Source organism: Oxyura jamaicensis, chromosome 4 (genome assembly GCF_011077185.1).
Source record: "Oxyura jamaicensis isolate SHBP4307 breed ruddy duck chromosome 4, BPBGC_Ojam_1.0, whole genome shotgun sequence".
NCBI lineage: Eukaryota > Metazoa > Chordata > Aves > Anseriformes > Anatidae > Oxyura > Oxyura jamaicensis.
Genome location: NC_048896.1, coordinates 18,493,908 through 18,565,996, shown reverse-complemented (window position 1 = coordinate 18,565,996; position 72,089 = coordinate 18,493,908). Strand labels below are relative to the sequence as shown.

Sequence of the window (72,089 nt, the reverse complement as noted above, 5' to 3'; positions counted from 1 at the left end):
AAAGGAGCCAAAAAATGCTCCTCTAACCAGGCTAAAATAACAGGGCTCTTGTATGGAACTAGGCATAAATGGATACCAGACAAATCACTGCAATAAATAATAGGAGAAGAAAAGAGGGATTCAAGTCAAGGTGAACTGTGGAGGTAGGAGACCCAGCAGCTGTGAAGCAACAAGCAGGTACGACAGGCTGCTCTGTTCCATTTGCAGATAAACTTAAGATGAGTGTGAGCACGAAGGGAAGAACAACACCAAAACTACGGCTCAAACTGGGAGGCAGAAGTTGATGCAGGAGGGCTTTACCTCCTCCTTCCTCTGGCAGTGCTGTTGAAGAAACTAAACCACCAGTGTGGCCATCTCCAAAGTCTCGCATGATGCCTCTTTTTTGGATCACTGTGACTGCTGTTGAGCTTGAGTTACAACGCTCAGGTTCCTGTGGCCCCAGCCAGCAGCTGCCCACCCTGCTGCTAGTAAGTCCATGTGGATAACAAGTGGGCAGCACCCAGGCTGAGCATCACCCCCGCCGCGGCAGCAGCGGCCGGCCTGCCAAAGCTCATTAAGGAAAAGTAAGCAAGGAGTGCCTGGAAAGGATCTGCGGATCTTGTCATCATTAATGATGTCGGGCCCGTTTCTGCCTTGTCTTTTCATGTTAAAGTTTTCAGAAGAACACGGGAGAGTTGCGCTTGACAGGCCCTAGAGTACCTTTGATATTCTGATCAAGTCTAGCACCTACTTCTTGCTCTCTGGAGTAAATGATCTTTGCCGCTCACATGTACCTCACATATTAGCATATGTAGCTTTTTGATATCTACTTGATATGCATTATTCTGTGTAGTTGTATACAGATACACACCTACTGATTCCTCAGCCTTTCTGGTAAAGGGTTTGTGGGCAAATGGCCCAGGTCTGCTCAAGGACAAGCTGGGGCCTCCTGCCAGAGCACCAGGCCCCACACACGGGCTGGCCACCTCACCTCCACCACTCTGCAACCACCAGAAACCCTCTTTTCTGATGTTAGCTGTCCTGACACCTCGAATATAGCAAGATCATCTCCTCATCGAGCTTATATTACAAAACAAATTAGAGATATTGAAATGAAGTGTGTTAATCCTGTAATTACCGTAGTAATAATGAGGCAGTTTAATGATCTCACTAATTCTGTTCAGCGAGACTGGATTTAGAAAACACTCCTTACCCCATCCACCCTTTTAATTCTGCTGTAATCAGATATTCCCTGTAACTGAGTTGTGACTATGTTTTTCACCATCCCATCACCGAATTAATGTTTAAAAATTGTTCTAGGTCTACCCAGAGGTCAAGCATTATATCTTAACGAACGCCTGTGTGGCTCCAGACAGCAGCTATTCAGCTATATATTAATTCAGACAAGATTGCCAGAGGAAGTGAAAAGAGACATAAAACATCTACACAAGGACTAAAATTCTCTGTATTGATTGCCTGTTAAGGGTCCTAAGATTATCAGCTGCCCGAAAGCTGTGGCTGCATCACCAGCTGCCTCCTCTGCTGGCCCTGCAGGGCTCCGTCCTGGGAAGCCCACATAGGGCCATCAGAGGCCATTAAAAATGGACTTTAAAAATCATCAGGAATAAGCAAAGAAGGAAGTTGATGCTGCGAAATGTGTGCCCCCAGCGCATCAGCTGCTCTGCCAGAGCTGTCACACATGTGCTGGCTCTGCAGCAAAGGAGAAGTAAAGCAGCGAAGAGCAAGGTGGCCGATAGGCACTGAGGTGCAGCCACGCTTCCCCTGCCATCACCCGGTCCAGAACCTGCACCTCACCTTCCCAGCACTTCAATATAAGCAAGGTGAACCCAGTGCAGCTGTAACAGGCAATGTTTACCAGGCATCCCAACGGGGAACTCCCATTTGGAGGCTGATCCCTATGTCCCTCAAAAGAATGATGGCACAAGAAGTAGACAAGAGCGGATCTAACAAGACCTCTAGTAGGAAGGTCCTCCTGCCACCAGCACCGCTCCTGGGAGGGGAAACCTGATCCCCAGGCCTGCAGCTCCAAAGCAAAGTGGACTTGCCACTAGTCACGGTAGCAGCAGCGCTGTGAGGAATCACCCAACACCAGGGGCTGGGTTCAACCTGGGAGTAAAACAGTGAAGCTCCACCAGCCACAAAATAAAGCAATTTACCTTGAGGACCAACCCCAAAATCCAGCAGCCTTTGCATCACGTCACACAGGCAAACATCCCCACATACATATGTTACAATACCCACTGCTTCACAGAAGAGGCAAAAACAAGCAGTTATCTCTCACTGTAACCATATCTTAATCCTCAGTACCTACCAGATATTGTTTCTAGCACGTTTGACACGCTACAGAAATAATGAACAGTAATTAGAATTAATCGTTGCGAGTTCCAGTGCAATTAACAGCAACAGTGTTTAGCATGCCGATTATTTACAAACACAGCAGTGACACACTGAATCAGCCTAAAGATTTAGCTAACCCACCACCCCGCTTTCAACAATTTCACATCCAGAGAAGGGCTACAAGGCTGGTGAGGGGCCTGGGACACAAGTTCTGTGAGGAGCGGCTGAGGGGAAGCTACCTGAAAGGAAGGTGTGGGGATCTGGGGGTCTGCCTCTTCTTACAGGTAACTAGTGATAGGACTAGAGTGAATGGCCTCAAGTTGTGCCAGGGGAGATTCAGGTTGGAAATGAGGAAACATTTCTTCTCAGAAAGAGCAGCTGGGCATTGTGACGGGCTGCCCAGAGAGGTGGTGGAGTCACCGACCCTGGGGGTGTTCGAGGAAAGGTTGGGCCTGGTGCTTAGGGACATGGAGATTTCCCCAGGCACTCCTCCAGCACACAGCCCCTTGCAGCTCAGGGATCCAGACCTGGAGGTGCTCAAGGCCAGGCTGGATGAGGCCCTGGGAAACCTGATCTAGTGGGTGTTGTCCCTGCCCATGGCAGGGGTGGAACCAGAGGAGCTTTAAGGTCCCTTCCAACCTGAGCATGGCTGCCTGAGCTGGAAGCAGGTTCCAGGCACACTCAGGTAGCCCAGGGGCATTTCTCTGACCAGAGCTCACCTCTGAAGCCCACGGGAAGGGGGCACAAGGCTGGGCTCAGCAATAAGTGGGTCAGACAGGCACTGGATTTTATTAAACTAACCACTATAGGTTAAAAGAAAGGAAAAGCACAGCCCTGCCAGTTCTGGCCCCCAGCAACGGGCAAAACACAGTGCAGGTGGGCCAAAGGAAACGCATTTCGAAATTTCAGGCAGGTTTGGGCTTAAGCTCCAACAGCCCTCCCTGGGTGGCCGCACAGCTGCCCTGGTGCCCTGCAAACAGCAGCGCCTGCAAAGCAGCTGCTGCACCTGCAGGAGGTGCCCCGGTGTGAAATTCAGCATGGAATACATCGATTTACAGACATATTTCACAGCAAGGAAGCCATCGGAGATGGAAAGCTTTTTTTTTTTTTTTTTTTTTTTTTTTTTTTTTGTTTTTTGAATGATTATGACAAGAACCACTACAGAACAAGCTGCCACACGTTAAGTGGCAGACTCAGTATTACATTTTAAATAAAATAATTATTTCTCATTGTGCCTTTGAAGCCACAAGCTTCTTGATTACAGGATAGGAGCCCTCAGCTTGAGAAAGCCTCATGTTATGAGGTGCTCTGCTGCCAAGGAGAGCAGCAGCAGCTGGGTTGTTACCGTCCTCAACATATTGCAGCACCACAACAGGATTTATTCACATATCACTGATATTTGGGGCCCAATACAGCAGAAAGTACTAGTTCTGCCTGAGCTGCACCCAACACTCATTCATACACCATCAGTAGCACGTAGTAGAGGTGAGCTTGGGGTGAAAACCTGACAAAGAGGGATTTAAATGAGAGCCAATATTTAAAATCTGAAAACGCACTGCAGCCCCCCTGCTCTACCCACTGCCTCGCCACAGCAAATCACTTGGGCTCCCCACATGCCGCACCGTGTCAGCTCTCACCAGTGCTGATCAGAATACCACAGCTGTGTTTATGTGAAAGAGAAACTAATAAATGAAAAATTATGAGTGGAAATTGAATCTGCTAGACGAATGCTCAGCAATAGATTAACATATGCTGCATTTGGAAAAAAAAAAAAAAAAAAAAAAAAAAAAAAAAAAACCTTCAGCTTATATTAAATATTGAAATTGCTGAGTTTTCCTCAGCATTCTGCATGTCTTGATATATTGTAAGTGAGAGTATTTCATTAGCTGCATATATCCATATCTCTCTAATAACTTCCAAACTCCTGGACTCCTGTCATTTGGACTTATATTTGAAAAGGCACTTGAGACCTATAAAAGAAAAAATAAAAAAAAAAATGACAAAAGCCAATACTAAAAGCTATGTGCTTTCACTGCTTTTGTCAGTGGAAACTTTCCTTTGTGCTGTATAATTGAAAAGCAATGCAGTTGCACAAAATATTACATGACGTGAGGAACATTTCAGTGACAGACTTACAGCCCACAAACCAAAACATAAAGCATTGTTTATCATAGATAATTGCAGGCTTTCCATCCCATTTTAATCCTTTTGTTACCTTTTAAACAAACTCCCTGCCCCAATTTTCGAGACAGGAAATAAGAAAAAACATTTGCATCTTTTCTGAAGCATATTCATTATTCAGGGTAACAGAGAATAAACTGGGTCTTCTGCAGAATTCATGATAGCTACCCCTTTTTTCAAGATAAGATACAAGCCAACGAATCGTCACAATGCATTTTCTTTATTTAATTTTCAGAAAACTGTAATTAAGCTGTAAGCTCCTCTGTTTATATCCCTTTGCTTTGTATTTGTTTTCCTTCTTATTTTAATACTTTCCAAATCCAAAAAAAAAAAAAAAAAAAGAGGCAGACCTTTTTGATACAGATCAGGATGCTAAGAGGTATCTCAGTAGCAAATTTATTCATTAGAACAGTTTTGTTTTCTTTTTTAAAAGCATATCTCCACTTTGAATCTTTTACAGAATAAAAGGGAGGATTTGGGGAGTGGGGGTGGTTAAAATACTTTTCCTCCTGCCTGGACTGCTCTGAAGAGCAGTCATAGTCTGTTTAATTAAACTCTTAACAGCTGAAAAATCCACAATTAATTCATAGAAGTAATTCAGACAGCAATCTTAAAGCCTGATTCAGTCACCAATGGGAGAAAAGGGAGAAGAAAACTCAGGGTTCAACAGCCAGAGAGCGCCTCAGGCAAATCCTTGCATTGGGGTTACTCATTTCATAGACATCAACATTGATGACTACTCTTATTTTCATCTGTACCATAGCAACAGGTATCCATAAAAATTACAAAAGGGTGCAAAATTGGCATCTAAGTGGAAAATAAAAAATAAAAAATATTTAAAAAAAAAAAAAAAAAAAAGAAGAAGAGCAGGAAGGATGTCTATCAATAAGCATCCCCTGCTATGAGCGTTTGCTTTCTGCTTGCTGTAGTTTTCAGTTGGGATAAAAGCCCAAGGGCCTGGGTCCCTTGTGGCAGAATTCATCAGAAAACAAGATTATTTCTATCTTAGCCTGCACAAGTGCATGGTCTGGTATCAGTCTGGGGATTATGTTTGCTTTACAGCCATACATAAGCTTTGTCTCCTGTGATATCTTTCCTACAGATGTCAAAGTTAATCCACAGAAATGCGATTTCTCTTAAAAATTAAAATTAATGCCTGAGACCTTTGTACTTACACCTTTACCCATACCTCAAGGATTTGCTTGTTGACTGATGCAGCACAGCCTATGGAAGTCAGTGCGACTCCTCTCCCACTTGCTGTTGCTGAATCCTGGCTGACTTTACCATCTGATATCAGCTTCTTTCACAGGGTGACCCAGCTCAAACCTTACACACATATTTAACAAGAACTCATTTTCTTTCCAATGCATGACCACTGTGCTAGTTTAGTTATTTTCTGCAAACACGGGAGCTAGATAACACAGAAAAACTTGAACAAAAATCAGCTCAGTTTGCTGACACTGCTTGTGGATTTTTTTCTTGCAATGTACCTGCTACAGCAAGATTTGCAATAGATTTTTTAGAAGAACACTTGGTTAAATTAATATCGGTTAGCTACCATGCAATACATGCATAATACAGTGTAGCAGCTCTGAAGATTTAGTAAGGCCATACAGAGGATCATCCACAGCACTAAATGAAAAGTACAGGTTTCAAACAAACCTCATGCCTCCAGACACCTGATATTTACTCTGAATTAATGGCAAACTATCAGAAATAAGTGCAGCCATCATCACCAGACTGTTGGTAAGTTTGTGCTCTGCCTTGCACGGTACGGGGTCTGCACCCCTGGCTGTGGCAGCATTGCAGCTGTCCTCAGGACACGTGGAGAGGAAGCCCTGGAGAAATCCCGACCCAGCTTCAGTGCAGGGATGCTTGAAGGACAGCTGAGAAAAGGAACGTAAGGCTTGGGCATTGATGAAACATGACGGAGGACAGCAAGAGGTCTAAAGCAGTAAATGTTAATTGTGTCTTGGTCTCCAAAGGAACTGCAGAGATGCGAAGATGAAACTCAAACCCTTGTGCTTCAAAGGCACAAAGCTCCTGCCACTGAAATGAGGAAGGGATGGCCCCAGGCTTACCTTAGTGATACCTGATCTAGCACTTCTTTTTTTCTCCAAAATAAAATAAAAATAAAAATAAAAAATAAAAAGACACAGAAAAGAGCAACACACAAACACAATAGGGTTTGAAGTCACGACTTTATTGAATTCGATATTAACCAGGTTATGGCAGAGCTTGCTATTAGGCACTATTGCTTTCAGTTGCTTCTTTTGGCGTATTTATTAATTCTGGGCTTCTTAAACATTTCTGTACAAAACAAGGGATGGATCTTAGACTTTTGGGCTATGTTCTGCCCTAGTTCACTCTTTTCCCACTGCACTTCCCTTTGGATAACGTCACGAATGCTCCAGACTGAAGCTGCCTGCTCAAAATGCCAAGCGTGCTTTGGACTGTGAGCCGCAGCAATAAAGAGCAGGGGACTCCACGTACTGCTGACCGCATCCCGCTGCCCCAGGGACAGACAAGCATCATCCCTCTGCACCATTCCCCAAACATGGAGCCTTTGCGTTCTCAGCCAGGCATTGGTACGGCTGAAATAACACCAAGAAGCCAAGAGCAGGGTCACAAACTGATCATTCCAGCTTCTTCCTCTTTAAATCAGTCCCGAACACTTCTACCTGCTCCAGCAGCTGGAAATTGGAAGTCAAGAGTGATCAGAGCAGTTCCCACTGCAGCTGGATAAACCTTCCTTTCCCAATCTGCTACAGCTGTAACAAGATAGATGTGGAAAAATAATGTTGATCAAGGTGGAATAATATTTAGAGCAGAATGTCAGGTTCAGCCACAACTAGATTTGCTTGTGGAAGCAGCTGCTCCATCCATTAGAATTTCCTAATAAACTGTTATGAAGATTGACACCTTGGAAGTAATTAAGTATTAGGTATTTTTAGGTAATTACTGCAGCAATAACATAAGACGTGCTCATTTTCAGAATGAGGAATTATCTGTAGCTCCCGTTGCTGTGCCTCTTTTAATAATTCATAATAGTTTTGACACCAATGATTATTTTTGATTACACCAGCTTTTCAACTTTCCAAACAAACTAATAGGAGTAAAAGAAACAGTTTACAAGCTAGGAAAATCCCATCGGTTCATCCTTACTAGGCTATAGGGGATGTCTTGGGCCAAGGAGCATGCAGAAGATTGGGCAAGCATGCAATGATGAAGAGCAAGAGAGCAAAGCCATCCAGGGCACCCACTTGCTGCAAGGCACTTGCAGGGGGCTGTGGGCAGAGCAGCCCCAAGCCCCCTCCTTCACACAGACAGAAATCATCAGCAACCTTGCTCGGAGCCACACGATTACAATTGCACACAGAGCCAGGCTTGTGTGGCTTCCAAACAGTGTTTTATCTGGGAATCACCAAAAAAACTACAATCCAAAGTTGTACCCAAATACACTTGTTACTTTTGCTATAAATTGGCCAGTGAACAGCAACAGGCACTCTGTCAGGTAGCTGCAAGCGGATCTCAGCAGATGGATGTCTTTCACATTTGGAGAAGTTTACCTGCAGCCACCCCACAGAGGAATGGGCACACTTACCCCAAACCCATGCTGAAGAGCAGGGCGAAGGGACACAGCCCAGCACAGCAGAAGACAGGAGGGAGATACCATGCCCTGGCACCATTCTGCTGGTCTGCAAGGCTTTGAGCTCAAAAATAAAGAAAATTCTCTACTTGTCTATTTGACAAGCCCAAAGTCTGAAAAATATTACTGAGCGAAAGAAATACAAGAAGGGAAAGCATCTTATTGGGAAAAAAATGGCTTCAATGGCTTTAGAACTAACTTGTAGTAAGGCTTTGGCCTTTTTATTTTTAGGTAAACCTAGAGGTTTGATTTAATTTATAATGAAGTAACTTAAATGTCAAGATAAAATGCACTCTACTTAAAATACTTTTCAAAATAACTTCTTTAAAAAATGGAAAATTCACTGAAACTAACCTTTTCCCATAAACAGGCTTGGTTTTGGCAGAAAAATACCAGCATAAAACATTCTCTATTTGCTCTGTGCTGAACAGTGGGTCCCTAATGGAAGGATATTCCTAATCTGGTCTTCAAAAAGCGTATCTGCAGTGCCCACCTACCCGGGGACTGCTGGCCATCCTTCATCAGCAGTTTGACGATGCTCAGAGTCAGGATTTATGGCACCTGCCCCACTCTGCCCTTCTGGGGCATTATGGAGAAAGCCCAGATGGGTGTATTTGTGTTTGGGAAGGGCAGATGTACTGCAATTAATTCCCACTTTGTCTTCATTCAGTGCCATCACACCAAAGACAGGAACATCTAGCCCTGCACATCCTCTGCCCAAACCCATTAACACTCGGTTACAATAGGCACCAAAGGAGAGAATAACTGTTCCTCATTTATTTTAAAGTGTTTCCTGGTTTGTTTTTTAAATACACCATCTGTGCTTCCGCCATGATGCTCAGGCTGGTGTTAATGAAACGCGGCTCTTGGTTTTTGAAGTGATTTTAGTGCACCCGTAGCTCAGAGGCTGAAGGCAGCCCCATCTTCACAGCTGCTGGAGGCTTCCTGGGCTCAGCTCTGCAAAACCTACCCACAACACCCAGCCTCGTCCACAATTAAGACATAACGAGGCCAAGGAGATGCTGGTATCCATAGATCTGAAGCAATGGTTGGATTCAAACAGCTGGAATTGAGACACTCTTACAGATGGTTCTTATGTTTGTTTTAACTGGCAGACTTGGGGATGAACATCTCTTCAAGATCCCAAGGCTCTAATAAAGTTGCATTTCTCCTCAGCTCTATTTTATTTGCATTGCTACATGAGATACCTTGGCATCTGCAAGACAAAGGCTCACAGAGCGGATGGAAGCAGAGGATTAGGGCAGTAGCTGACTCTTTATATAAATACACACAAACTGCAACTAAACTGTGCTTTGGAGAAGAATTTGAAGTTTTATTAAATGTCTGCTTGGTGCTCTCTGCCAGTGTGTACTCAAGACAGAAACACAAGATGTTTATCCTGCTTAAGCAAGCTGCAGAGGTAGTCGAATTGCAGACCAACGCACCAAAGTCTTACAAATGCTTCTCCACGGGAGATAACCCAGATCACACTAACAAGGCAGGGGATTAACTTCTCTTCCTCAAATGGTAATGTCATTAAGAACAACATCATTTTAAAAATACAAGCAAAGCCAACAACACTGTCTTAGCTAGCAAAAGACCATCAGTGTTCCACAAAAATTACTCTTATTAAATAGTAATAACTTCGTCTGCTCAGAAATTACTTCTTCTGGGGGAGCCAGGGAAGGAAGGAACGGAGGCAGCAGAGGGAGGAGGGCAGAGGTTTTCGCATCTGCCTTTAAATATATTGTTCTGTTTGGCTTAAATGACATTGTTATGTATGTAAACAGATCAAAATCTGTGCCTAATGCTTTAAGCATACTTTTTTTTTTCTTTATGAACAGTGCCATGAATTCCATCATTTTTTTCTACCCATAAGGTGAAGTGGTGCCAGTTATCATGGGAGAAAGATTAATAATAATGCTTCATGCCCAGATGAAAAATTAAATAAGTTCTGAAAAGCCAAATGTGGGATTATTATGGATGCCACATGCAAAGTTTTATTCCACATTAAACATAACACACAAACCCACCATAAAGCTGGGGGGAGCTTGAATTATGCCTGAAGAGGCTTTGGCCATATGTGGTGCAGTACTCAGAAATTTCTTATTAGGCTGCTATGGCACTGTTCCATTTGTTAAATTATTTTATGTTAGTGAGAATGATTAGGTTTCTTGTGCAGTTATTGGGACCCGAAAGGCACCTTTATTTACCTCATTTATCACGTACAGCAGCATTCGGCTGAAGCATAGAGGTAAACAATTTTAAATAGCAATACTCTTACTGCAGCACAGTCATCTTGACCACAGGAGCTTTGGAAAAATGCAGATTTAAACTGTTCACATTACTGTTTTATCTGCATTTCAGTCTGAATTACTAACTTATCACCAAGCTCAGCAATAAAGAAGCATGTAGAGGAAGGTATTAAATATTTATGCCTACAGTACCTTACAAGGTTTCAGCAAAATATTAATTGTAAAACAAAAGCACAACTGCTCTAGCCACCAGGAATGGGAAAAGCAATACTTAAAGCCAACTTGACAGTGCCACAACCAATTTAGTTTGCAGTGCTTAAAGAATTTTTTTGCTCAAATTAAATTTGGGGAAGAAAATACTTTGAAGATATATATTGAAAATAATCAGCAGCAGCTCTGAAATCAGAACCTGCTAGAACTTATAAGTTTTCTGCATGTCACGGTTTAAAATTGAGCTAGGGTTGCATCTCCCTACCTTGCCTCCCTGCTGATATGCTGAATTATTGTCATGGGTTGTGCCAACATTCAACTCCAGGGATACCTGCTTGGTGCAGACTTTCCCTACAGCTGAGGCACTAGTGTAGCTCCTGAGCTGTGCATGGCCTACAGGAAATGTGCTTCCCTGTGTACACACCGACAGCCTTGCACTGCTCTGGGGAAAGGCTGAGGGGGGAGAGGGTCACCATCACCATGCCAAGGCGACCTGTTAGACTCACCACGGCCTCTTGTCCAAGCAGAGGTGTCCTGTAGTCCTTACCCTCAGTACAGGCATCTGGATCCACAGAGCAGCCCCAGGGAACAGCAGCCCTTCCTGCAGACCTCTGCAGCATGCTCAGCACACGACGAGCCATCAGCAAAGCGTCGCGCAGGCCCTCTGAAATGTCAGCAGGGCTTCAGACTGAAAATAGATTTCTGGATTACTAAAGAGTAAGCATTACAGGAAATGATAAAATAAATAAATAATAATAATAATAAGTTAAATAACCTTTAGCATTATGTTAGGTTGGAAATAAATATAATAAAACATGTATTGGATATATAACAGTTTATTCAGAGACAAGAAATGCTTATTCACTCTGGGCAGCAGGGTCATTCTTTGCGTATGGATTTAGGCATCTGAAACAATGGTGACACTCCAGAGAAGCCAAAAGAAGTCACACAAAGCCAGTGTAGTTGGGGAGATTTTTTTGTTAACTGCTCTTTACTTGTGTGCCCAAGAAATATGCAGCAGAGACCAGGGTAATGGGGAGAAAGCACAAGAAAACCTGAACACGTCCTGGATGAACACCAACAGCTACTTAGAGGCTTTTTTGTATTGCCTAAGAAGGACTTAAAAAATGCAAAGGCAAGGGAGAAAAAGTCTGTCTCCTACTGTTCAGCTCCTGCCATGCTTAATAAAATGGAACCTTACGTGTTCTTTTAAAAGAAAAAAATACATCAAAAATAAATGAACCCTTTCATCAAATTCTGCTAATGGAAACAACCAACAAGACTCCAAATATGAAAGGGCAGCAGCAGACTGCCAGGCAACATGCCCCCTGCTCTCGGCCTCCAACCTTTGTCAGCTGCAAAATGTTCACACCTCACCCAGCCTTGCACTTGGAATTCTGGAGACCCAAAGGCCATGGGGGCTATTTCAGAGTCATCACTCATCAGCCAGCTTGTCTCTGCCACAGTCAGATGTCAAAAGAGTAAGAAGCAGAGTCAGGCTTGTAACAAGCAGATTTTCACAAATCCCATCTTGCACTGACAGAACAGGAAGCACAGGAAATCCAGACGGATTACCTCAAACCAATGAGCTATTGTGTACAATGACTCCTACTAAAATACATAGGCAAAAGAGAGAATGCCATGCTATTTCTGGTTACATTTTTCCAGTGGTTTGGACTGAGACTTCTTTATGATTATTCTGTAATCACAAACATTCTGAACAATTAGTTTATTCTGTAAGTCTTCCTGTTTATCCTCAGTAATAAGTGAGCTTAGATGATGGAGGTCAAAATTAAGTAATACAAAGTGTTTGAATCCAAGTGGCTGTGAAGAGAGATTGATATCTTCATCAAGAGAAAGGGCAAACCATTAACTTTGCCCCTCATAGATACCAGAAAGTCCATACAAGGGCAATGCTAGAAATATCCAAATCATGGGAAAGGCTTCAAAATTACATATATGCAAGGGAAATTCAAATACAGAATACACAGAATACAAATTCATAGAACAAGTCTTTGTGAATAAAGTTATTTATGGAAAAATATTGGTTGCAGTAGTGAAAGCCCCATTTTAGACTCAGATAAGAAATCTCCAAGTGCTTTGCTGATTTGGCTCATCTTGCTTTGGGGCAGATCTAGGCACCAGAAAGACTTAGCCCTGCATAAAGACATTAGGTTGATGAATTGCAAAAGCTTGTTGCACATATGGTCTACCTTGACTTCAGTAAGGCTTTTGACACCATTTCCCACAGCATTCTCCTCAAGAAACTGGCTGCTCTTGGCTTGGACTGGCATACGCTTCGTTGGGTTAGAAACTGGCTGGCTAGCCAGGCGCAAAGAGTAGTGGTGAATGGAGTTAAATCCAGTTGGAGGCCAGTCACTAGGTGGAGTCCCCCAGGGCTCAGTACTGGAGCCGGTTCTCTTTAATATCGATGATCTGGATGAGGGGATCGAGTGCATCCTCAGTAAGTTTGCAGACGACACCAAGTTAGGTGCATGTGTCGATCTGCTCGAGGGTAGGAAGGCTCTGCAGGAGGATCTGGATAGGCTGGACCGATGGGCTGAGGTCAATGGGTATGAAGTTCAACAAGGCCAAGTGCCGGGTCATGCACCTGGGGTGCAACAACCCCAAGCAGAGCTACAGGCTGGGAGGTGAGTGGTTGGAGAGCTGCCAGGCAGAGAAGGACCTGGGAGTGATGGTTGACAGTCAACTGAATATGAGCCAGCAGTGTGCACAGGTGGCCAAGAAGACCAACAGCATCCTGGCTTGTATCAGAAATAGTGTGGCCAGCAGGGCTAGGGAGGTGATCGTCCCCCTGTGCTCGGCTCTGGTGAGGCCGCACCTCGAGTACTGCGTTCAGTTTTGGGCCCCTCGCTACAAGAAGGACATGGAGGTGCTCGAGCGAGTCCAGAGAAGGGCAACGAGGCTGGTGATGGTTCCTGAGAACAAGTCTTACGAGAAGCAACTGAGGCAGCTGGGGTTGTTCAGCCTGGAGAAGAGGAGGCTCAGGGGCGACCTTGTCGCACTCCACAGGTACCTGAAAGGAGGCTGTAGAGAGGTGGGGGTTGGTCTATTCTCCCACGTGCCTGGTGACAGGACAAGGGGGAATGGGCTAAAGTTGCACCAGGGGAGGTTTAGGTTGGATGTTAGGAAAAACGTCTTTACTGAAAGGGTTGTTAGGCATTGGAATGGGCTGCCCAGGGAAGTGGTTCAGTGACCATCCCTGGAGGTCTTTAAAAGACGTTTAGATGTAGAGCTCAGTGATATGGTTTAGTGGAGGACTTGTTAGCGTTAGGTCAGAGGTTGGACTCTGTGATCTTGGAGGTCTCTTCCAACCTAGATGATTCTGTGATTCTGTGTAGCATATGTACACAACAGGCACAAGGCCAGGCTTGACTGGGGCTTTGAGCAACCTAATCTAGTAGGAGGTGTCCCTGCCCATAGCAGGGGGGTTGGAACTAGATGAGCTTTAAGGTCGCTTCCTACCCAAACCATTTTATGATTATATGATTCTGTGTCTTCTAGTACCAGCCAGGTGCAAGGCTTCATGGCAGACCTGAAAGCAGGCAGCAGAGCAAATAGCATATTAATTTTCTGTAATTCTCTTCAGCCTGACACAGAAATGCAGATGTACCAGCATGTTCACTCGAGCCTCCATGGTCTCACCCTGGAGCAGAGTGGGTACCACTGCACAGCAGCCACAGCAGGGACTGAAGTTCTCCATTGCACCAGTGGCCTGTACAACCACAGGATGTCTTTTACAGTAGGTCACAATTATTTTTGCCAGCAATAAAAGCTTAGAGCAAATTGAAAGAAATAAAGCTGGACTTTACTGAGAAAGCTTATTATAAAGGCAACCTGCATGAGTGAAAAGGAAGGAAGGGATATATGCCAGCTGAAATGGGCTGGAAAGAAAAATCAAAGAATAGTTGGGATAAATGAAGTGCCACATCTACTTCACAGAGATTAAATTATTAATTACTCCTGAAGAAAGCCCTGTGTTTACCTCACATATTTTCAACACCATAACAGCAGCCACCACCAGCGTGGCATTATAACAGCACAGCGCACACATAGCTGGAGTGCAGGCTTATTGCATTACAGTGGATTTTAAATACTGCTGCTCCTCAAAGGCAATGATACAGGGTCAAGAACATAATACTCATTGCAGAGAAATTGATTCCAAAGCTGGGAATGTCTCTTCCCACCCAAAAATGGCTATAGGTGTTGAAATGAATCCTGAATTACAGCTGAGCTTGGGTCAAAGGAGAAAGTCTGACAGATTTATTACTACCTTATCAAGTGACTTCATGGTTTCAAAAAAAAATGCATATATTCTTCTAAAATCCATTTATCCAGGGGGAATTTAGTGGCTACATGAAGCTTGCTGATCTAACCAAGAGTCACTCCTTGCACAGGGGCTCCTGGAGCACCCTACTGCCCATCTTCCGTTTAACACCACATTCGAGCACTTCCCTTCATGCCTCCACATCCTCAGAAAATTGCTTTTTACCTCAGGTCAGCTTCAGTTTTGACTTTATTTCTTAGGCAACGTTTTTAATCTGCAGCCGTCCAGCATTTGCAGCCTCATTTTGCAGGGCAGCTCCTGTGGAAGCAAAGGAAGCGGCCCAGGCCCTGAGGCAGCCGGCTGTGTGGCCCTGAGGAGACGGGAATGGGGGTGCCCAATTCAGCCTAGGTCCTCCTCAGCCCCTGCTGCGGAGCACAAATACTGCTTTGTAGTGCAGGATTTCAGGACATGCTCATCCATAAGCCCACTGGACCAGTTACTGTCTCAGGGCATTTCACACATACAAGCCTGGTGATTAATGAAGGAAGCTAAAAGCCCTTCCACGAGCTAAGGACAGGCCTGGAGAAGGGCAAGCAGCAATCAGGACTCAGCTCTAAGTGTTCGGCTGCACTAGGACATCTGAAATAACTTCAAGCACAGGCTCATTTGATTCAGGTCACCTCAAAGCCAGCTGAGAGGCTGCAGGCAGCTTCAGAAAGCTGGCCCAGCTGTGGTGACACCTCCAGGAGCACTCAGAAAGCACAGGGGAGCAGCAGAGCCTGGCAGAAAGGACTCTGGCCCAGTCACCATAACTGCTGTGCTTCAGCCTCTTACCTTGCTTCAAAGGTTGGTTGTGAGGTGTGTTGGTGTTCACAACATTCTTCTGGGCTGGGGGTGTAATACTCTTCTGTAAAAGAAAGAACAGTGCTCAGTTTGCAGAGGCTACTTGCTCTCCCCACCTCTCTTGACATCACACACCGGCAGAGCCTATATTCCCCTTTTAATGGAATTTAACACTACTTCTGTGTTAGAGACAGAAGAAAGTGGCAACAGGAGAGCAGATGTGGCTCCCAAACGCCTATTTTAACTCCAATCTACTTCCAATAACCTTCTCATATCAGGATGCAACAGACCACATTCCTCTTTGTTTCAGATTCATAACAAGCAGGTATTTATTGCAAAGAAATAATGCAGAATAAGCAGAGATACTAAGAAACCAGTGTTGCATTTAAATGAAGGAAGACAAGACTCCAAACATAAAACAACGCTTTGACTAAAAGCACATTACAAAAGAAAATCCTGACAATTGTACAAATGATTGACCACAACCAACGCAAGGATATAGGCTACGTACTGAAGTTCTAAAAGTTAAGTACGAAGCTTTTTACATACATACATTGTACTGTTTTTAGTTTCCGCAATATATTATTAATATAGAGGAGCTGATGTTTCATATTTCTTTGTCCACTTCCAATCACAGTGCCAAGTGCACTTATCTGAAGGACATTATTTTAATGAAGTCATTTATGCCCTTAAAAATTAATATGTCAGAGCAGTTAAAGTCTAGTGACTGTAACCAAACCAAATAACGTATAATGGAGAAGTGTAATGAGAAAAAAATACAGCCTGAAGTCAAGGTTAAGTTGTTAACCTTAGGAAAAAAAGTGAGGGAAAGAAAAGCCAACACCAATTATATGTTCCCTTGGCATGCCATGAAGGATTCCATTAACTTGTCATCGCCCCCTTGTATACAGTTGCAAACTGAGATACTTAACTATGACTGTGCAGTACACTGGGGGCAACAGGACTTTTATTTTCATTTGAGGAGATAAAAATGATGCTCTTGTGGTCTAGAAACATCTGACCTCAAAAGAGCCCCTTTAGCAGAACAGTACCAGAACTCAGAGTGTCAGCTAAATCTGCCCTTTTTGCAGTAAAGGAACATGCAAGTAAAGTTTCATGCAAGATCAATATGCTACAAAAATATAATGAAACATTTATTCTTCCTGTTCTTTAAGCTAAGTAATACAGAAACCACTCTTTAATTCCATCAGCACACACATTTCATTCATCATTCACATAAGGCCATTACAGACTATTATTGCAGCAACTCCTTAAGTTAGGACAGCTCCAAGTCAGGGCTTCCTGTATTTAAACAATTCAGCTTTTCCTGCTTTCAGGAAGCAGGATTAACAGCAGGAAAGTTACTCTGCTGTGAAATGAAAGGAAGGGTTCACACCCAGAGCTGGGGTTCCTCCTCACAAACTCCACCAGATGCGTTGCATGAACTGGCTGCCCTGCTCACATAGTGGACACGATTCCCAGCTAAACACAAAGGAAATCTGAATACATTAAGAGTTACTCCTTTATCCAGACTTCCTGATACCCAACCCCCCCAGCAAAATGACAGAGTTTTTCTCTCCTGCAGAGAATGACTGCGTCCACGGGCACATAGCAGTGCCTCAGTAACCTAATAATTACCAGGGCAGTTCACTTAAGCCACTGCTCACATAGAATTGCTTTCTTCATTATTAGCTCCAAGTGTTCCCAGACAAGAAGGCAAACAGTCACATTTGCAGAACCTGTCACAGATATTTACATATTTTTCTTCCCAGTCCATAGAACTTGCTGGTTTGATCAACTTCCTTTCCCTCTCCAACCAGCTTAGCAGCCTCAGAGGTGCCTCTCCGAACTGGGTTAATGTACCTCCAAAACATTCATAAGGTGAAGAAATAGAATTTAATTTGCGATTACATAAACCAGTCACGGAAGCCTCCCAAGAAGCCCAAGTTTTCATTTCTTTCATAGAAGATGTTTAATTATATGATAATTACTTACAGCTTGCAGCTCAGCTTCTACTTTTATGAAATATAAATTGCACTTCACTCAAAAGTGCAGGATGAGCATTTAAAAGACTTCATTAAGTAGGTTTTAAGATTTTCCTGATGACTTTAAGCCATGGAACGGAAAGCAGATGTACCTGTAAACTGAAACTTGCTTCACAGAAGAACAAAGTATAATTGCTAATGTAATACCAAGAGGGATGAGCCTTTACAAAAATATATATAAACTTAACAAACGCGCTTTTTTTAAATAACAAACAAAACATTTCCATCAAGTTGCATGATGAAAGGGACCAGGAGGACAGAAGCATGATTGCCAAATCTCAGATATGAACAAGGCTCTTTATTCCAAAATTCCAGTGCTGAAAACACCTGCATTGGGTCAGACCCACACCATCATTAAAGACCAAAATATTCAACAGACCCAAACTATTCAACTTGCTTGTAGCATCCCAAAAGCCTAGCAATCAGAAATCATGAAAGTAGAAATGTAAAGACAAGAAAAATAACATCATCTGAACGTATTTATTGTAATCTTGTGACTGTTCTTAACTTCAGTCTTGGTTTTGGAGCATTAGGAGATAACCTTCTGCTTTGTCGTATCTTCACAGTTCTGCAAGCTTGGACCTAGATAAAAGGAATGAAGATTCAAAAAAAATCAAAGACAGAGCTGCTACAAAACAGCGTGCAGGTGTTACTGTTATCTGGTGGCCATACAGATACCATACAGTGATGATAGGAAGAAGCAGTTTGCTGCAAATCCTGAAGGGAACCATTATATGGACAGGAAGAGCAGCCTTCTGCTGCAGGATTGTGTCTCTCTCCATCCCAGGCAGGAGTGATGAGCTGCAAAAGGTGTTAAAATACCAACTCTAACTTTCAAACTTCCAACAGGTAAGTATTTCTTATTTTAATTTAGCAGATGAATATGCCCATCCTATTTGCTGCATCTGCTACATGATTAATATACTCATGTTTAATGAAATAAAATGAAATAAAATAATAAAACGAACATACAGGAACCACCTGTAAATTCTAGGAAATATTTGTTCCTTGAGAAAAGACAGACTGAGCTGCACAAATACTCTTGTGCAATTACACCGGGCTGCCACAGAAAAGGCCACTGAAATTGGCCTGTGATTCCACACAGATTGGGGGGGGGGGGGGGGGGAAGCCTAGGCTACCTTTTGAAGGCAAGACAATGAACCATTCATTAGGAACACAAGCTATTCTAGAATGAAAACTGAAGAATATGTAAAATTCACTAGTCAAGTCCTGCCCACCAGCAGCTGAATTTTAGTCTTTTGCAGTAGCATAAAAAACAGATGTCCCATGTTCGCAGAGTCCAAGTCAAGACATGGCCCATGCCTTCTCCCAGCTCAAGGCCAAGACAACAGTGAGATATCACTTCTAGAAGCTTGCAGCAGTTTCCACCAGCTAAAACAATCAATCCCAAATGACTGCTGACATAGACTGAGTTCCTTAACTGAAATGAATCTCACTGTGGCATTACATGTCATTAGTAGCTGTTAATGGCATTAGACACAGAAATAAATATTTGCATTGAAATTATTACATGGCACATCCCCTCCGTAGAATGATGTTGGTCTCCTAGTGACATTCGCAGGTGCTTCTAATTGATTTGTTTGGAAGTAGCTCTAGATAACAACTGTAGAACTGAGATGCCAGAGTAAAAACAGGCTGCTGGCTTCAGCTGGCCTGGGAGATCTATAAATGCATGTGTTATTTCGTAGTAGCAGAAAAGTGTGTTAAATAGTTTGGATATGTTAAGCTTAATATTTAATACACTCTCAAAGTCAAAGCAGTTTTGCAATTTTGTGTGTTCTAAATTTAATATTAAGCATTTAAAGCATGCTGTCCAGCATCTTACCCTCTCCAGCAAAGACCGAGCTGAAGCTAAGGTTGAGCAGTAAATTCCACAAAGAAGTATGGCGCAGCCATCCCCTGAGTTAATGCCAGGGCCAAGGAGACAAACTGCCTCTGAACTGGAGGAACACAAAACCGGGGACTTGCCTAGACCAGTGCACTCTTAAAGAAGCTAGTCAGATCTGAAAACACAAATTGAAAGGTTCAGTTAAACTGCATTAAGTCCTTGTGTGGACGCTCATTCAAAATTAAAATAACCTGAATTCAAATAAGGTTAATTAATCTCCAAGAGAAAAGTGAGCTTACAGAAATTTTAGCCACTTAGGTTCTGAAGAAACAGGTCTACAAAGAATTGGATCATTTTGTTTAAATGATATTTTGGAATAATTTTCTTAAGGGCTTATGGGAGCCAACACGCAAGTGCAAGGTGTGCCTTGTCTGGAACAAGCGGGGAACTTCATCCTTATTTCACATAGTTTACAAAAGGGCATAAAATGCCATGTCATTTTCATTCTGAACAGCTTCTTCCACTATCTACTGCAGCATGTAGTATTTAGCAGCTAAACAACAGCAAAGGAAGGAAATTAAGAAGCACAGAGGACAGAAAGGTGCTGTATTTCAGCTGAGACGTGAATTCAGACAGTGAAAGGCTGCTTTACGTTGGACTGAACATATTCTCCGTACACTTAATCACACCAACACAGTCTGCTGGGGTCAGGCTCTTGCATACACCTGCATTGGTCAGTAATGTCTCAACCTGGGAAAATCAGTTTATCGCTAAAGCATAATCCAGCTGCTGGGCCGTGGCATATAAAGGTTTAGAAATATTTTGTGAGGACAAAAAACATGCTGAAGGGAGACAGAAGCCTGGATGGGCCTTTCCCACAGGAAAAAAGCCACTGAGAGCAGGACTGGCAGTGCTTTTAGTCATCTGCATCACCCAGAAAGGGGATGACAAGCTATAGGGACATGTGCATGGTGCCCCAAACTCCTGGAGGCCCCCAGGCACGACAGCAAGGCTAAGGGCTGCTGCACAAGGAGGGACCCAAGGGTCACAGCCCCAGGGCCAAAAGCTAAATCCTAAGGCAACAAAAGCGCATCACAGTAAGTGCCTCTCCAAAACCACATCTTACTTCTGAGGTAAAGCTGGTACCAACATGAATACTTTATCCTCCAGACCTTGTTGTCCTCAACCCAGTGTCTCATTCCCTCTCACTTATGTACTCCACAGCTGCTTTTCTGGAAGGCGTATCATGTCCAGAGAGGCAAGAGGTGGGTCAAGGGAGAGGGGGAACTTTGTGGACTTCTCTGTCCTGGCCTTTCTTCAGTGCTTCCCTGTCTACCATAGCCCATACTTTTACAGCAAAACAGGTCCTTCACTAGGAGGATCATTGTGTGAAACATTCAGAAGACAGTGGGGAGGTAAAGAGAAGGTATCACGCAGCCCCAGAAAGGTAAAAGGTTTCTCTTCATCTCAGCTGCTGCATGTTCCATTAAATCTGGCTGGAATTTTGCATCTGCAACAACTGCAGAATTAAGACTATAGGATATAAAGTTGTAATTTAAGTCTATAATTAAAACAAAACTTCTCAAGAGCTATCTTTTATACCTTCCAATCTGTGCTTCTAACTTTCTATCAGTTCGAGGCATTTTTAAAGCACATTGCAAGGCATAATGCCGCACCATTCCTGGGAAGTTAAGTGGCAGGGCCTCAGACAACATCTGCGACCAAGCAGGTGCACTTTGTGCTCCACTGAAGAATGTCCCATTATTCATAGTTGGATACTGCTGGGGAACCTCATTAGAAACCAAATTACTACCTGCATCAGGTTTACACTAATGTATTGACATCTACAGCGCTTGTTAAATGAACCGTAAATCCAATACACTAAAGTCATTTTCAACTGAATCAAATCAGGTTTCAGTCAAAAGAATTACAATTGTTACATACTTAATGCTTGGCACTTTCATGGTGTCTCTAGCTAGATCATTTCAGACACAGAGAGAAAATTGTAAACCTATGAAACAGTGCAAGCTAAATTGAACACACTACAAGCATACTAAACACAGTGCTAGGAGTTTAAGGATGATAATTGGCTCTAATTGACTAGTTGGTAAAGCTATCCAGGCATCCACAGGCGTGCTCCTTATTAATCTGTTTTCAACATGCTATTTCCTTCTCCATAGTTAATTTATACTTTCTTATTATAAAACCACATTGTTTGCATTTCCTAGAATCTTTGCTTTTTAAATCTTTAACTCTTTGTCCCTCAGAAGGATTGGCTTTGTAGGAGGTATGCAAGACATACAGCTGCAAGACAAGGAAGAAGGCAGAGCAGCAGCACCGCATACAGCCATCCTCAGACCTACATTATATCATGTAATTCTCTGATTCCTCAGACTGCTTCAGTCTCAGCAAGAGCCAAGATACTGTCCTGGAGTTGGTAGGCCAATTCACCCACATTTTCTCTTCCCCTCACAGCCATAATTGATCATTTTTTAATGCTGATCTAGAAAATCTTGAGCCACGTGGGAGTGAGGACAGCATGAAAACCCCCATTTCCTTTTTGCTCAGTGTAGAGGAGCACCTGGTTGTGCCCATACACACCACACAAACAGGGATGCCAAAAGACAAAACCAATTTCTGTGAGGTAAGCTGGAAGAATGGGACAGCTTGGATAAACATAGACATTTAAAAGACCCGATTGCAACTCAGTACAGCTATGAAATTGAACCAGCAGATTTATCCAGTTAGATGTTTCTTCAGTCTCATACAGACTCTCTCCTAAAAGGTCTTATATCTGCTTAAGTCAGAAATCAAAGACAGTGAGGCAAGATGGAAGTTAATATCAAAAATATACATAAGCCAACTCCTCTATCAGCATAAATCCACCCTGGTACCAGTGAGTTACACAGACTTATTGCACTTGAAGAACCAGCTCCCAGTCAAGACTTTAGAGATTAAATTCTTTTACCATGCCATACTCTAAACAACCTTCTCTGGCCTTTTGCTCACTAAATCCCAAGCAGATCATCTGTGCTCGCATTCGTCTTCCCCTTTGCATTCTTCAGCAAAGAGGTGCTCCTTGGAAGAGGTAGCCATGCAAAGGAATAAAAAGCTATATTACATTTATCAAGCCTGGAAGCAGTTCTGCCAAAAAAACTAACTGGTAGCTTTCTATTATGTGAAGAAAATATCCATAGAAAGGGTGGAAACTACTTACTTCCACTCACGTGGAGAGTTGGATTGACTGGAGAGCTGAGGCTGCCCAGCTAAACAGTCATCTCTTCTCTGGCCCTTTCCATCCCTGTTTACCATTTTCCACATAGTCTGCTTTTTGGCAGTCCACTATGCTGTTCCCCAGGGACCATAGCAGAAAGTCAACGTACTGAAGGACAATTTTTCAATGCACTGCTGATCATCTGACACATTTAAAGAGCTGACAGTGAAAGAGCAGATCCCACACTTGGCGTATCCCACTCCCCTGCTGTTGCTCCAGTACCAGACCCGCTCCTGAATTGGGTCTCCTGAACCTCCCAAGTCAGCCCCCATCAAGGTAGTCGACCTTTCCTCTGAATAGGTCTAAACCAGCACAGGGGCAGGTCTGCCACCATGAGAAACCAATACAGCTCTGCTGAAGTCAGTGGGCTGCTTCTTTGGTATGCTTTCCATTGAGTGCAGGGCCAGCAGTTCATGGAAAAACATGGAAAACGCTGATGAATTCAGGCAAAGCCAGAGAGTCAAGTAGAATGAAGATGGTTAGACTGGAAGGTCACACTTGGAACAGTTTTGATTTTAACTGTTTCTTACCTTTATTTCCCAAACTCTTTTTTACCCCACTTGGTTTTCCAGCACATTGTTAGTTCTCTCCCCCTCTGAACAAATATCACACATACAAGTTACACACCGGTTGTTTCCTTGGACTGCCCACAGTTTGCAGCAGCATCCATCAGGAGGTGAATCACAACAATATGCTGCTGGCCATGCAGGATCAACTCTCTGCAGCCATCTCTTCACAGAGGTGGTATCGGGCAGGCTGTGCCCTCCCTGCTGACAAACAAAGAGTGTATTAGTTCACACAGCCACTCCTACACTTCTTCTACTGTGTGGGTTGTTTTTTTTTTTCCTCTAGTAAGAGTAGTTACTGCTTTACCAGCTGCAGGGTTGCTTGGCACCCTACAGAGCCAGCTACAGCAGGGTGCATACACTGGATGCTTAACAGACAAGTCAAAGTGTTAGTTGGATAACCAGGAGAATTAGGAACTTGAGATCTGTTACTAAATACATAAGCTGCTATAGCATGAGCAAGAATCAAGCCTGACACTTCATTGTAGCTGAGTCTATAACATATACATCATATGTGGACCCAGACATGGCACACACATTCTCCATAGGCTTAGGGGACCATAGGACTACATCGGGCTACACTTTACAGATGACAAACAAGCAGCAGGGCAAGTGGAGAACAGAGTTCAAGGAAAGGCTGGTCCATTCGGCAAGGGGAAAGAGCTTCAAACTACATACCAATGAAAGGGCAACAGCAAGAAATTGAGGTTAGCTCTCAGCCAGCTGCAAAAGCTCAGGAACAGTCCGGGAGTGTCTATAGGAGACTTTAAAAACTAGTTGCAGATCCAAATATCAAAGAACCAAGTTGTAAAGGAACCATGAAATCCTAACACAGTAACTGAACAGAAAGGTTGTTTACAGATCTCTTCAAATATAACACCACAAACAAGACAGCAGGTTAATGGTGTCCTGGAAGAGACAATAGATTTGTTGCAGCACAACATCCGTGCCCAAATGCAGAGCAAGCCAACTAGCAAATCCAGCCAGAGCCAACACATTGAGGCCCATAATCAGTACAGTAGATCAAAATACCTTCTTCAAACATCTCTGATGGAGGCTTCTGCCTGTTGAATTAGCTGCTGTGCTTCAATTTATTACTTTTGATGACTGTCTTTTGTCTTCATCCAAACTAATTATGCCTAAATCAATGGTAATAGTAGTTTTGGCATTGATCATCCCTGTAGATGCTCTCAGCATAAATTATGTTCTTGCATAGGGATAATTCCCTTGATATCTCCTGCCAGAGCATTGACACCTGAGTATTTATTTAACTAATTATTTTTATGCACATGTCATCACGGGCATTTGATATAAACTGCAGGAATGCAAACAGCTTCTCTATCCTATATTGCCCAGAGACATCACGAGATGAATTCCCTTAGCAGTGAGCTTCTGTCCAATGCTCTACTCAGAAATGTGGCTGTGTTGACAAGAGCAGGTTCCTCAGCCACAGACTGTGCCAGGCAATGTGTCCATGCAGAGCATGGTGGAGTCTTAGCAGTATAGGACCAAATCTACTGATGCAATAAACTGTGTCTACGTTGACTGCAGTGCCAACAGTTCAAAACAGCTGAAAACTGTCAGCATTTCTGGCGATATAAAGACTTCTGTATTGCAGTTGCCTCTCTAACTACCTGTCTACTCATCTCTTCCCTTGCTCAAAAAGGAACAGCAGATTCTGAAAGAGAAGCAAAGCCCCCAGTGATCAGGATGACAGTGGGTCTATCTGCAGGTCCAATCTACCAGAAACTAAACAATATGAAAGGTGTATGGCACTTATGGGCATAACTTTTCTGTTGCTCCACCTTTAAATTAAAAAAAATAAATAAAAGAGAGAGAGAGAGAGAGAAGCCTGCTTGTATGAATGGAAAGGCTCCTACATTGTCAGAGAGAAGTACCATTGGCCACGTTCTTACTGATACAAAAATTACTCAGATTGAAAGTACCTGATTGACTTTACCTACAGAGAAGCATAACCAAATAGATATAAAAAAATTCTGACATTTGAAACTCAATGTAAAAATTCTCATGGTCCCTCTACATCTGAAATTTGTGTTGGCTTGTAAAACCATTAGGATTAGTTTCACTGACAGATTAATTTGCTTTTTGATATGGACAAAGTACGCTGCAGGATGAACACAAACGCTCTGCAGGCTCCAGAGGATTGCAGCAGCACATTCCACTTCCAGGTCAATGGTTCAAACTCAGTCTGGGGGTAGGGACTGAAAAGTTTTTAACATCTAATGGTTGCTCAATGGTGCATGAGAAATTAGTTTTGTGGTTGTGCCTTTACTCCAAGTAACACTTGGGAGCATCCTAGCAGTGAACCCTCATGCTTCCCAAGAGGATCTTTACTGTAACAGCAAGTCCACCCTTGAGCTGGCTGTGATACAGTTGTTCAGGACCAAAATAGGGTTTCACGGTATCAGGGCTTATCAGCAGAGCTCAATTTAAGTGAACATCCAAGACAGAATTAATAACCAAACAGCTCCTGTTAGAAACAAGATCTGATTTGGTGGTGAATAAGCTATTCCCCTCTGAGTTTCTTATTACCCCCTCAATTCCCCACTTGCAGATACTTGAGTTTCTCAGCAGAAATTAGTAGGCCTGAAGCCTGAGAGATTGTGGACAGTTTTGAAGCACTTCCAGAGGCACCAGACAAAGCACAATGCACCTGGAAAGGTCAGCTGTGGGCAGATGGAAATGAGCAATAAGCCCGTTTTCCTTTATGTAGTCCCACACCACCAGTAATACTGCCCAGAGGCCTCATTCCATACCTGATCTATGAATACGGAGTCACTTTTATTCCAGTGAGATAACACACTTACTGTATTTTAAAGGCAGAAGGCTACTTGAGATTTTCAAAACTGGAAAACTCATTTTAAGGCCAGAGCTTGAGACACTTTGCCTTACTGAGAGAGATCTCCTGCTCCCAAAAAGGCTGCTCTGAGGACCTTGGCAAAACTCACTGCACCGATAAAAGCTTCACAGCCAGGCAAGGAGAACAGCTGTGCTAAATGCAGTGCTCTGCAGAGAAGCTGCATGATCACACCTTCAGGACTTCCCACACCTGGGCTGCAGGCACCCCTGTTCCTCAGAGGAACCAAGATATGCTTTGAAGCTTTTCTGATTTTCTTCTCCTGCAAAGGGAATGCTTTCAGGGGGAGCTCCAGCCATACTTCTTCCCCTCCTCTATGCACACTACATGGGAGAGAAGAAGAGAAGCTGTGATGCACCTCACTTGCAGTAAGTAGAAGAAACAAAATCTGAACTTGCTTGTTTGCCAGATCTTGCCCTAATAGGAAAAAAACAGCAGATGGGTAAAAAGGTTCTTGCCCCAGGTACCCACCTGTAACAATTTATAGCACCTGATTTGGGGGCATTAACCTGTGCATGCAAAATGTGTCCGTTCTTATTATTCACTGTAAACGTGTCATAAGCATGGAAACATGCCCAGCAAGGCTACTGGTGCTGGGACTGAAATAGAAAACAGCCCATTAAATAGAAGCAGTAAATACTCCAAAATGCAGTAGATCTTGTTCAGTTATATAGCACCGGACAGGCATAAAACCTGGAAAACACTTGGCTCCATCTAAATCCTCTCCTTGCCATCCAACCTAACTCTGCACTGCAAGAAATTGAGGGGAAAACGAGCCAGGTAAAATCCACACAAGAGCTGCAAATAGATTAGCACTTCAGTAACTGCTGGCTTCTAGAGCAAACTCCTATTGCCATAAAAAAACAGGCCCCACTAAAAGGTAAGAGAGGTGCAACACAGACAGGGGTTACTCTGCCAGACCTCCTTGTCCAGAGCACAGACACATCCTGTGCAGCCCAGGGAGCAGAAACACTAAGCAGAAGGCTCTGCTGCTGGTAGCTGGTGGTTTTGTGCTAGAACACAGCACTGTGCAAGAGGCAGGAAGGAAAGCATCCAACGAGATAATGGGAAAGGAGGGAGAGGAGATAGCCCCACTCATTCAGAAGTATCATCAGATGATCCTGAGCAAAGATCCAGAATATTTATTTATTTATTTATTTATTTTATCTTTTTTTTTTTCCTCTGTGCTATTCTGACCTGACTTAAGCACGTGGGGGTTCTCTTTGTCAGGCTGAGATGTATATCAGACATGCCACGTGGAATTGAAGTAAGTTTTTCATTTCAGGGCTCCCCATATGATACAAATACCTTCTCTAAGGATCTGGTATGAAGTTCATAGGCAGGTGTTTGCTAAGAGGATAGGCCCAAACACATAATGCAGCTGCCTCTGGGTAACCCAGCCTCTGGACCAGCACAGACACAGGGACAGGACAAGCACCAGTGTCTTCCCAGCACCGAAGGGCCCAGACATGCTACCTGACCTGCTACTGCCGGATGAAACCTGGCCATGCCTCACGGTACCTTGTGCTGTTGTCAGCCCCAGAACCCACACGCTTTTCTCTACCAAAGACCACGAAACCTCATTTACTCCCCTGATTGTGTTAGCCACTATGAAACAAAAGTAATTTTTAATAAAGTGTGCCATGGCAGAGAAAAATTGATACAATCACAGAGCCGGGATAATAGGATTTAATTCTGCTTCAGATGTGCTAGTTTTAATAAAAAAGGATTGAGCAAATCTAAAATAAATTACAGTGAAAGGTCAGGCTTATTGCTTGTACAGTTATGTTAACTCTTCCACAGACACTTTTACAGACTGTATTTATGAGACCTTTTGATTTTCAGAAGAGGTATGAAGTACATCTACAATTTTCCCATTATTTGTGGCAATGTTTCTTCTACAAGTGTCATTTCCCAGTGCTTCCATACAGACTTCTTTAACTGACATTTATAAGAAATGATGAGTTATTTATGGGGTGGTTTTGTCGAATTAGTGAAACTAATCCCCACTGGAAAGTTAAACCCAACCAGAAAAAAATAATTTGTTAAGGGAACAATGATTCCCATTTGTGTGCCAGCGATGCCCGTGATTTCTTATTCATTAATCATTCCACTGGCATGTCATTTATTCAATAGGAAACTAATCAATTACTTATTTTTATACGAAGCTCTGGCCCTGATACTGTGAACTACTCAAAACAGACATGAATTGAAGAGAACGGCAGCCACTGAACCTTCTTGTCGGGCTCTTATTAATATCACAGCAGCACCTAGAGACCCCAGCCAAGATCGCAGCCCACTTTGCTCAGCACTACTGTAATGCAGCTCAGTATCCATCCTATCCCTGAAGCATATACGCAGCACACACAGGCCCCAGCAGGGGAGAGAAAGCCTGCAGGCTGCAGGGGAAGGAGCTTGTCGTGGTCACAGCAGAGCCGCGGACATGCAGCAACGTCCCAGCTTGCAGGGATGTGCTGCTGCCAGCGGGACCGTGCCCTCCCCAGCCTGGGCACCACGGCGGCACACATCCTGCAGGCACAGCCAGGGACTGACGAGCTCTCCAGCCAGCTGAACTACACCCATCCAGCCCCACTGAGCTGCTTGCCTTTGCCCTGGCTACGCAAGTCTACCACGTGCACATGGGTATTCTCGCATGCCTCTCTGTGTTTTTACACACATTACATATGGAAGAGTGTGGTGGTTTTACCGTGCTAGGCAGCTGAACACCACCACGACTCTCTCACTCCCCCTCCTTAGATGAGGAGGGGAAGAAGTAAAGGAAAGAACGACTCACGGGTTGAGATGAGGATAATTTGATTAAAGAGAAAATATATATTATTAAGGAAATATTATTAGTTAAACAATTCAACTAAAGGGAAAAAAGGGAAAGGGGAAGAGGGAGGGGGAAAGGGAATAACTAAACAAAACAAGTAAAGGCTACGTGGAAGTGCAGAGGAAAGAAATTACTCTCTACTTCCCACAAATGAGCGATGCTTGACCACGTCCTTGAAGCAGGGCCTCAACGCACGTAGCCGGTGTTCGGGAGGAGGACAGACGTTCTCACAACGAGAGCCCACCCCTCCCCTCTTTTTCCTTTTTCCACCTTTTATTGCTGAGTGTGACCCCATATGGTATGGAATATCCCTTTGGTTGGTTTAGGTCAGCTGCCCTGGGGATGTTCCTTTCTCACTTTTTTGCCCACCCCCTAGGAGGGTCAGAGAGAGTCCTGATGCTGTACCAGCACTGCTCAGCAGCAGACACAACACCGGTGTGATCCCACTGCTGTTCTAGCTACAAGTGCAGAGCACAGCACTGTATGGGCTGCTGCAGGGAAAGGTAACATCCCAGCCAGACCCAGTACGAAGAGGAACCACCTGTTTTACATCAGACTTGAGATGATGCTGAGGCACAACTGGCTCCACAGTTGCTACCAGGGAAATCCCGCTGATTTTGATCAAAGGAGATATTGGAAAGAAAAGAAAATCTCATCCACTTGTTGGTATCTCTCTGTATCCATGCTTTCAGGGAACCTAGATACAAACCCATCAGCTGTGAGAATGGACAAAGTAAGCTGGAGTGTGTCATCAAATGCTAAAATAAAATAAAATCTTGGTTTCTCTGCGAGTTCTGCTCAAGACCCCAGCATCAGCTAAGAGCAGCTCCAGCAGCACAAGGCTGCACACAAACGCTGCCAGCAGCCACAAGGCAACAAGGACCTGCCACAGGACCAAGGATGGTGCCTGTGAAGCCCCTTGACAAACTCTGCTTAATTTCATCAACGTTTCTGATTTAGACAGAAAAATTAAGGAAACTAAAAAAAAAAAAAAAAAAAAAAAGTGGAGGTAGAATGGTACCCAGAGCACAAACTTGTGTTCATCAAGTACAAATGGTGGACAGGATGCGTGCATGTAGAGGAGCAGTGCCTGCAATAGAGAGGAATTGATTAGCTTTTGAGTCCCTCTCTGTAAAAAAAAAAAAAAAAAAAAAAAAAAAAACCAAACCAGATCCTGGCCAAGGGCAGGAAACAGCACAAAAGGAGTAAAAGACAGTCCCAGTCACAAAATAACAGAGCCAAGGAGATGAAAGAGGTCAAGTAGGAACAAAAGACATCTAGAAAAAGCCAACAGCACTTGTAAGATCATTGGGACAGAACATGAAACGGATCTCAGTGAACAAGTAAATGTCAGCTGTCAAAAAAAAATCACAAAAACAAAGTTGTGTGGTCTTTTTGATGATTATTAGATGACTAGTAAAGTGGAACGGGATGTTGTCTTCATTTTTCTATCTGGAAAAATATAGCAACTCAGAGATACCCTCCTCGACTTCACTTCAGCAGGTGAAACATCTACCAAGTTCAATATTTTGATAGATCTGTTCACATATACTTTTCCTTCTGATGCCAGTGACTCTTTGACAAGATATCCGTATCTATTCCTAGCTAGATAAGATACAGACATAAACTACAGCCTTTGCACAGGACCTACTATTTATAACCTGCAGTGACTTCAGAGGATTCACATCAATCACAGCAGATCTCCAGCAGGAATGTGGTCCCCATCTGACAAAACTGACTATCTTATTTTGTCTTTTATTTTAATAGGCTTCCTGCCAGCTGGATTCTGCCTCCATTTGATCAAGGGTACTAAGTCTTCAATCAACTCTTCTTGTTTTTTCTATTTTTGAGAGCATTGACCTAAATCCATAAAAAGCAGTAAAAACAATATTGTTATTTCACAACTTCTTACTAAAGCTAATTCCCAGAGAGAACAGTAATTGCTGTAACAACCCTCAAAAGGTGGTCTCAAAGCTCTTTAAATCAGAAATAAATTGTGTACATAGGCAAGCTAGCAATGCTGCTGATCTCGTGCTCTAAGCACCTTCTTTTTCCGAGAAACAACAAAAAAGCAGGTACATAATCCACCAGCAGCCTTACCAAAGCTGTGTTTCCTCCAACTCATCCTGCTGGAGTAAGCGCAAGGCAGACTCTCCTTCGCTCTGCTGCACCCCAGCACATCAGGCAGGCTCTGAATGCCAGGTGTTTGGGGTTGCTTCACCTGGTCTAGTCCAGAAACATCTAGGAGCAAGGAAGAAGTGTGACAAATGATGAAAAGTCTTGGAATAACTTAAGAGTGCAGTCATTTAATTCCAATCCAAAGGAAAAATATTATTTTCCCACTTGCTGTTTTAGCAGAAGATGTTATTAACTCTGTGTTACTTTAATTTCCTCTGCCAATGAAGCCTTCCTGACCACATGCAGACAGCCTACATTCAGCACTGCATCGAGCCCTTTGTGCAGGAAAGGTGCAGGTTTCTGAAGGGTGATGCCCTCAGCCCATGTACAGGATTCAAAAGGCAAATACAATGATAGAGGTAAATATTAAGGAAATCAGGTGGGCTTCAGCCACCCAAACATCCTTTTCAGAAGCAGTTCTGTATCTCGAAATAGCAACACCAAACATACAATTCACTGAGACACTTTTTCCACCTCATGTGATTCAATAACATCATTGTGCTCCTGTTTTACATTGTGCTCCTGTTTTCAGTGAATTACTGCCCATAATCCTCCCTTTCTGCCTCTGCACCCAAGATTGGCTCTAGGGAGTCCTTATTAGACATATTTAGTCCATATTAGACGTATTTTGGTCATTAGAGAGATGACCAAAGTAGAATCAGGATTGCTAAACACGGTGATTGCGGCAATCTGTCAATACAGAGGGACCATTAGGAAAATAAAAACAGTAAGTTAGCAATGCACAGAACGCCATACATCTTACAGCAGCCCAACAACTGCTGCCTGTGTCCTACCTCCTGCCAGGGATTCGGTCTCTTTACAAAATCATTGTGCCTGCCTTGCCGATTCAAATCACCTTTATTGCTGAAAAGAAACACCGAGCATCAGAAAGGAACAAGTTTTGCCACAGCGTACAGAACTTGGTGCTTTTAATAGCAGAAAAAAAAAAAAAAATGATTATGGAACTATGTTCTGTTTTTCAGTTGGTTTGGGCTGATTTCTCACTCATCCAGAGCTGCTGCTTGTAAGGATCCCTGGCAAGAAACTGTGATGCTCATCTAATGGCACAATGAGTCTCATTCCCTCTGCCTGGCAGGGGCTCCAGGTGATGGTAAGGATACAGCCAAATATCTGATAGGCTGTCTCCAGCACCGTTGGCATGAAGTTATCTGCACTTCAGGGTGAGGTTGGTGGCTTACCTTAAACAGCCTCCACCGCTACTTCGTGTTCAAACACTGGGCCCAGCTTCCTGGCAAGTTGGTTGATGCCCCAGGCCTGGCAGTGTTCAGGAGGCAGTTGGATAATGCTCTTAATGAAAGGCTTCAACTTCTGGTTAGCCCTGAGGTGGTCGGGCAGCTGGACTTGATCTTGCCAGGTCCCTTCCACATGAACTATTCTAATTCTAACTTTTTTCCAGTCACAGCTGCAGCATTTTAAGGAACTGCGGGCATAGGCATCTCCTTTGACCATTATCAGTCAGGCCAAGGCATGCCGGTTTGTAAGGCAAGAGCCTGAGCTTGGCCCTGTGCTGCTGAATCAGCACAGCGTGGCCATGGCTCTACCAGCACCTGCAGTCAAGCACATGCACACAAAAAGCACAAAACCAAGCTTAAAATCATTGCACTCAGGATGACTTCCCACTTTTCAGCCCGTCCCACCAAGGACTGGATAGGGGTCAGGACCTGTGTTCAGACAGCAAACCCTTACACCACAGAACTCTAAATACACTGCTAGAACCTGAATACACTCCTAAAGCAGGACGCCTGTCAGTGTTTTAACAAAATCCTACGAGCATCCAAGAAATAAGTGGCCTAACATCATTTTAGTGTTTCTGACTCTGCCTCAGGTTCACTACAAAGCAACTTGTAGCTCGATAAACTTTGACATGTTCTCATGTTATAAAAACAAAGTCAAAAACTTATTTATTCACTTTTTACCTCATAAGTCCCAAATCAATAATTGCACCTATTGATCAACAACATAAATTCAAAACATTAATTTACACCGAGTACCGTAACCTAATAAGAATGCAACAACTGTATTTGTGAAATTGATTTTCCTTTTGTTACTAGCAGAAAATCTTCAGGCCCGTACAATAATCAGATACAGCACACAGAGGAGTTAATTAGCACTGAATACCACAAAAAGCAAAAATTAAATTTCTTTTTAAGTACGGAAAGGAAATGTTGAGTCTCCAGGGGAGGTGTTTAAACAAAAGAAATTTCTTGTACCTCTTCTACATGCGCATTCAAGAAACGTGAATCACGGAAAGGTGAATTTCAGAGCCTGCTAAAATCACTTGGTAACGTAAACAAGTAAAATGATTTCAGAGGTACAGACCCACAGAAGCTATAAAGTAATGCTGAAACATTATTTCAGAATGTGGTTTCTGGTTTTGTTTATTATTAGTAGTATTTTATTTTTAATTTTAATTCCAGCAATAGTTTTAACAGTAAGTCACTGAAGCACAATCCAAAGCGATGCCATGATGTTTATACTGTTGTTTTTTGTTTTTTTTTTTTGTTTTTTTTGTTTTTTTGTTTGTTTGTTTGTTTGTTTTGGCGCAGGGGCTCCTGCCTTCGAGCATCAATGGAACACAAGTGCATACAGAGAGCTCAGTCCTTGCAGGCTGGCTCTGAGCTGCTCGTGGTATTGTTCTGAGCACCGCATCCATGGGAACTGACAGCTCAAACTCTGGCCGAGACCTTTTCAAGTTAAACTTCCACAGTCTTGGGGCAGGAAGGGCTATGCAAGCCCTCCCTCATGTGATCCCTAGCCATTTAGCCAAGCACTTTGCAGCTACTTTTGGCAAGGAGTGGCAAAATGGGAGGAGATGGCTAGACTACAGCTTTACTGAGATAGAAATCCGGGCAGGAGCATCTCAGCACAGCCATGGCACCAGCCTCACCCACAAGGGAACAGAGCAGCTCCATCCTCACAGTTCCTCCTTTCAGCTCCACCAACATCACCTGGGGTCTAAACAAGAAAAGCAGAACAGAGAAGTCTAACACTGTTTTTGCAAACTACACGGTCCTGAAACCAAACACACTGCTCCAGCGGCTTCAGAGACAACTCCACTCACTCAGCAGCAAATTACAGTGGTTTTCCTTTAAATTCCAGTTTATTACCAATAAAAATAGATAGATTTAGCCATCAATCTCCAGATGATTGCACAGTTTCCCAACACAGCTCTTGCCCTAGCCTGGCACAGGCAGTTGTTTTGAAGCTCCAGCCTTTTCCCTCGGTGTTTCAAATGCTAGCAGAGGAGCCTTCTGCGGGAGCAGCCTTTGCATGATAACCAGGAGTCATGCCAAGACACCCAATCTGTTAATCTGGACAGGTTTCCAAGGAGCCTCCTCGTGAAAATATCCACGATGTCAGCTGGCCCAGCAGGATTTGAAATAAGGCCTGGATGCAAAAGCTTCTCAACCAAGAGCTGCATTTATCTTAAGGGCATCTCACACATTTGTGCAACTCTGTTGGTTACAGGGACTTGACCGCCCCACTGCCCAAAAACAAACCTCCAATGTTTAAAAGAAGTCACAGTTTGGCTGCCCAAACCCCGGGTCTGGAGGGATAACAGATCTACAAGCAGCTCTGAGATGGGTCTGTAGCACCCAGAGATGCTCAAACCAGGCAGCTACAGGGCACGGGAGAGGATCAGACAGGCAATGACCTCCCTTGTGATGGGGCACATGGAGGCACTGGGGGGTTCTGACTAAATAAAAGACTCAGTATCAACAAAGAGGTGAAAATCAACTATTTTTCTCTGATCTCATTGTGCCTACTACCACATAAGGCGTTCAGTTTAAAAAGCGGTAGTCAATGAACAGATATTTCAGGAAAAAAAAAAAAAAAAAAAAAAAAAAAAGAGCAATTAGCAAGTTCAAGTTCTATCCATATGTATATAATGGATACAGCTAGTGATACATAATAAATATGAAAAGGACGTTTATGTTTTACCAATATAGTTACTTACTATTTACTATAAGATAAAAGAGTTTTATAACCCGTTCCTCAAGGCAAATGAGGATTAAATTCTTGTGACAGTAAATATCTTCAGAAACCTTGAACTATAATCAAGTTGGTACCTGAACAAAGCAATGTGTTAATTTTCTTTGGAAGCAGGCACTGACCGCTTACACCATGGGTATGCCCTTGGAATTTTGTAAAAGCTCCATGAAATTCAGAAGCCACCCGAGTGCATCAGTTGGCATGATTTGTGTAAAATCTCAGTTGCAGTTTTATTAGTTGAAGGACTATGATGCTTAGGGTTACTGTCATAATTTCTAATACTCAGCAGTCGAGCCTTTTTTATTTTCCTAAGTAGAAATCACAAAATAAAAGGTAAAACCCCATCCCACCCCAAACCACCAAAGAGATAAGAACCTACATAACTGGAATTTCAGGCCATTTTGAGAAAACATGAAAGCAAAACTTCTAAGGAAAGAAGTAGGAGACTTACTGGGCTGCCAACCTTTACCACAAAGCAGTCTCAGAAGGAAGGCCTACCTTTAAGTTGGAGAAAGACAACACACAATTAAGGCTAGTTACCAATATCCTGAGCAGATTTTAAGACTTTGTGGCCTTCAGCAGTATCCAACTAATTAACGGAGAAGATAAATGAAGGTGACTTTTCATGCTGCTTCCTACATGCAAGAAACTGCCCTGTAGAAGCCAAAAGGTCTGTTCCCTGTAGAAGTGTCTGTAGTCTGACCTCCCCAGCCCCTCAATGCCCACAGCACCAATGACCCTATGCCACCACCGCCAGACGCCTCTGCACTAATGGCTCTTTCTAAGCTAGCAGCAAGAGTTGCCCCTTGTCACAAGTCTCAGTTCTACTGTGCTCTTTTCCAGGTAATTTGTTTGCTGTAGTGGATGTAAAGTCCCCCAAGGAAGAGATATAACCAGAGAGCAATGCTCTGCAGTTAGCCAGCTAAGTGTACGAATGCACCCCAAGCAAGACATTGAGTTACTCTGGCTCCCCTGCTTATGTGGGGCTCCTCCTGTAGGCATTCCCTGTGCCCAAAGCCAAGTGTTTGCATAATTCCTGTACAAGCACAGGTCACAAAACAGCTGCATTAGTGGGGTGTGACATGTGGTTGACAGTCGGCTGAATATGAGCCAGCAGTGTGCACAGATGGCCAAGAAGGCCAACAGCATCCTGGCTTGCATAAGAAACAGCATGGCCAGCAGGTCCAAGGAAGTGATTGTCCCCCTGTACTCGGCTCTGGTGAGGCCGCACCTCGAGTACTGCGTTCAGTTTTGGGCCCCTCGCTACAAGAAGGACATGGAGGTGCTCGAGCGAGTCCAGAGAAGAGCTACGAAGCTGGTGAGGGGTCTGGAAAACAAGTCTTATGAAGAGTGGCTGAGGGAGCTGGGACTGTTTAGCCTGGAGGAGAGGAGGCTCAGGGGCGACCTTATTGCACTCTACAGGTACCTGAAAGGAGGCTGTAGCGAGGTGGGGGTTGGCCTGTTCTCCCACGTGCCTGGTGACAGGACAAGGGGGAATGGGCTAAAGTTGTGCCAGGGGAGGTTTAGGTTGGATCTTAGGAAGAACTTCTTTACTGAAAGGGTTGTTAGACATTGGAATGGGCTGCCCAGGGAAGTGGTTGAGTCACCATCCCTGGAGGTCTTTAAAAGACGTTTAGATGTAGAGCTTAGGGATATGGTTTAGTGGAGGACTTGTTAGTGTTAGGTCAGAGGTTGGACTCTGTGATCTTGGAGGTCTCTTCCAACCTAGATGATTCTGTGATCTCTTCAGGACTGACTTCAGAAATCTTTGTTTATTAACATTAGCTTTATTACAACCCTTAGTATTTCTCTCCAGACTTCAGCCCACTTGGTGGTACAGAGCTGCCCTACATTTTTCAAGTCCTCCAACAGGCAGAACTACCAAGTAGCTCTGCAGACAGGATGGCTGTTGCCATTACAAGTTCCGATCTTTGAACAGAGTAGCTTCTCCAGAAGAGTTGGCAGGCACTGTTTCCATACAAAAATCTTGGAAACAGTAAACTTCAGTGCTTGCAGACCAGAACAGACACAAAGAATATGTAAGAAGCAGGATCTAGCTACGGGATCATCATCAGCCAGGCACTAAGCAGAGCTACCTGAAGCACTATAGTTCTTGTAGCCACATCTACTACTAGTGACCAACAGCTGCAGTGATGAAATTCCTTGGTCCCCACCATTTTATTTTAGTAACACACCACAGGTATGGGAAAAAAACAGTAATATACTTTAATAAAGCATCAACATACATTGTATCATATCAAGAGACAACACAGGTAAGGCCGTCACAAAAATACAGGCACTACTAGTATTTTATTTAAGATCACAGGAGATGAGAAAGTTTGAAAGCAGATGAGGAACAGCCACACACACCCCTTATATTCAGCTACCATAGCCTGAAAGCTATGAGAGGTACAAGAGCAATACAAACAAATCCAGCTACGCTGAACAGTATCCAAGTACGTGGGCCAATTCGTACCAGAAGTATAGTTACCAGAAGACATAAGGTTCATATCAGTTTTTATATATGTACAACTTAAGAAACAAATGTAGTTTTTAAAGAGTTCAGAAGTTAACTTTCAACAACACAATGTAGACTTGAAGGCAGTAAATCTTACTCCTATTAAGGCTATTATGAAAGGATGGATATCATGCAAATGCAATTAAAACAATACGCTACATTTCAAAATATGCAAAAGTTCAATTTTAACTTCCAGAAAAAATATATCAACCATTATGACTGTGATCCACCAAAGCATTTTACATACATGCTTGAAGCTAAGTACATGGACTAAACTGACAGAGAAGGTACTGAATACCAAACTTGAGTATCTCAACCAGACCAGAAGTACAGTGATCAGCTCCTTCCAGCATCACCGCAAATGCCAATGCCTGCACCAAACATTTGTCATGTCATATTCACAGGCTGCTGCTGGCTGCAAAATTCAGCGTGCTTTTTCAAGCTGTAAGGCCTGCACAGCATGTTGTTGGTTGTTTTTTAATAGCTCTGGCATTAATTTGTGATCACTAAACATACTTAACACCTCCAATGAACGTGGGGAAGAGGCATGCACAGAAAGAGCCTGTGGATTGACTGCGGACTGGGCAGCACACAGCTGGAAGCACGTAACAAGTTACTTTCATCAGGCATTCAGACATTCTCCTTAGCTCCCATACACTGTACCCCTCGCTTACGTTCTCAAAGAGAAAATAGCACTAAATCCAAGAAGCAAGGCCAATTGACAAGAAATAGAATCTTAGTTAATATTTCAGTATAGCAATGCTACTTGCTCAAATGGTATCTAAAGATGGCTTCTGTTACCAGCAGGTAGAAAACTTCATTTTTTCTTTAGGTCATTATAATAATTTGAAATTAAGTACAATGAAGATGGCCAGCTGTGTAACTTTTATCACCACTCAAAAATAAAGTGTTGATAACTTGAAAATAACTAAAAGAAAAAGAACACAAGAACCATTGTGACCTTTCCCAGGATGTTACGTGCACCATGAGAAGTGCTAGACTGCTGCACTACTTTCTTTCTTCAACCCCAATGCTATCATAATCAAATTGTAGTTGTGTACTCCAAAGGAGACAAGTTATTTTAAGACCTTTTATATCATATTTCTTTAGCTACTATCAAATTGCCTGAAGGTTCGGACTTTTCAGAAGTTCCTCCTATGACATTACATTCAGTGCTTACAAGTTTCTTAGCAGTATTCCTCATCTAAGAAAAATTTAGTTAAAAGTAAGAAGATTCCTTTATTTCAGTCCATCTCATTTTGAGTCACAGCAGCATATCATTTGGATTCTGCTAGGCACATACTATGTGGATATGTGCAACACGAAGAACGAAAACAGAAAAGAAAGATCCATTTTACTTTAATCCTGACCAGCAGCTGTTAGCAATTTTCTTTAGTTATCACGGTGGGACATGATGGATGGGAAGACTCAATCTGCTGAGGAACTAGTATATACTACACAAGTGCTCTCAAGGACTGTGTTCAACAGCACATTTAGTTTAACTAGGAACTACAGACTGTAAGAGATAACAGATAGTTCCTGGGAGTATCTATCATTCTTCAGAGGTGTCTGATCAAGAGGATAATATCTGGAAGAACGACTGCATGATCTTTTGCTACGTAGCTAGCATACCATGTCACTGGGGAAGAAAAGTGAATATAACTCAAGTGGTAACAAAAACCAAATCTGCATAAAAGAACAAGTTGAGATATTACCATTTTAAGTGTAGATATACTTTGCAAATAATACAAAAAAACAGATACACAAGAACATGCAAGTGAAACAAAGCTAATCTGCAATAAACAGGAAATCAGAATACACATTTTAATACTTAAGGCATTAAAAAGTTCACTTGATTATTCTAAAGAGTAGCAATGGAATAAGGTCTAGATGTAGCCAATGTAATTAAATAAAAATTCATTTGGCTCTTCCAGTATTTATTTCCCTCCTCCTTTTTACTTGTTTTTATAACTTCAGATCATAAAGTTACCAAGTGACATAGGAGAGGAGAAGTAATTGTAAATAAGGCATCTTCCTCTATTAGTAGCAATGCTCCAGAGATTTGTGACTATATAGACGTAGCTGCATAGCCATTTTACAGACCATGATTAGACCAGATGTCCTTCTGCCAAGGATAAACAAAGAGGATGTTGACTACTCTGATACCAAAAATATTACTTGAAAAGACAGCCTTTTCCGAGTTCACGCTATCCCACCTGGGGTGCATACTCATTTAAAAGCATACTGACACCCATCACTAGCCTCCTGTCTGAAAGATGTGCCCCATCATCATCATTAGGCATACCTCTCAACTCAGATGAATCTCAACAGATAATCACCTTTTTATTTTTAATCTACAAGCCTTACAAATAAAATCCCAGTACAAATAATTAATGACTTGGTCCCCAAACAAAAGCTCTACACCAAAATACAAAATCCAATTAGTAATCCTTCAAGATGCCAGGCCAAGCCATCACACTCATTTTGCACAAAACCTTAAATGCAGACTATCAAGGAAATCTAGAAATTACTCATCAAGCTTATAGAGATTAATCCCAGAACACTTCAGAGCCATTCCAATAGATTTTAATTGACACGAAACAATGTGGACAGAAGTGTGTCCTAGAATTCAAGAGAAGTTTTATGAAACTCAAGAATATTTTATGAAAGCCGAAAGTTTTACAAAATTCAGAGAAAGGTAGCCAACACAAGCATGAAATACAAAGCAATTTTATCACCTCAAACCACTCAAGAAGGAAGCAGACTGTACTAGTAGAAATTTACAAGTCGTCTTCAAGGAAAGTCCCATGTAAAGCACACTGCATTAATCTAGACTTGACATTATAAGGGCAAGCCTCGCTGTGGCAAAGTCCATACTAAACACCAGATCAGAGACAGAAGATTAAAGTAAAACATTAGATGTCACAGTCACTGTTCTACTGATCTGGGAAAGGCAGAGACTCCAAGGTGAACAGAAACTATGAACCTGCCATGCTCGCAAAGTCAAAAAAAACGGTACATCCAACACTTTCATCCCTTCATTAAAATAGAAACACTAAAAAGGAGCACTCCATAACATATCCCCATTGCTTCTGACTGACATTTGGAATCAAAGGTAAAAGCAGAAAGTTAGCAGAGATAATTAGAGCAGAGATCTTTTAGCACAAGGCAGCATATCTGAGCAGCCTACCAACCAGATGATGAACTTTGTTTGCTACTTAAAAAAAGAAGCTATTAATCGACTACTTCAGTTCATTAGGCGAATAAAAAGTTTCATCTAGAGGTCATTCCCAACAACACCTCGCCTTGTGTTTAAGCATATATGCAGCCCAACAGAAACCGATGATAATAAGGAAAAAAATGTAAGTATCTGCTGGCTTTCCTTCTGAGTATTTCTGAGAAAAATGTCAATTTAATGCTGACAGCAAACAAGGATGTCAGTCTAATTAGATTTTTTGTTTTGGCATGCTCCTGATCCTATCTATATACTCTGAAGAAAATCTGATCGATGATGAAGGCACAATTATACAAACCTTAACATTCACTCTAGGTGTAGCTATGCAGAAAAGGGATGGGGGGGTGGGGGAACAAAGGTGAAGTACATTTCTCTTCAAATAATTTTAATTCAGTTTATTTTCCCACAGCCATATAAATTTAAAATATGAAACAACAATAATACAGCTATAGAATCTAGGCTTCCTTTCAAAGCAGCAGCATATAAAACATATAAAAGCTAAAACTTCAGCATAAGCTTAAAAAACCAAGGACAGTGAATTTTGCAGGAGACATGAAATTCACAAAAATACAGTACACAAAAATACTGGAATGCATAAAATATAAAGCTACACATTCTAGGTAATGAAAGACATTGTAAATATACAAAATTTGCTAAATTGAACTAAAGGATTTGTGAGCAAGTACCATGAATACAAAGAAGTTGGCAATTAATACTTGTAGATGAAGACAAGAAAGAGGCAGTTTTATATTTAGCATTCATTTTGCGAGTTCACGACTTCACTTTCTTAGCATCTTTTTTTCCGGAGTTCTCAGTAGCCAAATCTGCTTTTCTCTTCTGTGACTAAAAAGGAAAAGAAAAAAAAAAATTGATTCCAGCAAATGGTGGCATCATACCACAATGTTTTTAAGTACATTAACTATTTTAAAAGATAAGTAACATTCATGCACTCTATTTTTTAATTCAGTTTTGTAGGAGTTAACAGAAGGGTAAACAAAAATCCCAGATTTAGACACTGAATTCTGCTTCCCTTTTTGCTTTCTTGATGTTCTGCATTACGTGGTCTCAACAGTACAAGTACTATGCACACCATGAATGGGACGAGAAGATCAGGACCTTGATTTATTTATAGTTTTGCTGTTGTAAAAGTGACAAATCTTTAAAACAAAGGAGCACTTCTTACTTCTTCCTCCAGAAACTAGTAGGTAGTGGAGTTACAACAATTTGAGATTGAAGTCAACATATCATGTAAACATGTAGGCAGGAAGAAGAGCTATGCTTTCTTTAAAAGTGCCTCAGCTACTTACACTAAAGCCTCTTCTCAAAAAAATAAGTAAGGACCCAAAATATTATGAATTGGGAACACCTGCATAGAACCTAGGAGAGCTGTGAATAGACAGATATTTGTTTAATCTCTCGACTAATGGTTTATTTAAACAATCAGTTACTATTTTCTTCTTTTTCATTTCCTAACAAAACGATAATTGAATTCTGCCCCTCTGGAAATAAAGGGCTGCTCAACATACCGATGTGACTTTTGATCCTCTTTTCTTCTTTTCAGCTCGTTCTTTTTCCTCAATTTCCATATTCTCTTTTTCTATTAATGATATCAGAGTATTACAGCGTCTCTGAAACTCCTGAGGAAACAGAAAACAACAATTTTTAAATGCATCATACAAACTCTCTCATTTACAAAGAAAAATCTTGGATAGTGTTCCATACCCAGACTGGTAAGATGAACTTTGTTATTGCACATCCGTCTTTACCTTAGTGCAACCTTTGCTATAAGGAGAGAAAGGTAAGATATTTACTGAAATATTCGGCTTCCTGACAGTTTTCAGGACTGCCTATATCTTCCAAGCTGATGTTCCTAAAGACTGATGCGATCTTTCATCATGTTTATGTGAAGCAAATAATATACTGCTGCCAGCATACTATGCCAGATTTTAGGAAGAGGGGTCTTCAGGCACATCTTTAAAGCAGGAAGAAATCAAAGCTATCTTCAGCGATATTTTGCGGTGGCACACAGAGCTTTGTGATGAGGTAAGACACTTTAGAGCTCTAAACTGGCAAAAATCTATCCAGTTTTAAGCCTTGAACTCACTGTTTTATGTACCTTCAGTCAAAAAGCACCCAAAAGGTAGGAGGCCTTAAATGCTTTTAAGCATTAAGACTTCCAAGTCATCTGAAAATGGTCAAGATTAAATGACAAAAATGTCATTTTTACATTAAAAATATTTCCAGTACAACTGTCACAATACTTCCACTGTAGTTAATAACAGTGGGCTTGGTAGTAGAAATCATTTGATTGTTGTATCCCATCTGGAAAAATAGATCTCTTACCAAATACAGAATATGTAATTATTTCTATTGTTATTATTAAGTATGTTGAAAACGACAATTCCATGGCCTTCTCTTTCTAGCACAAGGCAGGAAGGTTTATTCTGATGAAAAAAAGCTGGAAAAGAGCATCTTAGCTATTAAACTCAGTGAAAAAAAAAATGTGAACCATAAGCTACCAGAAAATTACCTAGTAGCATAAAGCTCAACCTACAACTGGTCTATTCACCATGAAGTGAACAGGTGACCTTTTTGCCCAGAAATTAGTCTCTGTTTCCTTAGCATCTGTAACCTGCATACTGCTTCAGCCATCATGCATGCTTTCTTGATCCTGATCGTTCTGAAACAGACAAGCATATGACTCATCCTGGAGAAGTTCATGTCCTAAGACTAACAGTTTTCCTTAAATTCTCAAGGTGCCACAGATTCCTCTACAAATGGGGCTGCAAGGCCTTGGATGAAAGCTGCGTAATCCGGAATGAACTCAGAATCCTTCCACCTTTCTTACAAGCAAAGATAAAAATTCCGGAATTTTTTCTTTACAACTCCCTGCTGGAAAGGTTCCAGTCCCATGCATGTAGTTTTACAGTCATTTCTGCCACATCCACGTAAAAGTAACGCCAAACGCCCCACCACAAACACAACCATACATATTCTCATGTCAACCAATAAAACCCCTCAAATTTCATGCAAACAGCATTCAGATAAAGTCTGAGAAAACTTGGGTGCAAGCCATCCCAAAATGTATTGCATCCCCAAACAGAGAACAGAGATCTGTCCCCAAACACTTCACAAATCAATAGAGATGATTGAAGAGGCAGAAGCAGAAAAATGATTGCCAGTATGTCAGAAGCATTTTCCATCATTTGAATTTGTGCATGTTACACTCAAAGACAAAGGAGCTGTAGGTAGAGACTGATGACAATCTGTTCCACAAAAGCAAGCAGTTCAACTTTCCTGAGGGTAAGAGAAATTACTTGGTGTTAAATTCAAGACAAACAATTATCAGAAATGTGCCAAGAAATAACCTCCAGACATTTGCCTACAGCACTGAGAAAAATCCTCTTATTTGCAAGGAAAAAAAAAAAAAAGCTTGCTCAGATGCATATGTTTACTACATCCAAGTGTTCAGGTTGACATTTAGTCCTTCCAGACTGCTACTCCAGAACACGCAGACAGACTCAAAAACAACTTTCTCAGGAGAATCACAGAAGCAGTTGACAGTAGCATGTGGTATGCACACAGGTTTCTGCTACACCTCCTATCACAAAGAGAATCTGCATTATAAATTCTGCCCTGAACTCCTGAAATTTCTGTATGGATTGATCCTGGACTGATCCATCTCATTTCAGTGCTATAAAAATACATTTCAAGTTTAAAATGCCCTGCACCTTTAGAGTTGCAATTTCATTCAGTATGGCTGATATTTTTCTCCTTAGGATTGAAAGAGATGAGATGTACTTTGCTCTCCACTTCATAGTTATAAAGACTAGTATTGCAATAAATAAGATGGGAGCACTGAACCATCACCTTCTGCATGACCGAAGGCAAGAGATGTTGGCTTGATAGAGAAAGCAGAAGTCTGAAGCTCTGTCAACAGGCCCGTATGTTCCTGTATTTACATAATCGTTTCTTACACTGGTGAGGGTTACAGAAAGGTAAAAGAACATACAACAATTATGCCCAGAAAACAGATACGTGATTCACTACTGCCATGATATTCTGCATTCTTTCTGCATGGACAGAAATAAAAGAATAATTACTAAACAATAAAATAAAGCTTTTGTGCTTTGCTTTTTTTTTTAAAAAAAAAACATAGTTTTAGGCACTCTCAAGCTCTGAAAATTTACATTTTGGGTTAAAAAACTGTTTATGGAATAAATCACTGAAGCAGAATCTTTGTTTTCGAAAGAGGAACCTTCAGAAGGAAAAGAAACTGAAATAAGAAGATGGAAGATAAATAAGCTACTTATACGGAATTCAAGAGACATCTAGTGGTTAGTTGAACACAAAGTCTGAGAGCCCAGTAACAAGTACGTGTCAGAATTACACTGCCCTTCCTATCCTGTTTCGTGAGTTTGAATGTAATAAAAGGTAATTTTGAGGTCACATGAACTTCAGTGTTCTAAGAAGGTGTTTTATCCACGTTCACTGACTTACTATATAACCCTTTATAAAGGGTTAATACTATTTATACTTAGTACGTTATTCCCGGAATCAAATGACTTTCCAACACTTTCCATCATAAAAAGCATCAAGCTAGTGCAAAACAGACGCACAGAAATGAATTCTCCCCACAAATACCATGGTATTTGTATGCATAAAGTATATCAGTTACTGGCAGTTTCAACCATACATATCATGGCCATTTATTACAATTAAGAAAACTAATGGATGCATGAAATGAAAGATTACTTTATCTTCGTATTTTCATAGCATTATTTCAGCTACATAACAGTAGAAAAATAGTATTAACAAGTAGAATTTTGAGAAAATATAAGCCAAAATTCACTGTATTTCCAGCCAGTCTCTCCATTTTAGCATTAGATACCACAGAACAGGGTTCTACATGTTAGAAAAATGATTCCTTTCTCCTTTAAAAAGATTTTTTTAAAGCAACATAATCTGAAAGAAGACTTAGAAGATTTAAGTCTACCTCTGACTTTAAAACATCAACTAATCTTAAATGTTGAGCTATATTTTTAATTTCTAGTACTAATTTATATTATTTCCTTAAGCAGATTCCTTCAAAGTCAACTTAAAAGTAACTAAAGTTAATATTGGAGAGGTTTTTATGGTCACAATTTTAAATCTAGTATCTATTCAAACAGACATTTCAGCAAGAAAAATCTTCAATTATTTTTCACTAAGAACATTTTATGAACATATCCTAAGGTTGGGAAACAACGAGTGAAAAGTAATGCCCAGTGGCTCTGCAGCTACTGAACTATCCAAAAATGCAGATTTATATACAAAATGGCATGGAAGTTACGTGACCACAACTTATCATTTATTTAGAAGCTTACAAGGCAATGGGAAGTAGCTGTGAGAATTGTGTAAGGGACAGGGTGCTCCGGTATTTTGTGTCAGCCCTGCACATATGGTTTTGTGTTCAGTCAAACCAAAAAATAGGTGTTTCTTCTCTTACTCTTTGAAAGTGAGTAAGATTAGATTACTCCAGATTGTAAGAAAAATTGGGAAGTACATGTTCCCCTTATAAAATACACGTGGTCTTTAAATAAGGTTGTACCTTTTATCTGTAAGAAGGAACTTAATCAGGTAAATTTGACCAAATATTCCAGAGCTGAGCTAACAGTTTCCATGAAAGCACCCCATACTCACTTGTGCCTACATAGGTCATTATTTGCAGCCACCAACATTCCCATTAGTATTATGTTCTGTTACTTAATATCTAAATTAAAAAAAGAATGCCTCTGCTCTCCAGAAAAAGGAAAAAATACAGCTAAAATTCAGAGTACTAGTCCACTTACTATCTAGCCAACTTATTTTTATGAGTATAAACAAAATGTGCAGAAAAATAAGTAAAAAAAGCACTTAAATATGATAATCCTTATCCAAAATTACAAAGTTCATTTTAAACCAATAGCTTCAATGATTAACTCACATGAATCTCTGAAAATTTTCTCATGCTTTTAGAAATTAAGTAGGAATATTAGAAATGCTGTTCTTTCCTCCAAGTATATAATTCAGATGTTTTGAGCCTTTAATATAGTCCAAAAATTCTGAAGAGCAGTCACGTTCTAGGAAATTGTTAACATTTTCAGTTTGCAATAAAAGTAACATTTGTAAGGCTAGTGTACTTCTGCATTAATCCCTTTGAGTAACACAACCTCAGCTTGGCGAGTTTTCTAATCTGTTTGTTTCAGCTGCGCTGTGTTGTTTGTTGTACTAAGGGAATAGGTAGTTTTATTAAAAATAAGGAATGAGACTGAAAGCCGAAATTATTTTTGAGAATGAAAGCCAAAATTATTTTTTCAGCACTTATTTCCTACTTTCCAGTATTTTGGTGCAAATCCAAATTATGTGATAGTGCTTAAAAAGGAACAAAATTCTTCAGATACCTACTTGGTCCATGTAACTGATACCTACCATTGCAGTTCTAGATTTGATAAACCAGTCAAATCTGAACTGAGGAGCATTGCGCACACACTGCCGTAGTTCTTCGTACACGTTTTCTTTGTCAAAGCCCATCTTGTGTAACATGCATATCAGAAATCTGTCTTCTTCTTCTGTGTAATTTTTCCCTTTGTTTGTTCCATACTGAATACGCAACTGATGGAAAGGTGCTTTATACCTTGCAATCTGAATGCAAAGCAAAAATATTGATATTAAACATACAGTGCTACATCATGGATTTATTACATATTCATGTGGATTACTGATACATAAAAATAGAATTCCCATCCCCAACTGTTCCCTTTCCGAAGGGATGTAAGAGATTACATCTACCTGTAACCACAGAGTTAGCAAGAAGCAGTCACTATAAAAAATAAAAATAAAAAAATCTGCAGTGATTACTTTGGCATCAAGGGCTTTCTTGATACTGATTCTCCGTTGAATTCTTGCCTCTCCTCGTTCAATTTGAGCCATAATCCTCTCAATGTCCTGTAGTTCGTTGCAACGTTCCCAGAAAACAGCTAAAAACAAAATTTGTAAAATAAGATCTTTTCCTTTACTGTTTCACCTTTAGTCAACTAAAGCACTCCAGTATGAAGATGTAATGCAGTTTGTAGATCCACAAAACCTTAAAGATTCAGTAATACTTTCCCTTTTACTGTGCTAGCAAAGAAAGCTTGCACAGACAGACCTTCATTCACTGTCTGTAAGTTAACTACAAGCAACAGCTTAGTAACAATTGTAGGACAGTTTATAACCAATATAAATAGCTGGAGTTCAGTAAAACTGGGAAAAAATTACTTTTAAAGGCAGTTAGTTATAACCATGGTTTAATGCTGCTAACCTGTTTCACCATTCTTATCCATATGTCAATTTTTACTTGCTATCTCTAAAGTCAACAGGAACTACCTAGTATACAACTCATACAAAAGATAGCAACGTGTGGCTTCTCCTGATTCTTTGGGTTGATTAAAAGATGTAAATTCAGCACTTTATAGGGAGCTCTTGATGAGCTGTTCTTTTTTTAAGCTAACATGCAAAACATTGCAAGGGTACATTTTATAAAGGATGACGTAAGGATGTCATATAAAGGATAAACGTAAGGATGAAACGGGAAGAATTCTGAACAAATTAAAAGGTGTTGTGCAAATACCAAAGACAAAGACACAGCACACTAGCTAGAACAGTATATAAACCTATAAAGAATTATGTTGGCACTATAATGCAACTTCATGACTCTACAAGACCACCGTGTCAATGTAAATCAACTACAACGTGTTCTAAATTTCAGCTGAGGAAAAAGGATGCTCAGGACACATTTATGCTGCAAACCTAACCTTTAACAATTTCAAATCTGCTGGGGAGAACTACAATAGTCTTCCTATACACATCCAAATTCTACATTTTGTAGAACACGTCGCAAAAACAATGGCTATTCGACACGACTAAGAAATGTATTTTGAAATATATACAAACCTGAATACTCAATGACCTCCTCGGGTGACTTTCCTTCCACTTCACGGGCAATATTATCTATATCATCACGACCGTATTTCTCATTAGCTTTAATAAACTGATTAAAATCCCTTTTATTCCAGTTTGTAAAACCCTGTAAGCACCAAGAGATCAGGAAGCTATTACTAAGTAGAAAGGAAACATTTTGCAAAAATTTCTTATGTATCATTTGCTACCATTGCCAATGCCTCTGCAATGTCACATAATTAGAGTGGTTAATGGTCTTTGAGGATTTCCATAACTTCTATTATTCAAGGCTTATTACTGAGTCATTAGAAGTCTAAAGAGTTATTTTTTTGCATGACTCCACATGCATTAGTAAGAGCTTTTTACTTTGCCTCCTTTTTAAATCTTTTATGAATTATTTCTCTAAAGAAAGTCTCACCGACAGGTTACTGTAATTTCATTTAAGCAACAAAAAGTCTTTGGAATACAGGAAGCTCCAGTACAAATGTATTTACAAGTTCTTCAAATAGTTCAAGTATCTAAAGCAATAGCTGCTACTTAGTACATGTACAAACCTTGAACCAAACAAACAGCTGGATGAAAGCTTAAATATATCAAGAAACAATCTCTAGTCCAAAAAGATGCAATCAAATGGAAACTCCATAGCACCATCAAAGAGGAAGTTTGTGTGCTGAAAAAATTAATCCAGAACTGAACAACAGTTAAGTGAGATGCAATGCATGGAAACATGACCCAAGAACATGGCACTACATTTTAAAGACAGTGAAAGGAGAAAACATCAAGAAAAAAACAACAAAAGTCACATCTACAAGGAACTTTGCCAGTTCTCCATCTGAGTAAGATGACTTCTCAATTAGATTGCATCTTTACAAGTTCAACATACACAAATATTTATTTATAGACATCAGACATGCATATTTATTTTTAGACATCAAACAACATGCATACCAACAAAAGCTCTGTCCTCTGCTATAAACAGGTGAGGTTAATAGTCAAATTGGGACTTTGCAGGACTAGGAACACTAGCCTGCTTCCTTGAGAAAATTTCCTGAATCCAGAAAATCTCAGTACTTCAAGACACATCTTTCTCCTGAACAATTAGCTTTTAATGAGCCTAGGCAGCAGGGTAACAGTCCCAAGAAGTCAATAAACTAGCCAGTGACATGGAGACAGTCCCAGTAGAAAAGGAACATGCCAAACCAAACTGGGACAGAATTAATGGAGGTGACATGCCACCTTACACAGCTGTGTAAGAACCATATAGTGATGGAGGCCGGCCTTCTCTGATTAACTCAGAAGACAAATGCACATACAAGAAAGCCACTGACTAGATTTCTACTCACATTGCTGGGTAGTGGATTCACTATACAAGTCTAGGCCTCGGAAACATTGCAGACATTCAAAGAACAGTAGCTGACTAAGACAAACTTACTCAAGGACAGGAAAGGGGTCTGGACCCAAAAACAAGGCAAAATCATTACATCTTGTGTGCTTACATCTCTATAACGTTGATGTAGCTTTCCTGTGCATACATTCATGACATGCATCATTAGTACTACACATTTACATATTAGTAAAAAATACGCAGTGAAATACTTGACCTATCATTTTACCTGTGTTAGTAGCTTTTCTTTCTCTTCAGTTTCTTCAGGAGTCAGAGGCATAGAATCATCTATCTTCTTTTGTTCTTCTTTTTGTACCTGGGCTGCATTCGGGAGGTCAGGGTTCCTGGGTACCTAAGATCAGAGGTATCAGTAAGCAATACTGCTGCAATGTTAAAGACACTTTTCCATGAACCTTGCTTTACAACCTAGAAGCACATGTTAAATTTCACAGGAATGACATAGCCTGCACCTACTAAACATTTGTTGTCACAGAACAAAACAAAACAAAAAGCATCCCAGCCCTGGGCTACTCTAAAGAAATGAAACCGTAACAAAAATATCTTTAAAAGATTACCCAAATATTTTTATACAAAAGTATTGCAAAATTGAAAAACATTATCCTTCAAGATAAGGTGATGGATTAAATATTGTCATTAAGTCACTAATATAAGGTCATCTTATATTAGTAAAAAAATGGTTCTCACCTTAACTTACATTTTTTTTTTTTGAGGAAAAGTACACAAACCATCAAAACCATCTTCACTTTTTACACTCAGTTTTGTTGTGAGGAACCCTCCACAAGACACACAATGCTACACAGATAAGATTTTTTTTTTTTAAATGAAGGAAGAAATTATAGACAGCTTTTTCTGTTTCACAGTGGAACATAAGAAAGAGAACAGAGGTTTTAAGCCATTTTCCTTCAATTTGGAACAAAATAAGACCAAAAAGATATCTTATTTCATGTAGACTCATTGATTGTATTTAGCTATCATTAAGCTTGAAGCAATCTGCAAAGAGGAATACAAATACACTTCACTTATTTGAAGGGGGAAAAAAAAACATTACCTTATATCCTATAGTCTTACGGTAATATAGAATTTCTTTTTCCAGAAGTTCAAATAATCGTGGTGGAAAAAATTGGAAATCCTGAATATTTGGCTGTTTTGGAGGTCGTGGAGCCTTCAAAATACATGGGTATATTAACATAATGTAAGTTTGACTTCCATGCATTTAAGCTGCCATAAATCAGTATTGACAGTGTATCACTTTACAAGTACATTAATTCTATTACCAGAATAGGGTGAGAGTAGGGGATGAAACATGGGAGAGCAGAAGAGCAAAAACACAACATAAAGACCATTGCTGCCAACATCTTACCTTTGGGACTTTTGGTTCACTAACACGTAGGGCTTCTCTGAAATAAGCATCAACTGCATAATTGGCTTTGCGCTCTCGTTTTGGAGGCTCTATCCATTCCATCATGCTCAGCTACACACAGAATTGAAGAACAATGTATTAAAGTAACCGTATACTTTTCTCAAGTCACAACGTAATGACTAGTGTGGTGCTGCCAAACAAGTATTTTTTTCACGCTAAGTCTGGTGCTTGTGCTCAACAGTACAGATAATACATCAGAGCTCAAAAATAGGCCAGAAGTTATAGCTAATTATAACATGTATTTAAGCACATTAAAAATAATACACCAGTATTATGTAGTCTTGCAGTGGCATGACTAGACACCTTTACAGTAATCTTTAAAGTAACCTACTGACTTCAGTCACCTGGGTGAGGTTATGTTTCCATCTGCTCAAATACCATTGAAGGTCTAGGGACTTGGGCTTTAAATTCTATTATCTATGATGATACAATGATACAAATTTATTGTGATATTCATAAGCTCTACAGAAGCTACAATATTTAAAAAAAAAAACATTAGGAGTGAATTCTCTTATAAAAGGACTTCAATTAAACTTAAAGTATATTTCAAGGCAATGCTATATTAAAATCCTTACAAAAAGGCAGCTTATCACAAGACAAACAGTTCTTATTTGCGTATATATTTGTATAAACACCCATTCTATTCTCATAAAATATTTAATTTTTCTAAGTGTTTCTTCAAAATTGGTAAGAAACCTGGATTAGAAGTGCATCCTGTAGTTAACATGTAAAGAGTTCATATAATTAACTCCAGATAAAACCTCAAGGAGATCTTATGTCCCATATTTAATGCAAAGAGACAGAAGTAACATCGTGGGACCATGATTAATACTTCTTCATCTGGATGATCTTTCTACATTTAGCTAAGTAATTGCACAAAACTCTTCACTGGATGCTTGCAACTAAAACCTTCACCGCAGAAAAAATTCCACACACAAAATTCTAAACAGGACTGTTTTTTCTTTTGTTACATGGCAGTAAAACAATACCAGCTGCAGCAGTATAGTAGGATGCAGATTAGTATTTTTGCTGCTGGAAGGATAAAATTTGAGCCATTTTATCAGATTTTTCCATTCAGAAAAACAGGGAGGGCCTGAAAGCTCATTTAACACAAATTAACAATCCCAATGGTGGTGCAGAGCTAAGTGAATTCTTCAGGTCCCACTTCACTACCATAACCTTTACGGCTATAACATTGCTAGCATAGCCTGTATGCTTACACCTCTAAGGTCTCCAATACTTGTCTTTAAAAGGTTACCTTCTGTTTTTCTCTATAATCTTCACCTTCAAAGTTGTATAAGCTCATCTCTGTGTCCATAGTGAAGTTTCTTAAAGAGCTTTCCCCCATTTTCTGCAATCGTTCATTCATTTCAGCTGTCTGAAATGAGACACAACATTTTTAGGCTTACTCAAGTTGTTCTATGTTTTCTGCAAAAAAAAACAGCTTTCATCATTAAACATATTTCATGTCTTTTTCTGCTTTAAAATTTTACTTACATTTTTCTTATTAAGCAGGATTTGCCCACTGTGCTTTCCAGTTTTGAACAAACTAAGGCTTCCCGTTATACTAAGTTTATTAATGCTGCAATGTAGCCCTACAACTATATAACTTTTAGATTTAAATGAAATTTGTGCCCAGCACTTCATTTTTTTCCACAGCTACCAATTCCCTAATAAAATTCCATAAAGATTTCGTGCCTATTAGAATTGTTGGCATACAATTTACATATTTCTAAGAGTTCATGAAATAAACAATGCTTAAGATACAATGCACTTAGTTGGAACTAGTGAAAGTAATTACAACTCACTACTCCTACTCCTTCCAGGCTTTCATGAGGTTTGTAATATTTATGAATAGTAAAGTAATATATGGGCATATAAAACAGATTTACATAATAATTAAAGTGTTCTTGTCTTCTTCTATAAAATGTATTTTGCATATCTATGTTTAATGTTTGGCACATCACAAATTCTATACAAAACTGCTCTCTAACCTTCTTTTCACCTCTTTCTAAGATAGTGGTTATGTCTTCTTCTGTCAGCTCACTGTCCTTAGATGCAAAAACATGTGTCGCTCCGTGCCGGATCATCTGCAGCATTTCATCTTTTGCCAGTTTGTTAGACTGTTGGTCTATGAGCCTTCCTAGAATTAGAAGAAGTATGTTCAAAGTTGTAATACAAAACTTCCAGTATGAACACGCAAACAGCGGATTTTTTGAGTCCGCCAGCAGAACAAAAAACTATAGGAACAAATTACTTTTCACTTGAACTGAAAATAAACAAACTGGAAACTTCAAGATAAATACAAAAAATGACTATGGTACAAGACATAACAAAGAATTTGTTTCACATGAAGATAATCCAAATTTATGTTTAAGATCTTATTCTTGCAAAGTCAGATGGACTTAAGATTAAAATCCTATTTCAAGATGAAAAGTGACAAGATATTATAATCATTAAAAGTACTGAAGATTTTTTACAGCTCACTTTACTGATCTCAATGCATTTCTGAATACTTTCATTTTCCCCAGAACTCTAATTTCTGTCCCAAAATTCCACCAATCCTATCTCATCTTCATAGACCATGACAATTTTGACAATTATCCACTAAGTAGACTACTCTCAGAAAAAAAGAAAAAAAAAGTCATATGGCTCAGGACCTACACAAACTTAGGTCAATAACTTCAGGTTTTGACAAACTGTTCTTCCCAGAGCTTCTAAACAAAGCCACACAAAGCAGTTTCAATGTTCAGAAAATTCAGATGTAATAAAAAACACTCCTACATAATTATCTTTCATGGAAGATATATTTTTCTCCTCCTTTTCACTATCACAAGAACAAGTAATACCTACTTCAGCAGCACTTTCTTCATTTAGAGTCTTACTTTTAATCTAAGCCCCCATCACTCAGGATGACAATTCTTTCAAAAATTAAGCTGAACAACTGAATAACATATACAGTATAATTTGATTTAGTGTACTATTATTATACACAAGGCCTGTTTTCTCTCATACTGTATGCTTGTACAGTTATTTAACCCATAATTTAAAGGGACTGAACAATTCTGTTGCAGAAAAACATATAGAGCAGTTGATACCTTGTTGTATAACTATAGAGTCCAGTCTCAGTTTTATTTCAGCTCTTTCTACAATCCTCTCTTCAACAGTATTATCAGTGATTAGTCGGAACACCCGTACTGGTTTCTTTTGACCAATACGATGCGCACGATCCTAACAAACATAAATCAATGAGTGTTCAGCAGCAAATACTCACAAGCAATATGCAGTTTGCTATATAAGCAGAAACATCAGACTGAAGCCAGCATAAATTCCTTGGCTCCTTCCTTATTCAACAATATACAAGAGTTATCTACTTATTTGTGGCTATTACACCTTTTAAGTCTGGGTCTTTCTATTCCAATAAACACGTCTACCTCATCATAAATGCAGAAAATTGAATGCCTGTCTGAACTGCACCTGGGAGGTGGAGATACAACTACGTATGCAGACAGACCTGCATTACATTCAGCTCACGTGGCAAAAGTATTGTCCTTTGACATCCCTAGCTTGATAGTATTAATTCCATGTGCAAAGTCATGTAGCTACAGCTTCAATAACAGAGCTGTCCCAAATTAGCTACGTTAAAGTATCAGTATGCAGCTCACATTGTACAGGTCTAGTGCACAGCAAATGAAGTTAGGACAAACACACTTTATTTGTTTCTGTCAAAACTTGTGGCTCTCCTCTCCAGAGAGCTTAAATAAAAATTTGTCCTCGGAAAAGAATAATAGTCCTTCAGACTGCTGGCACCAAAATTGAGTGTCCTTTAAAGAATAGTTGTTAAATCTTTTACTCTCCTGCATCATATTCAGTAGCTTCCTGAAAAACTAAAGCTCACAAATCACCCTGGTGAGTTTCCAGGAATTTAGTCTACTATTGGTAATCAGTACGCATCTCAAAAGAAGACAGAGATTCACAGTAAACACTTGATTCGTTTCAGAACATTAGAAAACAGAACCAATAACCCCCAAACATGCAAGAAGGCTCATGAGATTTTTTAATTCCAGAATTATAGACCTTGATTTTAGAAATTAACAAGCAGTCAGATAATATAAGGGTTTCTTTTCATAGCTCTGACCTTATTTGCTGGTACATTTATGCAGAGACAAGGTGGTTTGCAAAAGCATAAGGACTGTAATGCTGCATGCTTTTAATTCTCTACCATTTTGGAAATAGCCAAAGTATTATTCATTATTTGACTCCTTAGTTTGTTGGTAATGAAGACAAAATCCAACAAAAAGGCAGGTTCTGGAAATACTTATACAAAATTGAACAATCATAACTAATTACCACCATGTATTAGAAAATTAACTCACCATGGCTTGCAGATCTACTTGAGGGTTCCAATCTGAGTCATAGAGAATCACCACATCAGCAGTTGCCAAATTAATTCCCAGACCTCCAGCTCTGGTACTCAGCATGAAAATGAATTTACTGCTGTTGGGAGCATTAAATGTGTCTATTGCTTCCTAAAAGAAAAGTGTCATTAATATATCAGAGCTGTTTCCAATATGTTAAATACATTTCAGTGAAACTTCTTGGAAATTTAATTTTCAGAGCAAGAAATCTTTAACAGAGAATGTGGATATTTTCACTTGTGCAAACCTACTCAGAGTTAACAAAACATGAAGCTGTTCACTTAGTTGAGGAACACATGAAATCTACTTTACTATGAATTTATGGTTAGAAAAAGTATACAAACTCAGCTGCCTTTTAAAATTGTAACATTTTTTGTTTTTAACAAATGATTTCTTTTAAGGAATGATACCATATTTTAAGGAATTATAATCATCTGTAAATAACAGCTTCTTAATTTAATACGTAAAACAGACATTTCTTATTTACACATCTTTCCTACCTCTCTTTCTTCGTGTGGTGTCTGTCCATCAAGTCGGCAGTACTCATATCCACGCCACATACAATAGTCTTCCAAAATATCCAATAAACGAGTCATCTGGCTAAAAAGTAGAACTCTGGAACCTGTCAGAACAACACAGAAGGTTTTGTTGTTGGTTTTACATTTTTACATTACTCTCAGTATAGAGCTTACTATTGAACATCAGTAAGAACTCACGTGCAATATTCTGTACTATGCTAACTTAAGTCTTTCTTTTGAAGTTACTTTTCTGGTATTGATTTAACTTCTCCTCAAGGCCCATTGTTTGATAATTTATACATAAGAAATATGCAGCTGAAGAAACAGAACATGTGAAAACATGGTAAGATAAGTAGCTGACAACTGGCATACACAAACAAATACTCTCATCAGAAATGCTCTTCAATACAGCAGGTAGAGACTTTTTCCTTCCTTTCTACTGCATTGTATCACTAGTCTTCCTCACCATTCCCGTAAGACCTCCTTCCTTCCATGTGTTAGTATCTACTGAAAATAGAATTTCAACAAAAAACTCATTGGAAGTAATGGATGCTCTCACTGGAGGAGAGAAAAGAATTAATCATGAAAGTTCTACAGTGCAATTTTACTTATGATGACTATTCAGAGCGTTGTTTATAAGCACTACTCACCTTGCTCTCTGAGTTTTGCTAGCAGTTTATCCAGAACTAACATTTTACCACTGTTAGTGATGAGATGCGTGTCAGTGGTGTAAGGAGGGCCAGGCTCGGCACCATCAAATAGGTAAGGATGATTACAGCACTTCCGCAACTGCATCAGAATATTCAGCAGACGCATCTTATCCATTTTCCCAGCTGAATTTAGGATATCAATATCTTTCATCAAGATCCTTGTATACCTGAAGTTTTTACAGGCAATTTTGAATAACTGTTTTCATTTCATATTTAAAACATAAATGAAACCCTGCAAATCCTGATTACTAATTACTGGAAGTGGGAGTTGGTTTTGTTCATATAATAAAATGGTTCATTATTTATAACACTTGGAGAAAATATCTGACTGATAAGGATTTATAAATCAATACCTAACATAAAAGGCAATTTGTCACTGAGTGATAGTGATCTGTCATTTACTATGTTTTCTTACCATTTTATTTTTTTTAGGACTATGAAGTCAATTAAGATATCACTGATTCTACTGAAGCCACTACATTGACCTGAGATCTGCATAAAGAAATAGACTGAATTTAAAAAAAAAACGTGCACTTCTTTCATCACTTTTATTCTCGGTATATGGTTCCTGAGGCCACATTAGTTTCAACTTTTGAGACTTTTACTGGCACGTATATATTTGGATCAAAAAATGAAACTTACTAGGCATACATTCTTTCAAATAAACTTGAGAAGAAAAGAAGATTCTGCTTTATTCCTCTCATCCCTTTTTATTATAGTTCCTGAGCTCTTTGCACCTCGTGCACCCTTAAAATGCCCCAAGGACAGCTATAAATAGGCTTCTCCATTTGACAGTCTTAATATGCAACTGCAAAAAAAACAGTATGAAGAGCTGTACTGTTCTTCGTAAGAAAAGAATCTTACTTTAATGTGAATAACTCACCATTCCCTCTGCATTTTGCTGAGTCCAAGATAAATTTTTACTTCCTTCTTTGGAGGCAAACTCTTTTCTACTTCTGCTTTTATGCGACGTAATAAGAATGGCTTCAAAACCTACAAAAATTGATTTTTTTCAAATATACATTTATTTAAAACTGATTGCCTCAAATAAAAGAATAGATTAATTTTTGTGACATTTATCCAAAACTAACCAATATCTATTGCTCTTATGGTGACTCCCTCAGAACAATTGTGCTACAGTCTGAAAAATTAAGTTGTCCACTACTAAGCTGCCAAGTTCACACTTGAAATGTGTAATGTTACATTAAAATTGTCATACTCATCCCAGCTGCTGTACTGAGCAAGGACCAAACCCACAAGCTCATAAAATGAATTTCCCTCTACAGTCTGTTTTATCACCACTAGAAATGTCTACAAAATACACCACTTCAAAGATAAGCAATACACACTGGACTTCCTTATGATTTATTTTATTACCCTATTATCTTGTGCACAGCAAAACAAAGATAAAGACGTGCCTTTTCAGGCTAGCCTGAAAGATGTATCAAGATAATACTCAGGATAATAAATAGTTTTCAAAAGGTCTCAAAATTTTCTTTGTATTTTATGTGCAGACTGTCTGCTTCAAACAGTAACATTACAGAAAGTAGTGACTGAAAAAAAAAAAACTTCTGGTATTTCATTCATAAAAATTCGGCTGGGCAGTTCTGTAAGTCAGTCTACATTCATCTCTTCAAATTGGACTTAGATAAATATGTAAATACTCAGTTCTTCTTTGTTACTGCATATGCTATTGACAACACTTGATTAAGGCTTTAATTACTTACAGCATGAAGTCTTTCTACAAGCTTCTGATCACCAAGACAATTTTTAGTATCAAACCATGAGTCAAAATCCTGTGGGAAGAAACAGCACAAGTATGAACAGTTTATCGTTTGCCTTTTTAACATACATACTGACTTTTTCAATCCAAGAGCAACATAAATCTTGAGAAAAATGACTTCTGTGAGTGAAGGAAAATCAGGCCACAATTCTGTGCCAGCTACCCAGCACATTATAACATTTAAGTCAACCAAATAACTCCACTGACAAAATATTATTACTATTCTCCATTTCCAATGTTATCTATGCTCACCAATAGAATATTCAAGCTCTTATCCTTACTGCTTGTTTAATGATGGGGCAAGAATAAGATAGAAAAAACCTTAGTAAGTAAATGTGATAGAAAACATGACAGCAAAAAAAAAACACAGAAGCAATGCATGCATACAAGGGAGCATTAACAGTAAAAGAAGATAAAGATGACTCAAATTCTAAATGAAAAAAGGCTTATGCCTGTTTGGATGCTCCATATTCTTCCCTCTGCACTGCCTTCCCAAATTTTGCTTCACTTTGCATAATTCTACAACTATGCAAAGTATTAGATTTGTTATCACTAGCACTGCACTAACACAATGTATTGTTTTAACTATATAGTGCAAAAAAACAGTCTATATTTCAGCAAGCCACAGAGCTTCAACTGAAGCCAGGTCTTTCACATCTTACGTCTCTTACTAGGCTGGTCATTCTCTCCTGCAGAAATGAGCCTAAGAGTGAAAATAATAAAATTTTACTTCCAAACCTCTACTTACATCTGCAGAATTAAAGACATCAGGTAAAAGGAAATTGAGCAATGCCCACAGCTCATGGAGGTTATTCTGTAAAGGTGTTCCAGTGAGCAGCAATCGGTTCGTTGTCTTGAACTCACGGACAATCTCTGACAGCTAGGAACATAACAAATAGTTGTATAATCAATTTTCATCTGTTTCTGAAACCTGAGACCATATAAACTGAATTTATAGACAGTGAGCAATGAGAAAGTCATATGCACAGTCTAACAGCTTACTGCTTGTATTTAATATGCCACGCTTAACATTTAAAGTTTACTAAAATCAGGTGGAATCTTGTGTAAAAATATCTTAAGGATCAAATAATTTTAATTTTACCTTAGACTTCTCATTCTTTATTCTGTGGGCTTCATCAATTACCAGGTACCTCCAGTTAAATTTTTTGAAGACTGACTTCTCTTTAATTACCATTTCATATGATGTAACACAAACATCCCATTCACCAGGCATCATAACATCGCGGATAAAAGCAGCCTACAGCAGAGCAATTGAATTAATAACATTTATAAATATATACAGTAGATTTGAAATTCAGTAAAACCTACCTCTGCCAACATTAACGAAGTACTAAGTTAGCGCACAAAGGAAGTCTGAAAAATCTTTTGCATAACCAAAAGTTACCGTAACAAAAGCTTTCAATCCTTTGCACTTTAGGCATATACACCAAAAAAAATCACGAATTCTTGTATTTGAAGTTCAATATTAACGCTCCAGTATTTTTTTCTGTAATTTAAACACAGTAAAAACTACCAATAATAAAAAAAAATCTAGACTATCCAGCCCAAAGACATGCAATCCACAGCAAAGTGTTTTTAAACAGCCCACCTAGCCCACTCCTCCTCCTCTCTTGCCTAAAAATCTCTCTCCTCTGTCCCATTTATCGATAGGTATACAGTATGTTTCATATGAAAACTCACAACATGCTGCTCTCCAATAACTTTTTTAGTAGGATGCACGGATGACCCTAACTAAAAGGACTGACGCAAAGCGTTTCCTTGAAGAACCACCTAATAAGGGAGTTCTCTGCAGCACTCTGCACTGACTTGCTCATGCAACTACAAGCTCAGAGAGACTGAGGAAATGAAAAAGGAAATGGCAAGTTTTGACAATACCAGCGTAAGACTCTGAAAGCATAGAAAGTATAAAGTGAAGGTACATTTCCCTTCACCACAGTCTTAATTTCATCCCACAGAGCTAGCAACAAACACTACTGTGGTACAAGTATTATCAGATTCCAAATTAAAGCAATCTGGAAGAGAGTGTTCTTGTCAAATCTGACACTGCAGCACTGGAAGAAACTAAGTCATTGGCATGCCCAGCAGTTCCTCTCAGAAACAGGCATCCATGCAATCTGTACAAGGGTACCATGGGTACCACCGAATTCACAAGAACCTCCAGGTCATTCCCCCCTCTAAGTAACAAACCACCCTATGTCTAACTCAAAACCTTCACTATGAAAGATGAAAATTCTGTGATAGAATCCTAGTTAGAAAGCAGAGCATGGACATTACATGTAAGTACAGTCAACTAAAAAAAAAGTGAAGAAAGAGGCAATAAGGTAAGGACAATAAAGGAAAATTAATAAATGCTGCAACAATGCGAAGACAGAAGAAATAAAAAAAAATAGATGCAAAAATGAAAGAGGAAGACAACAGAAGAGTTAACAGACAGCTGCACCTTAATTCCAATCTATTATTTCACTTACTGATTTGCATTTTGTCCTCATAGTTACAAATCCAACATTTTGCATTTTCAATGCTAATATAGTTAAAAGATCACTGGAAAAAAAGACTGTAATTAAGGAAGTGGCTTACTGAGAGTTCCATGTCCCCAAATGCTACTTGCTGACAAATAACATTATATATGAAATAACTTCATTATATAATGAAATAACTTCATTTCAATGTACAACACTTACTCTGGCATCTTTGTCTCCAATAAGGCAAACAGCGCGTAACGATGGTACCCAGCGTTTAAATTCATTCATCCAATTGTGCAAAGTTGATTTTGGAACCAGGACCATGTGTGGCCCAGGAATGTTTCGGTAATGCTTCAGATAGCCTAATAATGCTATTGTTTGCAGAGTCTTACCAAGACCCTACACGGACAAAGAGGGGGAAAAGAAACTTTCTAGAACAAAATGCTATACAGAAATAGTGTCAAACATTTTTCTTAGTATATCATTCTGCCACTAGAGCAGTTTACAGCAAAATACACACAGCAAGAGTGCAATACAGTATCTTTCATTATATTACAGTTCCAGGTGTGAAAATCTACCTGTTGTAAAATGATCCGTACTACTGCATATACAGTCACTACTCCAGGTAGTTTGATGTTTGAATTCTGCTCAGAATAACTACTGCTACTGAATATTAATACCCATGTTATATACGTATCTTTTTTAACTATTCGAAATCACTTTATTTTCCACCAAGTAATTTTAAAAATACTTTAAAGATGTATTAAGTTGAACTCCGGGTGCAAAGAAAAGACATTATGATATTTATCAAAAGCATCAAAATCTTGGACATCAATCTTGCACACATTCATCCTCGGCAGTGCTGAAGGAAGACATTTGCACACCTCTGTTACATTTGAGCATTAACCACATATACAAAAAAAAGAAATACATTCCATGTACTGGAAATATACACAGACTCTAAGTTACCATTGGCACAACTGGGGCAGTAATTACTTGAATAATTCTACCTTTTCATGTACTTTTTCCTATTAAGAGATTAATTTAATGCACAAATGTCATAATTTACATTCACTGTTAAGTACTTGGGCAACTGAAGGATATACAAATGAGAATCATCTGGGCTGAAGACCTCTCAGATCTCAGATCTAGTCCAACCTTTAACCATAGTCATGCCATGGTTAGCATAACCTCTGCCATGGTTAAGTTCCACAAAAAAAAAAAAAAAAAAGATTGCTGCTTACCATTTCATCTGCCAGAATGCCATTAACACCATTTTCGTACAGTGAGATCATCCAGTTCAAACCTCTGACCTGATAATCTCTTAGTGTTCCTCCTTTCACATCTGTAAATGTAAGATTCCTCTAAGTAGAAAAATACAAATTCTGAGTATAAAATTTTAATTGTGTTCTGCTCATCATCATTTAACTACATCAAAGCAATCAGCAGAATACTTACATGAAGGAGACTCCTCAAATCGAATGCACACATTAGATGTTTTCCGACTTTCTGACAACAGCTCTTCATCTTCCTCTTGTTCTGTGCGCCTGTGACGATAGCTGAAGAACACAAGTTGTGTGTACAAGAAAGTTTCAAACTTTTAAAACTAAGTAAGAACTTATTAAAAAAAAAAAAAAAGTAATTTACCTACAATGTGCCTGTACGTTCTAACCTGACCTTTGACTAAAATCACATCCTCTTAATTCACTGTTCCTCCTGGCTCATTCCAGATTTAATTGGAAAGGCTGATGCAAATCTTTCTCCTCCATAGTCATAGTCATACTCTAACAAGTACCATGAGTTCTCTGAGGCACTTTTTAATGAGCAACAAGGAAAGACAACACCCACATCAGAACTGGCCTTAGGATCAATTACCTGGTAAGTATACCCTTCAGAAGATGCACACATTTGATCCCCAAAATGTTTTTCTAATAATTGCTAAGACAGAAAACATCATTTGGTTAACATTCCAGAAATTTGGTGTTAGCTGTGACAAGACTCCTCACAAAAACTACTTGCAGGGTGTGTCTGGCTTAGTGACTAAAGTAGAAGGACTTGTGCAGTGAGGCAATTCATGCTGAGGATCCAACATCCACATTACTTGCATATTTTGTTATTTTAATTTGATTTAATTCCACTCTGGTTTCACTGACGTGTCCATTAGCAGCTGGAACATATCAGGTGGATTTCTGGAGCGCATCTTCTGGTTTAGTGTCATGCAAAATCAATTCAATTCATGCCATCCAAAACCACTCCACAATATAGACCAGAATGCGGTAAATGGCAATAAACAAGGATTTTATTTTAGAAGTGCCCTCTTGATCCAAGCTCGTACTAACCTGTATGAACCAGTATACATGTATCAGCCCATTTTTAATGGAATTATGATACACCATTAATAGGAAAAGTTCTGGACTCAAAGCACAATCTCTACACTATTAAATAAATACGTGTATTAAAGTGCATAATTAGTTTGAAAGTATAGCAAGTCAGAAGTAAGAGTAAGACATACTCCCCAGCTGAAATCAAACACTGCTTTTCATCTTTCTTTATCCGTGGCCGTCCCAGCTTGACTTTCAAAGGAGATGTTGGTGATTTTTGTGCTGCAGGCTGGATAAAATGTGCAAAGAGTTCTGTCTGCTTCAGGAGGAACTCAAATCTTTTTGCTCTATCTGCTTTCTGGTTTCCGAAGTGGGAAAAAAATACAAAAAAATAAAAGAAAAATCAATGATTTCATTTTAAAAAATATTTTTATTAAGAAACAGAATTGAGATACTCATGAAGGGAACTTAGATGAGCAAAAACTGACAAGACCACCTGCTTACTCTTAGCCAATTCAAGAAGGCTACAAGCATTGTGAAATAGCTCTTGAGCTGCTTCAGATTTCAGATTTTCAAATTGCTCTAGAGCACCCCGATGTGACTTCTGGTAGTTCAAAAGACCCTTCATGAAAACCAGAGCAATCTGGAAGACAATCAAGAGCTGATACCCTCCTCCCAGCAACTCATCCCCATTCAAAACCCAAAAATTAGTAAAAACAACTGAAAAAGTTTACTCATCTATTCCTTAAGCCTACAGGGTACAGGAGTAATCGTGAGGGCATGTTTTAAATGACTCTGCAAAGAAGATACTTTAAAAGCACAGTTCTGACTTGCAGTAAAAGAGGAAATCCGAGTCTTGCTCATGTCAGTGGCAAAACTTCCATCGGCTTCAAGGTTATCAGGACTGCAGCCAAGACAACATTGTGGTAGCTTGGCTTTTGGAGGTATGACTAAAATAACAGGGATGCACAAGCTCAACACTGCTTGCACTGAAGTTTGTGACTTTTGCTGTCAGATTTCAAAAGGATCTGGTTGATGCTTGCCTGAACATGAGCCAGCAGTGTGCTCAGGTGGCCAAGAAGGCCAAGGGCATCCTGTCTTGTATTGTGAATAGTGTATCCAAGAGGACCAGGGAGGTGATTGTCCCCCTGTACTCTGCTCTGGTGAGGCCACACCTCGAGTGCTGTGTTCAGCTTTGGGCCCCTCACTACAAGAAGGACATCAAGGCCCTGGAGCGTTTCCAGAGAAGGGCTATGAAGCTGGTGAAGGGCCTGGAACACAAGTCCTGTAAGGAACAGCTGAGGGGACTAGGGGCGTTTAATCTGGAGAAGAGGAAGCTCAGGGGAGACCTTCAGGGGAGACCTCATTGCTCTCTACAACTCCCTGACAGGAAGCTGTGGGGAGCTGGGGATTGGCCTCTTCTCACAGAAACCTATGTTAGAACTAGAGGGAATGGTCTCAAGTTGCACCAGGGGAGGTTCAGGTTGGAAATTAGGAGACATTTGTGGTGGTTTTACCGTGCTAGGCAGCTGAACACCACCACGACTCTCTCACTCCCCCTCCTCAGATGAGGAGGGGAAGAAGTAAAGGAAAGAACAACTCATGGGTTGAGATAAGGATAATTTGATTAAAGAGAAAATACATATTATTAAGGAAATATTATTAGTTAAACAATTCAACTAAAGGGAAAAAAGGGAAAGGGGAAGAGGGAGGGGGAAAGGGAATAACTAAACAAGTAAAGGCTACGTGGAAGTGCAGAGGAAAGAAATTACTCTCTACTTCCCACAAATGAGCGATGCTTGACCACGTCCTTGAAGCAGGGCCTCAACGCACGTAGCCGGTGTTCGGGAGGAGGACAGACATTTTCACAACGAGAGCCCACCCCTCCCCTCTTCTTCCTTTTTCCACCTTTTATTGCTGAGTGTGACCCTGTATGGTATGGAATATCCCTTTGGTTGGGTTAGGTCAGCTGCCCTGGGGATGTTTCTCTCTCACTTTTTTGCCCACCCCCTAGGAGGGTCAGAGAGAGTCCTGATGCTGTGCCAGCACTGCTCAGCAGCAGACACAACACCGGTGTGATCCCACTGCTGTTCTAGCTACAAGTGCAGAGCGCAGCACTGTATGGGCTGCTGCAGGGAAAGGTAACATCCCAGCCAGACTCAGTACAACACTTCTCCTCAGAAAGAGTGGTCAGGTGTTGGAACAGGTTGCACAGGGAGTTGGTGGCGTCACTGTCCCTGAGGGTGTTCAAGAAAAGTTTAGGAACATGGTTTAGTGGGTGACATGGGTAGTAGGGGGATGGCTGGACCTGATGATCCCGAAGGTCTCTTCCAACCTTAATGATTCTTCATTACTTATTACATTTGTGACAAGGCTTATGCACGCATCTATATCAACATACCAAAACATGTCATCCTCTCTATATAAAAAAACTTGATTTTCAAATAAAAATAGGGTAAAAGGCAAACGCTACCAGATAGAAGGTAATTGCTATCAGTCTTTCTATGCCATTGCTAAGCATGATGTAACACTCTACCATTTAAAGCAATTTTCATGTGATCTCACTTATCTATCTTGCCATAAGCTACAGAAGTGAAACTAGTTTTGTACTATAACCTTTTGTACGAAGTGAGCAAAGCTTTTCTGTGGGTAACTTACAAGTGTAAGCACTCTAACAGCTGTAACACCAGCCAAAGAAAAAGGCAATGAAAATGAACGTGCATGCAACGCAACATCTTGCCACATGAGGGCAACGTATTTACGATGCATTTATTTTAAAAGTGGATGACATATGACCAAAAACGTTATCTAGCTCATTCTCAAACAAGTTTGTGTCTTCTGTCTAGAAATAAGTATTAATTTAGGTAGGTATCAATTTGTGATAGTCATTCTCTTCCCTGGACCCCACAAATTCTGCTGGAATTATGAGGCATCCATTTAATGCTAGATCTTTTAAGATAGATGCAGCAGGACACCGATTACCAGCTTGATCCAAAAACCTCGTATGTGTGTCACTCAAGAACAAAGCTTGCAGTGTCCACCTGGTTTCTTCCTCTATGTAATACAGAAGAGGTCTTCTCTCTTCTCCAGCACTATAAGCTCCCTGAATTTTGGTCATGGATAGATCCTCTTTTGCATTGTTATGAATCACATTATGAGGAATGTCAATATTTAAACCCTTTGGATTTTTATGAAAAGAAACTGGCAACTTCAGTACTTCTTTCATTTAAAGAACAACTTAAGGAAGCCTCTGACATGACTTGTGAGGTCAAAGAACTATCAGATATTCAAAACCAAAACAGTGGTGTCAAGTGTAAAATGCAGTTGACTAGAAACTCCTTACCACAGGAGGGTCTCAGTAATAAATCTACCTAAGAAAAAAAGGAAGTGATCAAATCCATGGTGGGAAAAAACACACTGGCACCTACTGAGTACAAAAACACAGCCTCCAACTCCAGAAATCAACACAGACAAGAATACTTTTGAGGACTATTACAGACAGAGACGGAGATCACCCACCAATTACCATCACATGTAAAATGAACTCAGCATAAGGAAGAATAATACAGTTTATTGACAATTGATAACAGACCTGAGCAGTGAAAACAAAAAGCAGCCTAAGAACATCTTCCCTCCATCCACCCTCTTCTAATTCCTCTCCCAGGCAGTGCAGAGAAAGGAGGGTTGTAGTCAGACCCCAATGCTTCTCTTCACTTCTCCATGTGGGGTCCTTCCCAAAGGATGCCATCCTTCACAAACTGATCCTGTGGCAGCAGCTCTTCAGGAACGGCTCCATATGGGTCCGTACCATGGGCCTCCCCACTGCAGCATGGAGATCTGCTCTGCTGGGGGACCCATGGGCTGCAAGGGGACAGCCTGCTCCACCATGGACTGCAGGTAAACCTCTGCTCCAACACCTGGAGCACCTCCTGCCCTCCTCCTTGGCATCTGCAGGGCTGGTTCTCTCACACTGTCTCACCCCTCTCTCCCAGCTGTTGTACAGCTGTTGTACAGCTGTTTCCCCCCCTCCCCCTTCAATCTGCTCTCAGAGGCACCACCAGCAGCACCCATGGTCTCAGCTCTGGCCAGCAGCAGGTGCTTTTTGGAGCCAGCTCTTCTCTAAGAGGGGGCAGCTTCTGGATTCCTCCCAAAGGCCATCCCCACAACACCCCTGCTACCAGAACCTTACCCCATAAGCCCGACACATCCATTTTTCCTTTTCTAACACACTCTGCCTGCAGTAATTTTTTGTTACTTGCAACTTTGACCAAATTCAAACAAACAAGAGTCAAAAAAGCTGTGGTATGCTTTGCTGTGAAAACACTTACCATCTTCTCTTCATATTCTGGATCAATTTCTTTTTCAGGCCTAGCCGCCTTTGGAGGAGGTTTGAGTTGAAATGGAGGATCATTTTTCTGAAATTCAAATTGTAAACACTCATAAGTATCAGTATCTTTATTTAAGAAAGCAGAAATATCACATTTTTAAAAGGTAATGATTTCAACAGGGAGTGAATGCATTAGTCACACTACATCACCCAAAAGAGAACCAGTTATCTATGATGTAACTGAAGAGTGACCAGGTAAAACGTAAATAGAAGGTGAGTCTCGTGTTTATTTCTGGAAATAGGATCCAAGGTGGAAGAATTGAAGGAAAGTACTAAAAAGGAGCCAAGCTTAGTTTTTCACAGAGAAGTTATTCTCAGCTGAAAAACCTGAAAGCATGTTTCTACAAATTCAACTACTACTTGCTTTACAAAAAAAAGAGCTAGCAGAAGTCATAATGCTGGCACAACATCATTTCTAAAAAAGGTATCATAGGAAAAAGTGTTTTGTGCAGTTGCTTTCCCCACCACCACCACCCAGTTCAGTCTTGAAGTATGCCTTTTTACGTCTTCAAGTAAAAGTTATTAAATACTTCCATTTTTGAGATGCACTAAAAGATAAAAAGTGTTTTTGAAACATATTTAACAATCTGAAAGGAGCAGGCCAAGCACAGGCCTGCATAAAAGCAGGGTCAGAGGTTGGCAGGCACCTTAAGCATCAGCCCACTATAAAAACAACAAAATGAAATAACTTAAGCTATACATGGTCAGGTAGCAAAAACAGACCAGAATGGTACTAAATACATAACAGCTTGTAAAGCACCATTCTACTTCAATTCCAGAACCGTTACTGATAAATATATATGCCAACTTACTCCTTAACATAAGGCAGAAGGATACAAACGGGAGGGATGTTTTCTAAAGCTCTAAAATACCTTTTAGCTTTTGGCCCAAAGACCTAAGTCTCAGCAAAAATGAACAGCACTAAGTGCATAACAAAGCTGTTTGACAATTTAATGATTTTCTAAAAGCCCCAGTTCAGTTTTACAAGGCCAAATGATTACGTCAAAAGCAGGCAGCATCCAAGATTTCCTGCGGTAAGTCACTCACAACTTCTTCAATCATATAGGTAGCTAAATGCAACAGCAGTGTCTCCGGGACAGAGCAGAACAGTTTGGTGTGCTACAAATCCCTTCTGGCTGCAACAAGTTGCTCAAGTAAGATGTAACTTATCTTGCTAAGTCCCGGGGAACCCCCAGCAGGGGCTCTGCTGTTACATTTCCCCAGAAGAAAGCTTCATGCTGGCACACCAAACAAGTTTGATTTGTGTATTTGAGAATAACACATTTCCTGAGTTAAACAAGTAAACAAACTGACATTAGAAGTTACTGCAGCTACAGCGCTTCAGGTCCTACACCCTGGCTCTCAGTATAAAACACATTTGTGTCCCTGCTCCCCTCACTGCAGAGGAGCTGTGGAACACTGATGGCCCCAAAATATTAGGGAAAAAGAACACAAATAGAAGGAGACTACCAAAAACTGATGAAGGGACAACATAGGACACATGCATCCTTTCTCCTCCTGAGAGTTCACAAAGGAAAAGAAAAGCGTGTTGCACTTCAATTAAAATGTTATTCTCCATTCAAAAGTTAGTCTGCACTGGTAGAGCTGGACACGCAGTAGGAACGAGCATCATGTCTGAGCTTGCTTCTGGGTAATATTCTGAGGTATTAAAACCTAGACCTTGCTGATTATTAAATTTTGATATTAATAATACCACCTCTTTTACTACCAACAATATCACATACCTAACGTAACCCAGAATCACAAAATATTTCATCAAGTTCATGGGAGTTTTACCCTAAAAACTACAGAACACATCTTCGTCACTTGAAGGGCCAATTTAACAGGAAACAGGAAGACCAGCAGAATCCCAGTTGCAAACAATTAAAGCAGCAAAAGAGGACTTCTGCTTTTAACTCTTTTTGTTCATGGAGCTGGCTGATGACAGCCTGATTCTACCACAAAGTTTCATGACAGATGAAACCCTAGATAAGAGCCCCCTGAGAAATGGTGCCATTTGAACCCTCACAATAAACGGGACCATGCAACAGCCTCCAAAACAACAGGCCTCGGCTGCTTCAAGAATCCAAAATACTTCACCTTGAAACCCCCACCAACCAGCCTAAGCAGAGCTACCGCTCCCAGCGGAGATGTAAAGCACTGAAAGGGGCAAGGAGCTCAACAGGCTGCATGTTAACGTTATTACCACGCAGGTTCCTAACTGTGTAGCACCCAACGGGCCTGTGGCCCAGCTGAAGTGAAATTCCAGGGTCCAAGGACTCCAAGAGCACTCACCAGAGCTTCCCTTAAGAAATGTGATGATCAGCATGGAGCTATAGCACAACACTGGTAATATTCTAAATCGTTAACCCCCTTCAAACAATTTATAGAGAGTCTCTAAACATTTAATACTCATTTTGTATCAGTTAAGACAAAATCTTGCAGAATAAGCTGCAGGCTAGTACAGAAACCCTTTAACTTTTTCCTCCTATTAACATTGCTCCAGCATATTTTATAGCCCTTCTTGCACCAAGGTAACGAAATACATGATTTGGCATCCCTTTGGGGCAGAAGGTGACTTCCACCAGCTGGAATTTCGGCCCTGACCCCGGAACACCAGCACTTCCCTGGGTTCCTGCAGCCGGCAGGGCACACGACCACTGCTCGTAAGACGGTGCCCGCAGCACCCATCCCTCGGGCCGAGCCCCGCTCCGCTTCCAAGGACACCCGACCACGACCCCCGGCACCTCCCCGGGGGTTCTGCCGCGATCCTTCCCCCCAAAAATAAAAACAAAACGGGACCGGGAGGAGGCCGGCGGCCGCCCTCGCCCCGCCGAGGGGCTCAGCCCGAGGAGTGGCGCCGAGGGGAGCGGCCCGGCCGCCGCCCCACACCCGCCCGGGCTGCCCCCGACCCCGCAGCGGTACCTCCTCGGAGCCGGGCTCCTGCGCAGCGGAGGTGGAGGGCACCTCGCCGTCCGAGCGGGTGGCCGTAGGAGCTCCGGGGCTGCCGGGGCCGGGGTCCATTTTGTGCGCGGCCCCTCCGCCCCCAAAACGCGGCGGCTCCGCCCCGCGCAGGCCTCGCGAGGCTTCCGTGAGAGGGGCCGGGGCGTGCTGGGGGTCCCCGGGCCGCGGTGGGGGTCTCCGGGCCGGGCACGGCGGGCGTCGTCCTTGCGGGTCTCAGTGCTTCTGTCTGAGGCTGTTCCTCGGTGCTGGAGCCCTGTGGAGGCGGCAGGGGTGTGATAAGGGATGGCCCAGGCCGTGCCCCAGGAGGAGAGCCGCCTCTTCATGCCTTCAGGGCTAATGCGTGTCCTAAAGCACAGGCCCTATAGCAGGTGTAGCGTGTGGGGAGAATAAAGATTTATGTTTCATGAAGTCCTGCCTCGTTCAGCAGTGAGTGTGTCTGATGGTGGAAATGGCACTAACGGAGCAGCTCCGGACGGCTCCTCACGCAGTGTGTCCGGATGGCCAGCTGCTGAGCTGCAATTTTGTTCATGCTGCTGAAGGGAACCCAAAACAGCCCTGGGATGCCACA

At 40.8% G+C, this 72,089-nt stretch overlaps 1 protein-coding gene and 1 long non-coding RNA gene across 5 annotated transcripts; one reads left to right on the top strand and one right to left on the bottom strand.

Annotated features, from left to right (window-relative positions):
• The first annotated feature begins 10,312 nt into the window (after positions 1-10,312).
• On the top strand, positions 10,313-29,256 carry LOC118165665. Of its 4 annotated transcripts, none has more exons than XR_004750168.1 (3): positions 10,313-10,343; positions 24,512-24,515; positions 29,067-29,256. It is a non-coding gene; the product is annotated as an uncharacterized LOC118165665 (long non-coding RNA). The 4 variants fall into 4 exon arrangements; XR_004750167.1 differs by lacking the exons at positions 10,313-10,343; positions 24,512-24,515 and adding exons at positions 16,457-16,466; positions 26,213-26,215; XR_004750169.1 differs by lacking the exons at positions 10,313-10,343; positions 24,512-24,515 and adding an exon at positions 17,589-17,599.
• Positions 29,257-37,601: 8,345 nt separating this feature from the next.
• Positions 37,602-71,639, bottom strand: SMARCA1 (SWI/SNF related, matrix associated, actin dependent regulator of chromatin, subfamily a, member 1). The gene is made up of 24 exons (XM_035323859.1): positions 71,483-71,639; positions 68,499-68,585; positions 64,362-64,528; positions 63,308-63,408; positions 63,094-63,194; positions 62,069-62,248; positions 60,469-60,624; positions 60,115-60,246; positions 59,311-59,379; positions 58,467-58,576; positions 57,524-57,750; positions 56,856-56,977; positions 56,314-56,466; positions 55,036-55,168; positions 53,932-54,080; positions 53,196-53,315; positions 51,878-51,988; positions 51,566-51,679; positions 50,726-50,848; positions 49,107-49,239; positions 48,033-48,151; positions 47,604-47,816; positions 42,680-42,790; positions 37,602-41,996 (listed from the first exon to the last, which is right to left on the bottom strand). The coding sequence occupies exons 1-24, from the start codon at positions 71,579-71,581 to the stop codon at positions 41,925-41,927; spliced, it is 3,102 nt and encodes a 1,033-aa protein (XP_035179750.1). The 5' UTR covers positions 71,582-71,639; the 3' UTR covers positions 37,602-41,924.
• Positions 71,640-72,089: the final 450 nt, after the last annotated feature.

Coding starts and splice junctions, on each gene's coding strand:
- SMARCA1 (XM_035323859.1), bottom strand. CDS start 71,581: ATGGACCCCGGCCCCGGCAGCCCCGGAGCTCCTACGGCCACCCGCTCG. Junction 63,409..64,361: donor TGTTTGATTTCAGCTGGGGA/GTATGTCTTACT, acceptor TGTGTTCTTCAG/CTATCGTCACAGGCGCACAG. Junction 63,195..63,307: donor ATTTGAGGAGTCTCCTTCAT/GTAAGTATTCTG, acceptor TTACATTTACAG/ATGTGAAAGGAGGAACACTA.